Source organism: Nicotiana tabacum, chromosome 5 (genome assembly GCF_000715075.1).
Source record: "Nicotiana tabacum cultivar K326 chromosome 5, ASM71507v2, whole genome shotgun sequence".
In the NCBI taxonomy this organism is placed as follows: domain Eukaryota; kingdom Viridiplantae; phylum Streptophyta; class Magnoliopsida; order Solanales; family Solanaceae; genus Nicotiana; species Nicotiana tabacum.
In genome coordinates, this window is record NC_134084.1 from 27,992,748 (window position 1) to 28,049,719 (window position 56,972).

Sequence of the window (56,972 nt, forward strand, 5' to 3'; positions counted from 1 at the left end):
ACCTCCTCAAAATATCCCAAAACAGCAGAATCATCATGCGTCTCATCATCACACTGCTCCACCAAAGAACCAATGCAACACCTGACATACCCCAAAAAACACTCCACTACTCATCCCAGAACATCAGAACTCCACAAACGACCATTTCCACACCCATACACCAGGCCACCATAACACTCCTATCTATGTGGAGACCATGCCACACTCCACCCAACCTATATCATGCACACCTGAGTCTGATGAAAAGGATCTGCTTATTAGGAACTTAGCCGAGGAACTTAAGAAACTGACCAGCTGGATTCAGGGCATTGAGGGAAGCAAAGGAATCGAGGGGCTAAACTATGAGGACCTTTGCATAAAGCCTGATGTCGAACTACCTGAGGGATACAAACCTCCTAAGTTCGAAATGTTTCGATGGTACGGGTGATCCAAGGGTCCACCGGAGGATATATTGCGGCAAGCTGGTTAGAGTAAGGAAGGATGAAAGGATCCGCATGAAGCTGTTCATGAGGAGTTTGAAGGGAGATGCATTATCTTGGTACATCAGCCAAGATCCCAAGAAGTGGTCAAGCTGGGTCGGGCATGGCATCTGACTATATAGATAGATTCAGGTTTAATACAGAGAATGCACAAGACATGTTCTATATCCAGAATTTGAAGAAGAAGCCCATGGAGATGTTTCGCAAGTATGCTACTCGTTGGAGGTCCGAAGCTGCTAAGGTCAGACCTACCTTAGAAGAGGAGCAAATGAACAAGTTCTTTATCCGGGCTCAGGACTCGTAGTACTATGAATCGATGATGATGATTGAGAACTACAAGTTCTCCGACATTATCAAATAAGGTGATAGAATTGAAGAAGGTATTAAAATTGGTATGGTTACAAATTTCAAAGCCTTGCAAGCTACAAATAAGGCTTTACAATCTGGTGGTGTGTCTAAGAAAATGGACGTAGGGGCCGTTATGGTTGCACAAAGGACCAAGTTTCCCCTTAAATACCAAGCTTACCCAATACCTCCACTCAAATACCAGCCAACCCAATATTACCAAGCACCCTATACCAAGCTCCGCCACCAACTTATTAGTCATCTCCACCTCCTACATATCAAGCTACTCCCAACCCGCTCATGTCTACCAAACTTATAATGCTCAACCATCCCACTATCAATCACCTCCTGCACGCAAAAAATTTCCTAGACCCCCACCTAATTTTGATCGCAGACCTCCAAACAATATACAACCATCGCCGAACCCAACGACCAGCTATATAAGAGGCTCAAAGCTACTGGTTATGTCACCCCTATCCCTACTGCAACCCCTGAGAATCCTTCTCAGTGGGTTAACCCAAACAAGTCATGTGCATACCACTCCGACATGAAAGGGCACACCATCGATGAATGCCGCTCTTTGAAAGACGAGATACAGTCTTTGATTGATAACAAGATCATTGTGGTAAAGGAGCCTGCTCAAAACATCCGCAACAACCCTCTGCCAAACCATAAGGGTGGAGGTATCCACATAATTGAAGTAGAAGATGACTGGGATCCCGAGGGATCAATCAGGTTGATCGCAGAAGGTGATAACCCAAAGAAACCGACAATTACTCTCAATCTAATCATAGTTCAGATCCAATCGTCTGAGGATACTGAGGTGAATATGTCTATACCTCTTGAGTTTGAAACAGCGCCATCCGCAAAGGCACCGGTACCAATTGAGGTTGAATTCATGTCTCTGGTAAATGCACCCGTACCATTTGAGGTTACAGTCTTGCCACCCAAGGCATATGTTCCATTCGAAGTGAGGATGGTCGTGGCGATCCCTGTGGCGATGTCTACCATGCCACTATTCTATACAAATGTTGTACCCAAGGACTATATAGCCGAGGAGAGAAGGAAGGGCAAGGTCAAGATTGAAGAAACTGTCGCAGTACAGGGTATGACAAGAACTGGTAGAGTCTATACCCCTGAACATCTGGCCAAATCAAGAAAGCAGGCCTCCTATCAGCCGCCCCTTATTGAGACAGTTCTGTATGATCTTTGGAGGAAAATATAGGCCAAGGAATATTCGGTCATCGACCAGTTAAACAAGACGCCAGTGCAAATATCTATTCTCTCTTTGCTGCAAAATTCTGAGGCGCACAAGAATGTTGTTAAATGTGCTAAATGAAGCGTACGTACAAAGTAACATCACTAGCGGGGAAGTAGCTAATATGGTAGGACAAGTGCCGGAAAGCCATAAGATCACCTTTTATGAGGACGAGTTGCCACCTGAAGGGCTGGGGCACAACAAAGCACTGCACATCACTGTGCAATGCGAAGATTATTTCATCACCAGAATCCTGATCGATGGAGGTTCCAGTCTTAACATTTATCCGCTGGTAAAGCTCAAGAAGTTGGGTAAAGGGCTGCATGAGATAAAGGATGGAGCAATCAATGTAAAAGCCTTCAATGGTTCTCAGAGGTCCACCATTGCTGAGATTAGTCTATGCCTGCAGATGGGACCAACCTGGTTCGAGGTCGATTTCCAGGTAATAGATGTACCGGCATCTTACAACTTGCTGCTAGGACGGCCATGGATTCATGCTTCTAGGGTCATAGCATCAACACTGCATCAAGCAATAAAGTTCGAATGGAATCACCAAGAAGTGATCATTCACGGCGATGGTAGCAACCCTATATACAGTCACCAGACCATTCCGACAATCGAGGGAAGAAGGAAGCTGGGTGGATAAATATACCACCACATTAAGCGGGTCAATGCTATCGACAAAGACAAATGGCGGGATAGCAAAATCGAGAGTATACTAAGTTAAAGTGGGTACGAACTTGGCAAAGGGCTCGACAAGAACCTCCAAGGAATCTCTAAACCCATAAAACTCAAGAAACATGGCACTACCTTCGGTTTGGGATATGAATACACCTGGGAAGAATTCAATAGTTGGTCACCACCATGGCGCAGTCCTTACTACCCACTAGAGCAGCCAATACAGCATCTAGAGCAAACCTTCCAATAGGCCGACATTATTTATGGGTCGGATGAAGAAGAAGCACTTGCAGCAGTGAAGAACTTGTTCCTAGAGGACAGTGATATGGACTGTTGTGTTATTCTCGAGGAGGAGGGGGAGGAAGGACCATCCGTACAGGCTGTGAGCAGAGGGGCACATCTAAAGAATTTTACCATCAACACAACCAAAGCCCGACGAGCCTCGGGGTAGCAAGGCTAAAACAAGCATTATTCACTGTTTTATTTACTAAATGATTTTCTTTTCGCATTTTTCTATTCCCGCAATAAGATCTTTGATGTTCAAAATAGTTATTCAACTTATCAAAAGCATTTTTGATTTTCTTATGAATTAATATTTATTGCTATCATTTTCTCTCCTTACTTTACCAATACAGCATTACTATTACTTGTCTTGATGAACCAATGACAGTGACATGCAATGAGACAACGCAACAAACAAATATGAATTCAGAGGAAGATGACATACCTAACGAGATTGTCAGAGAAGTTGAGAACTTTGAGAACAGACCTAAGTCCAACCTGGACGAGATCGAAATTGTCAACATGGGAGATGCAGAAAACGTCAAGGAAACGCGAATCAGCATTCACCTATCGCTATCATAGAAGAAAGAATACACAAAATTTCTAAAGGAGTATGAGGACATATTCGCTTGGTCGTATGATGACATGACTGGTCTGAGTACGTCTATTGTGGCTCACAAACTTCTAATCGATCCAATATGTCCACCGGTAAAGCAAATCTCAGAAAGTTCAAGCCTGATATGAGTTTGAAAATCAAGGAAGAAGTCACCAAGCAGATCAACGCTAAGGTTCTCAAGGTAGTAGAATTCCCGACATGGTTAGCCAATATTGTGCCAGTGCCAAAGAAGGATGGGAAGGTCAAAGTCTGTGTCGACTACCGCGATCTCAACCGAGCCAGTCCGAAAGACGACTTTCCTTTGCCAAATATACACATCCTGACTGACAATTGTGCCAAGCATGAGCTACAGTGATTCATAGATTTCTTCGTTGGTTATCATCAGATCTGGATGGATGAGGAAGATGTTGAGAAAATGGCTTTCATTACGCCATGGGGAGTGTACTGTTACAAGATGATGTTATTCGGCCTAAAGAATGCAGAGGCCACCTACATGAGGGCCATGACTACCATCTTCCATGATATGATACACAAGGAGATAAAGGTATATTTGGATGATGTTATTATCAAATCCAAGAAGGCCACTAACCACATAGAAGATCTGAGGAAGTTCTTCAATAGACTGCGGAGATACAACCTGAAACTAAACCCTGCAAAGTGCGCATTTGGGGTTCCTGCTGGGAAATTTCTTGGGTTTATTGTGAGCCGTTGAGGAATAGAACTGGATCTATAGAAAGTCAAAGCCATTCAAGAACTACCACCGCCAAGCAACAACAAGGATGAGATGAGTTTCTTGGGAAGGCTTAACTACATCAGCCGATTCATAGCACAGTCTACAGTTATCTGTGAGCCAAACTTTAAGATGTTAAAGAAGGACGCCGCCACCAAATGGACCAATGACTTCCAAAAGGCCTTCAACAAAATCAAGGAGTACCTGTCAACACCTCCAGTCTTAGTCCTGCCCGAGCCAGGTAGACCCTTATTATTCTACCTTGTAGTGTTAGATGGAACTTTCGGCTGCGTTCTAGGGCAGCACGATGAAATAGGGAGGAAGGAACAAGCCATTTATTATCTCAGTAAGAAGTTCACCCCCTACAAGGCTCGGTATTCTCTATTGGAACGCACTTGTTGTGCTTTGACTTGAGTAGCTCAGAAGCTGAGACATTACTTCTGCGTCTATACTACATATCTCATATCGAGAATGGATTCATTAAAGTACATCTTTCATAAGCCCATACCCACCGGCAAGCTATCCAAGTGGAAAATCATGTTGAGTGAGTTTGACATTGTTTACGTAACTCAGAAAGCGGTCAAGGGACATGCACTGGCAGACCACCTTGCTGAAAACCCTGTGGATGGAGGATATGAACCCCTAAAAGTATTTTCCTAATGAAGAGGTATCATTCATAGAGAAGACATTGCGGAATCCTATGACGGTTGGAGAATGTTCTTCGATGGAGTAGCAAACTTTAAAGGAGTTGGCATAGGAGCAGTCCTAATATCAGAAACCGATCAACATTATCTGGTGTCTGCCAAACTCAGGATCCCCTGCACCAACAATATGGCCGAGTATGAAGCCTGCATCTTAGAACTCAAAATGGCCATTGATATAAACATTCAAGAGTTGCTAGTGATTAGAGATTCAGACTTGCTTATACATCAGGTACTAGGAGAATGGACGGCCAAGAACTCCAAGATACTCCCGTATCTGCATCAAGTACAGGAATTGAGAAAGAGATTAACAAAGACAGAATTCCAGCATGTTCCCAGAATCCAGAATGTGTTCGCCGATGCATTGGCTACCCTATCATCTATGATACAACATCCCGAAAAGAATTTCATTGATCCCATTCCGGTGAAAATCCATAATCAACCAGCTTACTGCGCCCATGTTGAAAAGGAAGCAGACGGAAAGCCTTGGTTTCATGATATCAAGGAATATTTGGCAAAAGGAGAGTACCCGGAGCTTGCGAATCCTACTCAGAAACGCACCCTTCGGAGATTTTCCAACAACTTCTTTCACTTCGGAGGAATCCTGTATAGGAGGACTCCCAATTTAGGATTATTAAGATGTGTCGACGCAAAGGAAGCATCTAGGCTACTAGAGGAAATTCATGCTGGGACCTACGGTCCACATATGAACGGTTTTGTCTTAGCAAAGAAGATACTCCGGGTGGGTAACTTTTGGATGACTATGGAAATGGACTGCATCCAGTATGTCCGGAAATGCCACCATTGTCAGATACATGCAGACATGATAAAGGTACCTCCAAGCGAGTTTAACACAACAACCTCACTGTGGTCGTTCGCCCCCTGGGGAATGGACGTTATTGGACCAATCAAGCCTACTGCTTCCAACGGACATAGGTTTATCCTGGTAGCCATCAACTATTTCACCAAATGGGTCGAAGCGGCATCTTACAAAGCAGTGACTAATAAAGTCGTGACAGACTTTGTCCGCGACCGCATTGTTTGTAGATTCAGAATTTCAGAGTCAATCATTACTAATAATGGCTCCAACCTCAACAGAGACATGATGAAAGCTATGTGCGAAACTTTCAAGATCAAACACAAGAATTCCACAGCCTACAGACCTCAGATGAATGGAGTTGTAGAAGCCGCCAACAAAAATATCAAGAAGATATTGAGGAAAATGAGAAAGAATCACAGATAGTGGCATGAGAAGTTATCATTTGCTATTCTGGGGTATCGTTATTTACGGTCCTATTTAAACCAAATTATTTCATAATTAGCCAAATTGGCACATTTTGGCTATAATTACAATAATTATGAAATTATAGCCCAATCCTATGATTTTATACTAATTTTGACCGAAAATTAATCATTTGTATTTTAAATACTAAGTAGTCATTTTTAACTATTTTCTAAGCATAAAATTCATTTTTGTATAATTATTAGCCAATTTATAAATTATTTATTCAGTTTAATTGGGTATTTAACAAATAACCCCATTTTTATTTCAATTATAACCTAAATCAAACCATCCCCAAACCCAATTAAAACAGCCCAATACCCCAGGCCCAAAACCTAAATACTACCCGACCCAATTTTGCCCAAATCCTGGCCGTTGATCATTTTTGATCAACGGTCCAGGATAATCCCTTCCTAATTTAACCTAATAGACTACCCCTCACCCCCAAAACACTTATTTCCTCTCTCCACTTCGCCGTTACACTCTGTCATTCTCTCTCAAGCTCTCTGCACAACCATGGCTCCTATTCGCCGACCGTTGGCTCGTCGATATCAATGATGGTTCCACCACCACCCCTAGCCTCCATGGACACTCACATGTCGGATCCTTGCTACCTTGAGGCCCTCAAGGAAACCAGAAGACGGTGCACTCACCTCTCATGGTTTCTATGCCATTCTCCGGTCACCTTGGCCTGTCTAAGTAAAATTTTTCTATTTTTCGGCTAGATTCATGGCTTCTAAACTGGAATCTCTCCATATCTGTGTTATCTCTCTCTGAAACCCTATTTTTAGCTCTTGACTCCTTAGATCTGTAACAGATCTAAGAGTTTTCGAAGTTCTCTTTACTGTTTTCTTAAGAATCTCTCCGACTTTTCAAAAACGTCGTTTCATCTTCAATCTAGGGTTTCTTAACCCCTTCTCAAAATGACTTTCCCTCTGACTTTTTGGTATTATTCTATGATTCTTACTATGTTTAAACGGTTATTTAAGTTTTTCTCTTTTATCTGATTTATCATGCTAATAACCCTAATTTTTTGGTTTTAATCATGGGTTCTAAGACTGTCTTTGCTTATTTGCTCGTCTGATTTGTGTGTATGTCTGTTTCTCATGCATATGTTCTGAGTTTCTATGATTTTTATCCTATTGTGCTTATTAGGGTTTCTGATTTTTCTTATCCCGCCTATATTATGTTTACTTTGTTTATTGACAGATATTTGTGGTAATTTCCACTAATCAGGACTATTTCTAGTTGAATTCCTAATTTTCTGTGATTAATACCCTTTACTGATTCCCTATGGTAAGATTCTTTACTGATTTCCGACCTTTAGTTTACTTCTTGCCTTATTACATGGCTAACTATACTGTTAATTGATTCTTATATTATTTCCTTAATTAGAGCCTTATGAACCTAGCCCTAATTGTTTACTCTGTACCTACTATGTTTGAATTATTTCCCTATCTGTTATGCTCCAGTTACATATTGAGTTCTCTCCTTATTTGCTACCTGTTCTTACTGTTTGAATTGATTCCCTTAATTAAGGTAGACTTGGTTGATTTTCGATTCTTAATTGATTCTGTAGTTCTAAAATTACTTCTTGCCTTATTGACCTGACTTTCAAACTATTATATATACCCTATTCTCTTTTCATTACAAACATGAACAAAGTAGTTCAAAAACCCTCTCGCACACAAAAAGAAAACATTCTTCTGCTCTCTTTTTTCTCTGGTTATTTACTATTGTTCTAATTCAGTCGACTGCAAGCCAAGGTTGATTACTCTACTCTATTGCCCCCTCACTTTGTGTTTACTTCTTTACTGGTATGTTCTGAATTTAATTCAAGTATCAAAACAATGTGTTTCTTTTACTGCTTCATTTCATCTTGTTTCTAGTATGTTTTCACTTATGGTTCTGTTGATTCAACTTGTAATTGATATATTTACTTCATCACTTCATCAGCATGCTTTTGAATGTCTCCCCTCCGTTATACTCATCATGTTATAAAATTGTTATTCCCCTTCCTAATATACCCCAATGTGTCCATTCTTTACTTATGTTTTCTTTGATTCTAGCATGAACCTCTCTGTGCAAAAATAGTTGGCTATCCTCAAGTTACATGATTCTGTGTTCTCTAACTCCTCAGCATATTGTTGATTCTATACTTAAGTACTCCTGCAACTATATGTTTACTTATGTGATCTATGTGTCCCCAAATACCACTACCCCTGTTGAAGACTGTTGAACCCGCCTTGGTCCTATGTTCCTTGATTATGGGTGAACCTGTTTTGGGTGCTCTATGTTCCTTGATTATGGGTGAACCTGTTTTGGGTGTTGTGTTTGGACTGTTGCTTGTTACTCTACTCTATTTCCAAAAATGTCCTATTGAACAACTCCCCCGATTGTTTTACAAAACTATTTCAAACAAGTCTTTTTTAAACTGTTTTCCTGCTTAAATCTCTTTAAAACTATGTCAAGCACTCTCACTCTACTTTTAGACCACTAAGTTCTTCCCCTTTTATGTGAGCCTTTCTTTGGGACCCTTGAGCTCCCTCTGAACTTGGACACACAAAAGATGGTCTTTCCTCACTGCACTTAGTCTATTTTGGCTATAAAATCTGGGTGTGAGCACTGCCCGGGATCCCTTGAGGTCATTAGGGAACTCTGACACACCCGGATATGAGAAAGGCTATGAAACAATCTTGGCAATTGAGGTGTTGGAGTTAGATTTATTATATAACTCAGGGAGGAAGTCCTAATCAGGTGCTGAAAATCTGGGCCTATTTTCAGGCTCTCTATAGTGTAACTTTTTATTTTTCTTTTCTACTTATGTAATTCATTTCAGTATTGGTCTGTAATAATCTGTTATAAACAAGTATTGGGGCTAGCTAGTGAAAAAGGGAGGGTAGTTATATATGTTATCAACATCAATGGGTAGAAACCATATCTTAGGTTTACATTTCCTATATGTGCATTAGAATCCATGTGTAAGATCAACCCATTCAAAGCATGTCATGCATTAGATATCATGTTCTTAGGTTTACTGTTTCAGCATCTCATTTGGCATCACTTTACCACTTAAAAATCCTGCTTTAGGCTAAATAACAGCATCAACATAAAATTGTTGCTCCTGCACTTCTTGAAGTCATGCTGTAACTCTTTAGGCATTTAGAAATCATGCTTTAGGAATTCTGCAATCATTCTGCATTTTCATAAGTGTACGTTAGACACCCTATTTTAGGATCTTGTTCACACTCACTCAGTCACACCTAGTTAAACTACTGATGCATGAAAAAGGACATAAAACGGTATCAAGTTTGATTATCCTATTTAAGTGAAACTGGTCACAATCCCGGCATGTCTTTGCAACATTTAGAACAACATACTTTAGGTAAAATAACTTCCAAACTATTTTTAATAATTTTGGTAATTGCTACAAATTATTTTACGCGTAGGCAAGTCTTAGGTAATCAACTTAAAAATAAAAACCAGAACCGTCTTTGTGATTAATGTTTAACTGTCAGCATGTTAAATTTAGTAGGCAAGCTTGATTAGGACTTCTTCTTTGAGTCATGTAATAAATCTGACTCTGTTGTTATCTCTTAGATACCATGCTTAGGATCTGATTTAGACCTTAATTATGTATGAGTCATGTTGTTTATGTGTACTGTGTGTGGAGGTATATTTGAGCCTTTCATTTGTCTTCCATACTCCCTTTAATTGAAGTCTTACTTGTTTATTATATGTCTTCTTAGTATTTTACCTTTAAACTTGAGGGTCTACCTAGAACCCCCTTTTATAGGATATGAGTCCTAAATTCCTCCGGGACTGATAGGAATGGATGGGTAACAACATGCAATAGGGGTCGAGACCAACCCTCAGGAAAGAGTAGATATGGATATGATGACCGGTGCGTTAATACAACGTGTAGCCCTTCTTTGAGGAGTGTCATACCGGGTATTGCATTGATGTGATCCATATTATAAACAAACCTAGGATACCTCTTTTACATTCCCAAATATGCTTAGATGTAATTCTTTTCAAAATCTTGCTTTTCATTAAATGTTTTCAAACATTTGTGTACTTAAACTTAAATCCCCTACTATTTGAGCCATACTTGTTTATTTGCTAATTCTACAAATTCACAAAAACTGTTTGGTCGGGAACCACACTAGTGGATCCTGAGGGGTGCCTAACACCTTCCCCTTAGGATAATTTCAAGCCCTTACCCTGTCTCTAGTTACCAAACGTAGTTATAAATGAACCCTATAGGTGCCCTAACGCACCTTAAATCGTTAAGTGGCGGCTCTTCAAAAATTCATACCCTCTTTCCAAAAGGAAAGAGTTGTCCCAACCAAAAATGTCATAAATCCGATTTCGCTAGAAAAAGGGGGCGCGACAACTACACCATTGGTTCTAGTGTTGCTTTCGGTTTAGAGTTGAATACGGTGTATTATGATGCTTCACGCATTGGCCTAGGTTGTGTATTGATGCAGGAGGGGCAAGTTATTATATATGCTTCACGTCAGCTGAAGATTCATGAGAAGAATTACCCTGTGCACGATATATAGTTAGCCGCGATTGTTCATGCTCTAAAGATCTAGAGGAATTACTTTTGTGGGATGTCATGTGAGGTTTACACTGATCATAGCAGCATACAACATTTGTTCAAGCAAAGATATCTCAATTTGAGGCAGCGTAGATGGCTTGAGTTACTGAAGGATTATGACATCACCATTCTTTATCATCCGTGCAAGGAAAATGTGGTCCGGATGCCTTAAGCAGGAAGGCAGAGAGTATGGGTAGCTTGGCATTCATTTCAGTAGAGGAGAGGCCACTAGCTTTGGACATTCAGTCCTTGGCTAACAGACTTGTGAGGTTGGACATTTTAGATCCCAGCCGAGTTCTTGCATGCGTTGTTGCCCAGTCTTCATTGTTGGGGCAGATCAAGACTTGGCAGTTTGATGATCCGCATTTGGCAGTTCTCAGAGAGACGGTATTACAGGGTGGTGCCAAGGAGGTTTCTAATGGTGAGGATGGTGTTCTGCGACTCCAGGGTCGCCTATGTGTTCCTAGTGTTGATGGCATGAGGGAGAGGATTCTAGAGGAAGCACACAGCTCTCGGTATTCTATTCATCCAAGTAGGGGTGTTCATGGTTCGGTTTGAATCAGTTTTTTAAATATTAGAACCAAACCAAACCAATTAAGTCGGCTTTTCTTGATTCGGTTTATGTTGGATTTTCGGTTATTTTTCAGTTTTTTCTTAAATATAAGACATACACTACCAAACACATATTTCAGTGACCACATTTTCAACCTAACACTATCAAATTAATTGCCCTTCGAGAAATCTATTATTTACCAAGATATATTGATGATAATTGAATCAAATAGTGATGAATAATTTAAGGACTCAATTAAAAATATATTATTTTTAACATGAAATAGATTCTTACACTTAACAAAAGAAAACTGCCAATCAAACTAGAATATAAAGGTAAAGACATGTACTAAAAGTGCAAACGATTAACATTTACTATAAAAAATTTGAAACTTTGTATAAAAGTATACATATATATAGGTGTAATAATAAATTTAAAATAGCTACTCCTATATTCGGTTTGGTTTATTTTTTTTTATTAAAATCAAAACCAAACCAAATTTGATCGGTTTTTTAATTTCAAAACCAAAACTAAACCAAACCAAAAAGTATCGATTTTTTTGGTCGGTTTGGTTCGGATTTTCGGATTTTTATGAACAACCCTACATCCAGGCTCTACGAAAATGTATCGTGACCTGAGACAGCATTACTGGTGGCGACGGATGAAGAAAGACATAGTTGAGTATGTGGCTAGGTGCTTAAATTTCCAGCAGGTTAAGTATGAGAACCAGAGGCCATTGGCCCACTTCAGCGGATGACTATACCTGAGTGGAAATGGGAGCGCATCAATATGGACTTTATAGTTGGACTGCCGCAGACTTTGTAGAAGTTTGATGCAGTTTGGGTCATTATCAACAGGTTGACCAAATCGGCATACTTCATTCCGGTTGTGACCACATATACTTTAGTGAAGTTGGCTCGGATTTATATTCGGGAGATAGTTCGGTTGCACGGTGTTCCTGTTTCCATCATATCAGATAGAGGCCATTAGAGTGAGTTGGGGATTCATGTAGAGTTCAGCACCATATTTCATCCACAGACCGACGGACAATCAGAGCGGATAGTTCAGATACTGGAAGACATGGTAAGAGCATGAGTAATTGACTTTGGAGTACAGTGGGACCAGTTCCCACCTTTGGCCAAGTTTGCTTACAACAACAGTTATTAGTTCAGCATTGAGATAGATCCATTTGAGGCTTTATATGGTCCGGGATGTCGTTCTCCCATCGGGTGGTTTGAGCCCGACGAGGCTAATTTATATGGTACAGATTTAGTGAAAGATGCCTTGGAAAAGGTAAAGTTAATCCAGGAGCGACTTCGCACAACACAGTCCAGATAGAAAAGTTATGCGGATCAGAAGGCGTGGGATGTATCATTTATGGTCGGCGAGAAGGTTCTCTTGAAAGTTTCACCGATGAAGGGAATTATGAGATTCGGGAAGAAAGGCAAGCTGAGCCCAAGGTTTATAGGCTCATTTGAGGTGTTGAAGTGAGTTGGGGAGGTTGCTTATGAGCTTGCTTTACCTCCCAGACTCTCCGGGGTTCATCCAGGTTTTTCACGTGTCTATGCTTCGGAGGTATCACGCTGACTTATCTCACGTGTTAGACTTCGGTACTATTCAGCTAGATGAGATTGTGGGTTATGAGGAGGAGCCAGTTGCTATTGTTGATAGACAAGATCACCAGTTGAGATCCAAGAGGATTTTTGCGGTAAAGGTTTAGTGGATGGGACAACTAGTCGAGGAGGCGACCTGGGAGTCCGAGGAGGACATGCGGAGTAGATATCCACACTTATTTAGCACTTCAGGTATGAAACAAAACTCGTTCGAGGACGAACGTTTGTTTAAGATGTGGAGAAAATCGTTGGGGTAGTGCACTTCATTAAATACGAAGTTAGGCATTTTTCTCCCATTCTTTACTCATTTAGGCGACTGGGGAGCTCTCAAAGAGGAGATTTCGACTTAGCATCTTGAGGTGAGTAAATTCTACACAATGTGAGTTAAATACATAGTTTATGAGTAGATTGTAACATATAAATTAGTGAAAAAATCATGAGTTTAGGTGAAAACCTAGGGTTTTGCTAAAAATGAGATTTAACCATGAAATTTGTTATGGAATTTAGTAGAAATCATATATTTATGTTTCTAAGGTTATGGGTAACAACTTCCTTTAAATATTTTCGGAATCCGAGCATGTGGGCCCGGGAGTGAATTTTAGGAATCTTGCAATTTAGGTTGGGTAAAGATTGTGAACTTTTGAGCATACATTGATTAGTTTATGTAATGTTTGACTAGTTTTGAGTCGTTCGGCGTCAAATTTGGAGATTTGGGCGCGTTCTTGAATTGGGAAGTAGGCTTGAGATGAGGTAAGTCTCTTTTCTAACCTTGTAAGAGGGAAATTTCCCCATAAGTAAATTTGATTAAAAATGTGAGTATTTGTGGGGGCTACGTACGTACGAAGTGACGAGAGTCCGTACGTAGCTACTATTCTTGTTATGTCCGGGTAGTTTAGGTTTACACCATGCTTTGTGAGTACCGTTATCTGAATATATTTGTTGATTTTCTTTGAATGGATCTAAGTTGATGATTTCAAGATTTCAAAGGTTTCAAGTAAATTATTATTTTGAAAAGAATTGAGGAAAATTATGTTATATTTTTATTTAACCGCATCGAAAGTATATTCTGCGAGCGGGATAATTATTTCCACTAATCTCATGGGAGCAGATCGTTCGCCTCGGCAGATTAATAGATGCATCTATGGTTTGCGGCATTCGATCCTTGACAGTGCACAATTTACTTTTATGTTGGATCGGGTCGTACGTCCTCGGTGAAATTTGTGTATGATAATAGAACTACAACTCTTTATAGTTCATATGATTTATTGCTTGAAAGGTCACTTGTTTTAAATGAAGAAAGTGCATTGACTTCTTAAACATGATGGAAGGATTTTCCAGTTATTATTCTTGTCTTGAGCTTGTTGTTATCTACATACATAATGATTTACAATTTGAACTTCATATTATTATATTGTTGGCCCTAGTAAGTGTCGGAGTCAACCCCTCGTGCTACTTTTTCAAGGTTAGACGAGATACTTACTGGGTACATATTTTTATGTACTCACGCTACACTTTTGTACTTGATTGTATAGGATTTGAGGCAAGTGCATCTGGCCATTAGTCTGGCGCATAGACTTGACTCCCCAGCTTGAGACTTCCCGGTGAGCTGTCCTTTTGAGCCGTTCTACAACGACTGGATTCTCTCTTATGTCTTTATTTTCCTATCTATTTCTTTTCGGACAATAGGATAGTATGATTTTGTATATTTTACTAGATTGCCTGCATATTTGTGACACCAGGTCTTGGAACACGCACTAGTAGACTTATGATTTTGGTTTACTTATATGATTACGATTCGTATTTATTGCTTCCATTTATTTATGTTTAAATTTTAAACTCCTAAATTTTATCAAATAAGGAGAAACTATCACTTACTAATTATTTAAAACGGGAATTCACTAGTTGATCAGTGTCGGCTTGCCTAATAACGATGTTGGGCACCATCACTGCTTATAATGGAATTTGGGTCGTGACAACTCCAATCCTATTTATAACTGAATGCAATGAGAATACTGTAACACTTGATGGGTGTGTTTCGTACGAAGAAAAATATTTTTTAATTTTTCCATGTTTGGTTGGCTTAAATATTTTCCTCATGAACTAATATTCCTCTAATTGGAGAAAAATGTTTTCCCTTCTCCAAAGCTCTTTTTTAACCTTCTCCATCATATTTCTCATCCCCACCAACCCACTTCTACCCCACCACCCACCAACCCTACACCACCACCCATCCACCCCAACCCCCACCCCACTCTCGCCCAAACCCCTAGCCCTACCTCCTGCCCCCAACCCTCACCCTAAATAGAAATATTATTAATGGTACTTTCTTTTAATTCTATAGATAGAGTACTTTATTTTCATTTCAACAAATGAGTATTTTTCTTTTCATTATATAAAACAAGTATTTTTCCCGTTTTAACAAAAAAAAAAGTACTTTCTTTTTATAGTGTAAAAAATATTTTCTTTCATTTCAACAAAATTAGTAAAAAGTATTTTCTTTCATTTCAACAAAAAAAGTATTTTTCTTTTCATGATTCAGAAAAAATATTTTCTTTTTTTTCAAAAAAATAAGTACTTTATTTTCATGTTGTAGAAAGATTATTTTATTTTTAGTTATGGAGCAAAAATTTCAACGTTATTTTTGCGTAAAAGAAATAATGCAGCACATTAGTTCCTTTGGGTTTGTGTAATTTTTTAGAAGAAAAAAAGTTTTGAAAATGTTGGGTATTTGGAGGTGGGGGAGGGAGGGGGGGACGGGAGAGAGTACATGAAATATGGGGACTTGGAAAAAGGGAGTGAGTGAGGAGAGTAGCATAAAAAAATATTTTCTTCTCTCAAATCAAACACTAGAAAATATTTTTCGGAAAAAATTCTACACTCACCAATCAAACAAGGAAAAATAAGTCATAAAACCACTCGTTTTCCCTAAAAATATTTTCCCACACACGATATCCATTTTTTGTGTTTTCGTTATCTAAAACCAAGACTAATTAGGGTTCACCCGAGCCGGTTAGGCCCTTCACTTCTTGAACCGAGGGTCTTTCGAAAACAACCTCTCTACTCCTCGAGGTAGAGGTAAGGTCTGCGTATACACTACCCTCCCCAGACCCCGCTAATGAGATTTTAGTGGATCATTATAGTTTTTGTTGTATTATTGAGTCGAGCTCTAGCAATAGGTGTTAATTCATCTAGTAAAATTATGGGAGAAATTCAAAAATAGTCAGATTTACAACTGGTCGTTCAAAAATAGTCTAGTTTCAAAAGTAATCGAATTTAACCACTTTTCATGTAAAGATAAATCTGAGCGAAAACAGTATTCAAAACCCGAAAAATATGCTGGAGTTCTAGCATATGTACACTAGAACTCTAGCATAATATACTGGAGTTCCAACAAGTATACCGATCCAGCATAATATACTGAAGTTTGGAGCATCGGTGCTCCAGTCTCCAGTATATTATACTGGAGCCAGCAAAGTATACCAGTCCAGCATAATATGCTGGAGTTCATATACAGGTGCACTGAACTCCAGTATATTATGCTGGACCGGTCTCTGTTGCATCAAAATAGTGGCTATTTTTCATTGACTTAGAACGCTGGCTATTTTTGAATGACCAATCCGAAAACTGGCTATACCGTGTTATTTTTACTAAAATTATTCCAGCAATTTTTTTAGAGAAATTTTCATAAAGCACTATCATTTAGTAGTAATTAGCCATCTATAAATATCATTTGCTATATTACGGATTATAGATACCTTTTATGTGGTTATAAGATGTATTTAAGCTATTGTATTCATGAATACAGTAGCAAAAATAGGCGTGAATCAGGGAAGTCCAGCTAATCAGTTGTTGTATTCGACTGTATTAATGGAGTGAAACATGAGATTACAGCTGGACAAATTATTGTATTCGACTGTATTCACGGCGTGAAATAGGGGATTACACTATTTTTAAAAAGAAAAGTGAATCAATTAACATAATAGACTCCTAATATAACTCAACATACTAAATTATAACACACAAAATTTGTATTTTCAGTTATAAAAAAGATTCTCAACCGAAAAAATACCCCAAAAACATAGCAATCTTTAGAGAAATTATATAATAGATGTGAATACATAAATTATATTAATTAAAAAACCTTATGAATACATTTATGACATATAGCGAGACAGTGAATACAATGAAATACATAGAATACAACGGGATACATTGAAATACAATGAGAAAAAAGATAGTGAATACAATGAAATACATGGAATACAATGAGATATTGAATTACAATGAAAAAAAATTTTAAAGCATGATTTTGCACAGTAGAAGAAAGAAAATGATGAATAAGAAATGAAATTTTTTAGATAACAATCTGGTGGAGGGGATGAGTCTTGCGTTTCAAATACTTCAAATTCATGATGAGCATCTGCATATCTTCTTTAGGGTTATAATCCCGCCGCCATTGTCGCATCGTGTTGCCTAAGCAGAGCAACGATCTTCCCGTACATATCACGTATGAGCTATTCTGTCTTCTTAGCAACATCATCGTCCAAATCAAAGTTGGTAGGAGGCTCAATTAAGTCATAATCATCATATAGTGATCCTTCAAAGTCAAGTCGTGGGCCCACAAACCTCACTTTCTTTCTCCAGGGGAGGTTCTTCGTGTATGGCCAAAAATTTCGTTTACTCCTCTTGGTATTCGAATATTTCGTAAGGATTTTGGAGGTAAAAAATTTATTTTTTTTATTGTTATGTTGCTCAAATGGGTGGGCCTCATATGTTGGGTTGTGCAGCTTTAAAGAAGAGACTTTCAAGGGGCATACCGTTGCATTAAACAGTTCCATCGGCGGCCTTTAGATTTTTTATTATATTTTATTCAACATTATTTTATCATATTTAAAATAGTTAATCTCAACCATATAATAGTGGGATTGCCACATGTAATTAATCTGCACTACCATTGAACAAAACTGGACAAAAAGTCACTGCACGACCTTTTCAATCTTCATCTTGTACGTAATTAGGCAGATTAGGCAGCATGTCCCTCAACTCAATATATTCCCTTTTTGGGTAATTAATAATCTATGAGTAGGGCTTACCGGCTCAGGCCTAATCCTTCGCCATACTTGTGGTCTGATATTTTTAGAAAAGTAAATAAAATAGTATAAATTGTTTAATTGGTACTCTACTCATTAAACAGTTTTTTGCCGACTTGTTCATGTAATGGAAGATATCAAGATTCAAGTGTTAGCTCTCATTAGTCACCAAAAACTAACCGTTCACGTTTATCATCATTTTAATATGAAATCGGCTAATAAATGAATTTAATTATTCCCTAACCCAGAGACGTACGTCAGGATTTTTCATAAGTGGTGTCGACATTTAAAGTAGATAAAGAAACAAATATAGTAACGATATCATATTTAAAAAATAATTACCTTACTACAATTCTCCTCGCCGAGTTTTCATATTTTGGAAGGTATTCATAATAACCGAATTAGCAATAAGACTAAATACATCCTTTTTTATATAAGGCACCAAACAAATACTCAAAAACTCATCATCCATTCGACTCCGCAAATCGGTCTTAATCAACTTCATTGTCGAAAAAGCTCTCTCAACGTAGCAGTAGCAACTGCCGAAAAAGCTCTCATTAAGTAATTGTATCCTACAATGCATCTAACTCTAATTAATATAAAAAGTACGGTGCTTCTGGAAAAAGAGAAACTTGTTGTTCAAAAATTTAAAGCAAACGTGTTGCTCAAAAATTTAAAGCAAACGTGTTGCTCAAAAATTTAAAGCAAACGTGTTGCTCAAAAATTTAAAGGAAAGGAACGAAGCTGCTGAGCTTCAAACTCCCGACCCCTGCCTCACATTTCAAGTAACTAACCAGTGAACCAATTAGCTTGCTTTGAGTAAGTGATGTCATTTTATTTTATTTGTACACGTATTTTCTTTAGCAGATTACTGCTATATATATATTTAATAAAACATTTCGACGAAATCCGCCCCTGCCCTAACCCCTTTATCGAGTTTGGCGGAATTCAGCCCATTTTGGAGTAAAGTCTTCATGTACGTGATGGTAGTGGTAGGACCCTTGACAACACATATACAGGAGACATCTCTATAACAACATTCGTGTATAATAGTAATTAACTATAAAAATCATGTTTTTCTCGAAATTGAGTTTTATGTTATGTCATAATATATGTCCTCTATAACAATACTTCACTATAACAGTCAGCGACGGTCCGACGAATTTTGTGGCTTAAAGCCAAACTTTATAAGAGGCCTTAATTTTTAATTTTTTTTTTTTTATTTATTTGAAGTCTATTTTTTTTTTTAGCTTTTCTTAGATACAAAGTTATTAATAATTTTCTTATAATCAATAACTCTTAATAAGTATTTCTCAATTGACAATATAGTTAATCCATTTAACCTTTCCTGTGACGTTATTATTCTTAAGTAAGATTTTATCAATTTTAATTTTGAAAATTTCTTTCCGTTGAAGCAACGGTAACATAAGTTATGAATATTATTCCATAAGCAATTTAGGCACTTGGAAAAGAATTAAATCTTTTTATTTGATTAAGTTTATCAATGAAACTGTCATCTTCTAATTGTACTAATTTTTCTTAATATTTTTAATTCAGAAAATAAATCTAAACTATCAATATCGAATTGATTATTACGCTTTATGGAATATTCAAGATTAAGGTAATACTTTTTAAAAAATTTAACATCTAGTGATCTTAGTTTTTACTGCCAAATAGAAAACCAAAAATATTTTCATATGCTTCGAATTTTTTAAATCTATTTTGAAGTGAAAAATAATCTTGTCTATTATGTATAAAAGTAATCAACTTTAAAGAACTTTTCGAAAGATTTTTAGATTTAATTATCAACATTCGCATTAAATTGTTATTTCTTATATATCATACGTTTCTTATGAAATTCGGGTTCGATATTCATTTCAAGTGCAATTTTCTAGGTAGAAATCATAGCAGTATATTTGTTAAAGAAAGAAATCAAACTTTTTCATTTTACATAATTCTTTTTTTAAACTTATACATAGTCTATTATGTGTAACAAAAAAATGGGGGCCCTATAAATATGGGGCCTAAAGCGGTTGTTTTACTTGCTTTATAGAAAGGTCACCCTTGATAACAGCCAAAAAATATCGGAACAAACAAGACTGTTATAGAGATGTTTGACTTTATAATTGTTCCTATTAAGAACGAAAGGAATTTTTTTAACTTCTGACACTTATGGTTTAAAGATGATATAACATTTGTTAGATTACAAAATCTTATTACTAAGAATAACATAGAAAGTTTAAATTAAACTATTTATAAATTTAAGAAGTTATTCTTTCAACGGATTAAAAAATTATTGTGATACAAAGTAGAACAAAGGGGATTAGAATTCTTTATTGTTGATCTGTCTTGATTCAATCTACAAATAGTTCAACATTTATATACTATTCTGTGCTCTCTATATCTCTACATTTTTCTCTCCCCTCCCACAAAAAAAAGAAGAAAGAAAAACCGGGTTTTCCGCTTAGAATGATACTTGGACTGAGAAGCAAAATCATACCACTTCCTGATCATAAGCTGGGAAATATCAAATTAGGTTCAGTGACTAGTAAGACACATAATTTTGATTACTATACGCTACAAGAAGATAAGTATCATTCAATTCTTTTTTTAACTAATTTCAATCTCTTTTTTTCAATGTTTCCTTGTTCGAAGAAGATGCAATTTGCCACAAACCATGTAGAGTAAGATGCAGCCACAGTACTGCTTCATCAATGGTAAGCTAAGAGGCTTTTCTGTTCCATTTTCATATTATTAAATTAAAAGGATTATTTGCACTGTATGACCCTTTCCTGTTCTATCTGCGGGCAAATTCGCCCATTGAAGTAATTGAGACAGAATGTAAATAGTGACCTTAGAAAAGGTTATTTTGTGTAAATGTCCCTTAGTAAAACAGTAGTTGTTGCAGGAAGAGGCAAAGGAGAGAATAAGGGAAACATTTGGAAAAATTGAGCTATCTCCTTCTTCCTATGATACAGCATGGGTAGCTATGGTCCCTTCAAGATATTCTATGAACCAACCATGTTTTCCTCAGTGCTTGGATTGGATTCTTGAAAATCAAAAAGAAGATGGATCTTGGGGCCTAAATCCTAGCCATCCATTGCTTGTCAAGGACTCCCTTTCTTCCACTCTAGCATGTTTGCTTGCCCTTCGCAAATGGAGAATTGGAGATAACAAAGTCCAAAGAGGTAAATGACGTAGAGTTTAAAGAAGAACCATTGTTTTTCTTTTCGTCTAATATTAAATATGTCACTACATTTATTGGGTGATAAAACAAGTAGTTTAAAACTAAACATTGTACAAACACTTATTCATTTTGAAACAGACTTAAAGAAATAATGTCATCTGCATGGGAACAAATATTTTAATTTTTTCTCCATAGTGTCACAATAACCAAGTCCAAAGAGGTAAATGACACCGAGTTTAAAGAAGAACGATTTTTATCCCCTTGAATTTGTAATTCTTAAATATGCAATGACATTTATTGGGTTACAAAACAAGAAATTCAAAGTTCAATTTCGTTCAAATATATAACGTATCACTCATTGTGGAATAGACTTAAAGAAATAACATCATTTGAATGGAGAAGAGATAGTAATATTTTCTGTATCAGAGTATTCTAATTTTAATTGTTCACACATCAGTTATCTTATTCGAAGGTTTTGGTTTTAGTCTCCTTCTATGTACTAATAAATTTTGTTTTTAATATATAAAGTAGGGGTTAATGCCAAACCCCCTATGGCTTCAATTAAAAAGATTGAATTACGGGGGAAGCAAAAACTAAACTATGAGAAGGAAAGATATATACTTCCTGCATCCAATGAGTATATCAAATCAAATGAAAGATTCAGAACTAAGGAACTTAGAAACAATATATATATATATATATATATATATATATATATATATATATATATATATATATATATATATATATAACCTAACTATGGTCAAATAATAATGTATGGATCAAAGATACATAGCTTACATTCATTAGTTTGGTGTAAACATTGTTACATGTTATTATTGTCAATTATCTAGATGATGAGCAAACTCAAGTAATGCCATTGACTTGGTTCAAGAAAGAGTGAGCAAAGGAGTTTGCCTTTTGTAGTATTATTGCTTGAATAGTTCATTCATTTTCTTTCAGGCCTTGACTTTATTCAAACGCATGGTTGGGCAGTTGATAACGAGGATCAGATTTTACTTTTAGGATTTGAAATTATATTTCCCAGCATGATCAAGTATGCAGAGAAACTGAATTTGGATCTACCTTTGGATCCTAACCTTGTAAATATGATGATCTGTGAACGCGAATTAACAATTGAAAGGTATGCTTCTTTATTAAATGGTCATTTTACAAATTATGGAATTTATTAGTTTGCAGTATTGCGCATGTCCCCTTCATGCAATGTTTCTTAATTATAAAACAATGCCAAATTTTAATAAAGGCCTAAGAGTAATCTAATAAGATGCATATATTAATAAAATAAAATAAATCAATAATCAAACATGACCAAGAGAAATATCAAAAAAACTTGGTTGAAATTGGAAAGGTAAATCGCCAGAATTAGAAAAAATGAATGGATATAGGCATGAAAGGAAATATCATAGACGGTAGGAGAGGTAAATATATTATAGTTAATAATTTTTTCAAAGAAAGAAGTTTACACAGCTACTCATCCGTCCAAACAGTACAAAGCAACATGAAATTTGAAATTACTCATAAGTAAATAATTACACCCTCTTTTTCAATTTATAGAGCAAGATTTTCTTTTTAGTCCGTTTTAAAAAGAATAGCGACTTTCTAAATTTGAAAAGATTTTAACTTAAACTTCTTGTTTTATCCTTAATAAAAAAAATTTATAGCCACACAAATATCTATAATTTTTTATAAACCAACCCATAGTCGGATTCTGAATGATAAAGCAAGAAAATAGTTTTAAATTCGTAGAGTACAAAAGTTTCACTTCTAATGATTTTTTTTTTTTTGCTAATCTAATGAAAATATGACTGCAACACGCACCCCCTCCAAATGCACGCCAACAAATTATAAATAAAAAAAAAATTAAAAAAAAAAGGAGAGAGAAAGAGAGATGATACAGCAATTTGACTTAGTATGTATTTGATTTTGATACTCTAGCTTCAACTTAATTACACCATACTAATAAATATCTTACATCACTAAACTCATCTTTGTTGGGCCATCTTTTAACCATTAGAGCCCTAAAGAAGGGATTCGAGGGGAATATGGCAAATGTTGAATATTTTGCTGAAGGGCTCGGTGAATTATGTCATTGGAAAGAGATGATAATGCTTCATCAGAGACACAACGGATCGTTATTTGATTCACCAGCCACTACTGCAGCTGCTTTGATTTTCCATCAGCACGATGAGAAATGCTTTGGGTACTTGAACTCAATCTTGAAACTGCATGAGAATTGGGGTATGCACTAATACGATCATCTTAGCACTTCAAGATTATCTGCCTAATTAGGAAATTACTTTTCATTTCTCTTCTTAGAAATCGTTGGGGTTAAGTTTTAGTTATGTTAATTATGTTAATATATGTTTACTATATGTTTCATAGGAAACTATTAGTTTTAGGATAGTAGAAAATATAAAGAACTTTTATTGATAAGAAAATTTATGTTAGTATGTTAATTTAGCGCTTGTGACATCCTTACCGCTTGTCCACACAAGTACGAATGTACATCTACGAACAAATCACATATAGAGTCAAATCATGCTTTAGAGAGAATCCCCAAAAAGAGTTAGTCTAATAAATTTACCTCTCAAGTCCAAGCTCTAACATAGTACTACGATGCTCCAATTTATTTTAAAAGCTCAAACGTCGTCAACAAGTGAATATCTACATATATGAGTTCATATGTCAATAATGCATCGCAACAATACCAATTAATTAGTACGTACTCCCTCAGTTCCAATTTATGTGAACTTATTTCCTTTTTGGTCCGTTCCAAAAAGAATGACCCCTTTCTAAATTTGGAAACAATTTAGCTTAAACTTACAATCCTACCCTTAATGAGAAACTTTTATGATCACACAAATACTCTTCGCCCCTTTTTAACTTGTTTAGAACCACAAATTCCAAAAGTCTTCATTTTTTCTTAAACTCCGTGCCCAGTCAAACAAGTTCACATAAATTGGAACGGAGGGAGTATCACTTAGGTCCAACTTCACATGACTTTCACAAAAATTCTTAGTTCACCATTGAACATCAATCCTTGAATTTTAACTCCAATTCATCTATTAAATGTGTTATGGAATCTAGTCATTTCATTAAAAGTTCAAAATGATATCGTTCAAAGAAGTCCAACACTATTCATCTTTCCTATTAATAAACTTTTCAATGTCAAAGTTAGGATAGTAGGGTTCATCTCTTTCACCCTTCTAACTACTACTTCAGCTCATAAATAACATTAAAACGCTTATTTATACTTCATAAATAAGGATCAAGAAGTAAAAATTACCTTTATAAGCAAATCCTAAAAAATCTCTCTTTTGGTATTTTTGGTTGATTTAATAAAATTTGGCAAACTAAAGGATGCTTTAATGTTAATACTAGTATTAATCAACTTTAATGAACACAAAACATCGATAAAAACTCGCCTTGTATAACCCGAATGAAGCTTTGGTCGAAATTCTCTCCAAAAGTCCTAATGAATGATCACACCCAACTATGCCTTATAAAAAGGGCTAAGCGGATGTTGCAAATGTAATCTGAGTATTTAGCCCAGAGCCGAACCTACAAGGAATTAACCTATCAATTACTCTTGTTAGACTCACTAAATTCTACGTAATCAATTTCCCAAACGTTTTGAATAACAATTGAGGATATTTTTGCTAACTATAACTAACTGCAATTAAGTAACTAAAGACTAACTATGATTAAGTTGTAAAAAACTAAGAGAAGGATCTAAGGTTATGATTTCCCCTATTGATGGAATTCCTTCCTGTTATGTTTCACATAGATTTGCCTAACCGTCTCTATCGATCATGAGCACTCTTATTACCGTAAATATCTCCCAAGTAATCACGACAATTTACTAGACGTACTCTCCCGAGTTACACTAGCTGGCTTTTAATACAGCTCACTTTAGATCGCCTCCAAGGCTTCGTTATCCCTAATCCCACCTTTAAACCCTCGGTTATTGATCCCTCATATACTTTTGGAGTGGTGTTGTTCAACAATAACCTAAATATGCACTCTCTCCCGAGTAATACATACTAAATAGGCACAGCTAATTGAGGATCCTATCAATTAACGACAACAAGAATATAGTTGAACAAATAAAGATTAAACCAGGCAAACTATATTAACATAACACGAAGTTCATCCTTCAATAGGTTCCATCAAAATTCTAGACTAAATATTTAGCTACTCATAGCAAAGCAAGATAAAACCACAAAAGTATTCATAATGTGCAAATAAATATAACAAAGAGAAGATTGAAAAACTCTAATGGTTGATTGTTCTTCTCACACTTGTTCTTGCCCCCAATTCAATCTAAAAACCTTGATAATGTTCCTTTGGGCGAGCTGGACCTTTTATAGGTTAAGTGAAATTAGCCCAGAACTTCCAAGTTTACCCCTGAATTATATTTTTCCGAATTGGACTAGCGTGGTTGCGCTAGTGGGCGCGCTACTGACCGCGCATATGGCGTAGTATTCTTCCTCGAACTCCTGGGCTAGCACGGTCGCGCTAGTGGGCGCGCTAGTCTGGGTCATCATTTCAGCCCTTCTTTCTCTCTTCTTTCAACGTACTCAGCTCTGAGGGGCTTCCCATACTTCAATTTAGCTCCAAATACAGTTCTAACCTCATACGCGCAACTCACTCCTGCAAAACATCAAATTCACAATTAGAGCCAATTTATCATCATTTAACTATCCTATAATAGTGAAACATAGTCAAGCTGGGGCATAAATAATCGCCAAATTACATGAATCTAGCATATTATCAACACCCCACACTTAAATCATTGCTAGTCCTCGATCAATCCACCACACTCTATAAAGGTTCATTCACTAAGCTTTTCCCTTCACGCACCACACCAAGAACAAATCACCAAAATTACGTCTAGTAGTGAACAATCTTTGCCTCAAAAGTTGACTCTCACGTGCCAAGCAATATTCATACTTACTCAAGTTACTCTATACAGAAGTCAGGACTTACCTTTCCTTGGTGAATCACATGCCCTCACATCATACAAGAGAGTAGTTCCACAAATAATAATATTAAGCACAATTAGGAACTTAGATAGACCAAATTCGCTCACTCTAAAAAAGAACATTCACATGCCACAAAGATGCACCATAGTCTTGCCCGTAGTGTACTACTCTACTAATCGAGCCCATTCAGTTTAAGATCAATTAGTTATTCATTTGGTTGTAATGTACGCTAAGGGACGGGTAGGATATATTTGGATATAGCGACTAACCTCCCTAAGCACTTTTAATACAATCACATTAACCTTCAAAACCATACTTATGTCAACCAGACATTCCACCGCATTTTTATTTATAACATCCCACTCCATTAGGTGAAATTGTATCAAGTCACCACTTATCAACTACTACATTTACACATTCTCTTTTTTTTAAAGTGGTGCTTATTCTTTTACTTTTCCAAAAACTACACCTTTCCTCTATTTCATCGGTTCTACTCAAAAACCAAACCACCACCACACACTTTAGCTTTTGCATATTTCAAGACCATTCAAGTGTTCATGGGAGGTAAAGGGGTTCAAACAGATGGCCATTCAAACGATTGGGTAAGGTTCGTAATGTGGTTACCAAAGAAACAGGCTTATAGGCTCAACGGGGTTGACTATGATGTATTATATTTAGGTGGGTCTACTTTATATATCTGGCTTAACAAAGAAATGTCTATATCACTTCTAAAACTGAATAAAGCTACTATTTTGCTTTGCAAACACACGAGGCAAGTTCTAGGCATCAAATGTAGAGCATAGAATACAGTACAACTCACACACACATGGCACATGACTCACTCTAGATTGGATTATCAAGATACTCTCATTTGAGTATTCAAGTTAGTTATAAACATACAATTTAAGGCACTCTAGGAAGAATCAACCACTGAGACTAAGCGTTACACTCTAGTGTTTACTGTGTTCAGGTATATCAACGCCAAGGGTTCCTTTTCCTATTTTAGCTCGTAGCCCATCAATACTAACTAAAAACTAAAAACAAAATAAACAAAAACTAACTATACTCAGTTCAAGCAAAACCCTTGGAAAAGAACCGTGGCCCAAAGAAAAACCAAGGGGGAGTTACTACACTACCTTAGACTTACTTCCCTCAAGAAAACTGTCTAAAAGATCCGTTATTAGGAAGAGTCCTTATATTCTTTTTTTTTCACGTCGGCTTAGACTCTCAAGAACCCCGTTGAAAGAGATCTGTCGTCGAGACAAGTCAACTTACCTACTTTAAACTTACCTAATTTGACAACCAAAAACAATCAAGAAAAAATAAAAAAAACATCAAACAGTCAAATTGTTACATATACATACATATATTAAAGTATCCCCACCCCACACTTAAAAAGAAGACATGTCCTCATGGCATAAAAAATAAAGAACAGTGAGGTAAAGGAACTTCCCTAAAAGATCACTCTTGATCGGAGACTGTGTCTGGGTTCAAATTGCAAGCACGACCCAGAGCTCTCAACCAGCCCAATATTTTCTTCTCCGATTTCACCTGCTGGGCAGCTACCGCGTCAACACGTTTACCCAAGTCAGCGACCGATGTATACAATCCAGCACCTCCTGCTCCAAAGTTGTGAACAGGGTAACCCGAGCAGCTCCAGATGGTGCTGCAGTCCCAGATGGCGTTGTAGCTGCTGCAATTTGCTCATGGGCTTGTGGCTCGGCCCTCACATCCTCCTGCTCAGCCTCCTCTTCCTCAGAGTTATCAGATTCACCACTATCATCACCACTTGCTGCCACTGGCTCCTTACACGTAGTGACCTTATCTGGTTGGAACTTATGGTCTTTTTGTACTCTTCCATCAACATCTAGATTTTCCGGGACCCGAGCTGCCTGGAAAAGTCGAGTAACCAAGGAAGGGAAGAAGAACCCATACCTTTTCACCAGACAACAGACCTCGTGAATCACTTTGGCCACGTCAAAGTTGTGACCATTAATAAAGCACCAGATCAGAGCCTCTCGAGGACCATTCACCTCCGTAGTGTTGGAAGACAGGATCAGGAGGTTGTTGATAACATACAACCAGCACTTCCCTTCAAAGGTTAGCGTCGAGGAGTGAAACTTCTGACGATACTTCATCCAGATAATTTCCTTGACGGGTACACAGATTGTTTCAAGGAACCTCTCCCACTGCGTGTGTGATCTTCCATACCCCTCATAATAGTCATCATATGGATCCATAGGAGGGGGCAGCTGGTACATCCTCGTATAGCCTCAACAGAGGCATCCACCGCCTTTCTGTGCATAGTCACTACGTCATTCACATGTTCTTTTACATTAGCGTAGAACTCACGGACAACCATCACATTCCCCTCTGCCAACTCGTCAATGAAGATTTGTAACCCCCGCCTTACCAGCTCAGTATACAAGTGAGGGCAACCAGCTGGACCGACCCTATATCTATGCCTCTTGCCGCTATCAGTTTCTTAGTGGCCTTATCCGCAAAGCGGTCCTGAGCCTTGGCAGAGATGGACCTGCTACTATCAAAGGGACGAGCAAGAGCTAACATGCGCGCCCTGGACGATCTATCTTGACTACTGGAAGAGGCACATGTGGTGCGACGTTTCCTAGATGGAGTCATAATATCTGGAAAAAGGAATATTAGCACAGCCCACAAAAAATTGTAACTCAATGCGGTTACTTAGACTTGACGCGCACAGTTGGTCACAATTACTCAATTCTATTCACTACGGCATTTAAACAAACACCTTGTGGGCATTATATACTCACACCCCATTCCAAACATGTTACAACCCCAATAACACCACATTTTTTTCCAAACACACCCCCTAAGTTAAGATACAACTCCAACAATATTACCATCCACAAACATTACACAAACACTACAAACTTCTACTAAGAAAAGAAAAAGAAAAAGCTACTACATAAAAAAACGAAAATCTTGAAAAATAAGAAGAGAAAAATGGCACAAAGAACTCATACTTGTAGTGAGAGAATGCGGGGAGAAGTGAAGAAGAGTAGGGGAGAGCGTGTCTTGAAACTTTGGGAAGTTGGGTTGGGAATTTGAAGAATAAGGGAGTTGAAGAAGATGGAATTTTGAAGAAGAAGGGGGTTAGGGTTGGGGGGTCTTTTGTTTTGTTTTGAGCGTGGGGGAAGTCTAGGGTTGAAGAGGGCGGAAATTAGATAGGGGGATTAGACTAAAGGAAAAATTAAAATAAAAAAACTATTATTAAGTTAAAAAAGAAAAAAATGCGTCAGATGGGCGGGACTAGCGAGTCATAGTGCGGTACGAGCGCGGTCGCGCTAGTCCAGGCAGTGTACTTGGCCAAATGTGCAGCCACTAGCGCGGTCACAAGAGCGGTCATACTGCGGTCGCGCTAGAGTTTGAGAGCTGAGGCAGAATGTTTGCCTGTGTGCACGGCGTGTAGCGCGGTGGGTAGCGCGGGCGCGCTCATGGGCACGAAGTTTTTCATTTTTTTCACATGTTCTCTCCGCGTCCGATGGACTTATCACCTGCCCAAGCTCACTTGCATTAGTTAGTACTTCCCAAACTCAAAATTAACAACTACTACTATCATTGGGTTGCCTCCCAACCAGTGCCTTAGTTAATGTCGTGGCATGATGATTACAACAAATCAATGGGTTTCCTCTCATGCAGCTCCTGATTTAACATTGCGGCACGACGTAGATAAGCGCATTTAAGGCTCACTCGACCTCTGAGGTTCAGTCAGGTGGATATCTGACACTTCCTTTGATTCATTCGTGCCCATATATAGTTTCAATCTCTGCCCATTGACTCTAAATGTATGAGAGTCTTTCTCTGAGGCAATCTCTACCACCCCTGAAGGGAATACTTCGAATACTCAAAATGGGCCAGACCATCGTGACTTGAGCTTACTCGGAAATAGCCTTAATTTGGAGTTATAGAGCAATACCATGTCTCCGGGGTTGAAAGTTCGCTCGACAATGTTCTTGTCGTGCAACCTCTTCATTTTTTCCTTATACAACCTTGTGCTCTCAAAAGCAAGATATTAGAACTCGTCGAGCTCATGCAATTCTGTGACTCTAGCTGAGCTCGCAGCCTCAATGTCTAGGTTTAGTTGTTTCATTTCCCACCAAGCTCTATGTTCTAATTCCACTGGCAAGTGGCAGGCCTTCCCGAACACCAACTTATATGGTGACATACTAATTGGTGTTTTAAAAGCAGTTCTGTAGGCCCAGAGCGCATCATCTAGCTTTTTCGCCCAATCAGTTCTTGTGGCATTCATAGTCTTTGTCAATACACTCTTTATCTCTCTATTAGACACTTCGACCTGTCCACTGGTCTGAGGATCATATAGTGTTGTCACCTTGTAGCGTACATCGTACTTTGCTTGCAACTTTTCAAAGGCTCGATTGCAGAAGTGAGTGCCTTCTTCACTGATAATTGCTTTTGGGGTCCCAAAACGGGTGAATATATTCTTCTTCAAAAACCCCACCACCACTCTGGCATCATTGGTGGGAAGTGCTACAGCTTCCAGCCATTTGGACACGTAATGTACAGCAACAAGTATGTACTTATTGCCAAAGGAGCTAAAGATGGGTCCCATGAAGTCTATCCCCTAAATATCGAACACTTCAACCTCTTGAATTGGGTTCATGGGCATCTCATGGCCACGGAAAATGTTCCCGATTCGCTGACATTCATTACAGCCCTTCACCTATTGATGTTCATCCTTAAACACTGTTGGCCAGTAGAACCCGGTTTGTAGCGAGTAGCTGCTCATCTAGAAAGGTTTCTAGAATATCGTTAACCTCAACTGAGTTTTCAGCTCCTTCAAGTCGTGATAGATGATCAGCAACTTGGTTTTCTGTGCCCTTACGGTCACGAATTTCAAGGTCGAACTCTTGTAGTAATAGCACTCAACGAATCAGGCACGGTTTGGACTCCTTATTCTCAATCAAGTACCTGAGAGCTGCATGATCAGTATATACAATTACCTTAGAGCCAATTAGGTATGATCCAAACTTAGCGAATACAAACACCACAGCCAGCATCTCCTTTTCGGTCATAGTGTAGTTCAGTTGGGCTCTACTCAGCGTTCTACATGCATAGTAGATTGGGTGCATTAGCTTGTCTTTCCGTTGTCCCAGCACTGTCCCCAATACGTAGTCACTGGCGTCACACATGAGTTCGAATGGTTGCTCCCAGTCGGGGGCGACAATGATGGGTGTTGTGACTAGCCTCTTTTTCAACTCCTCGAATGCTACCCTGCAATCATCAGAAAACAAGAAGGGGTAATCTTTTTCTAATAACTTACAGAGAGGGTTGGCGATTTTTGAGAAGTCTCTTATGAATCTCCGGTAAAAACCATCATGCCCCAGGAAGCTCCTGATTGACTTGACTGAAGTGGGAGGTGGAAACTTTGCTATTGCATCAACTTTAGCACGATCCACCTTGATCCCCTTACTTGATGCCGGGTGTCCCAAGACTATGCCCTCTTGTACCATGAAATGGCACTTCTCCCAATTAAGTACCAGGTTAGTCTCAATACATCTTTTCAGCACACGAGTCAGATTTATAAGTCACTCATCAAACGAGTTCCCCACCACTGAGAAATCATCCATGAACACCTCCATTATGTCTTCGACCATGTCAGTGAATATGGCTATCATGCACCTTTGGAATGTGGCGGGTGCATTGCATAGGCCAAAGGGCATCCTCCGAAAAGTATAAATGCCATATGGGCAAGTGAAGGAGGTTTTTTCTCTGTCCTTTGATGCAATGGAGATTTGATTGTACCCTGAGTACCCATCTAGAAAATAGAAGTGAGACCTCACTGCCAATCTGTCTAGCATCTGATCAATGAAGGGAAGTGGGAAGTGGTCTTTCCGGGTGGCCAGATTTAATTTTCTGTAGTCTATGCAAATTCTCCAGCCTGTGACGGTTCTTGTAGAAATCAGCTCATTGTTATCATTTTTGACCACCATCATGCCACCCTTCTTAGGAACACATTGCACCAGGCTGACCCAGTTGCTGTTAGAGATTGGGAAAATAATTCCCGCATCCAACCACTTAATCACTTCTTTCTTCACCACTTCCTTCATGTTGGGGTTCAACCTTCTTTGGTGCTCCCTGGAAGGTTTGTGTCCCTCTTACAACAGAATTTTATGCATACAATATGCCAGGATGATCTCCTTAATGTGTGTCATGGTCCACCCAATGACAGTCTTGTACTCCTTGAGTACCTGCAAAAGTTGTTGTGCCTGCACATCTAACAAACTAGATGAGATAATAACATGTAATGTGGAGTTAGGTCCTAGGAACTCATACCTGAGATGGGCGGGCAGTGGCTTCAATTCCAGCTTTGGTGGTTCTTCTATGGATGGCTTGGCTGGAGGAGTTTCTCTATTTTCTAAGTGCAGGGGCTCGAATTCAAGAGTTCTATCCCAAAACCCTCTGCCCTTTAAAGCCAACACACATTCTGCCAATTCTTCCCCATTCACCTCATCTAAATTTACCAGACATGCAGCAAGAGGGTCCTTAATAGTCAACGTTTCATCATCAACTTCTACGATTACATCCACAGCATCAATAAGAGAGCAATTGGCGAATTTACTCGGTCGCCTCATAGATTTTTGCACATTGAATGTTATCTCCTCATCGTTCAATCTCATCTTGAGCTCCTCAGTTTCACAATCAATGAGAGCTCTCCCCCATGGCCAAGAACGGCCTTCCCAAAATTATGAGAATTTCTTCATCCACATTGCAATGTAGAATCACAAAATCTGCAGGGAACACAAATTTTCCTACCTAAATCAGCACGTCATCCAAGATACCAGAAGGTCTTTTCATGGTCCTATCAGCTAGCTGCAACAACATAGATGTGGGTCTAGCTCTTCCAATCCCCTACCTCTTATAAATCGCCAGGGGCATAAGATTTATGCTGACCCCCAAATTACAAAGTGCCTTGGCAAAATCAAAGTTACCAATGGTGCAGGGAATTGTGAAACTCCCCGGGTTAGACAGCTTCTCAGCAACTGGTCTAGTCACCACAACACTGCAGGTCTGAGTAAGAGTCACTGTGGCTAAGTCTTGGAAATCAAATTTTTGGGACATCAAGTCCTTCATCATTTTTGCATAACCAAGCATCTCCTTCAACGCATCAACAATGGAATATTTACCTGGATTTGTTTGAGAATCTCCAAGAATTTCTTGTATTGTTCCTCTTTCTGATACTTGGCTAGCCTCCGTGGGAATAGTACTGGAGGTTTCTTCTTCCCAATGATTTGGGTATTTTCTTTGTCAGACACCACCTCAACTACCGGTTCCTGGGTTGTCTTAATTTCTTTCTCAGCCTCAATCTGTGCGTTATGTTCTTCTTGGGCAGGCTGCACTGTCACCTCTATCAGCTTCATTGTATCATCTAACTCAATGGGCACTGGTACAAGTGTCTCGGCCTGTCTTCTTTCTCGGGCCCTCTCTTGCTCCAAGTCTAAGTCTCTGCCATTACGTAGACTCACTGTCATCAGCTGCTTGGGGCCTTGATCTTTTGGATTTACCTGCGTGTCTGTAGGTAATGTCCCAAGAGGACGATTATTCAAAGACATCAAAATCTAGCCCATCTGCACTTCAATATTGTTAATAGCTGACTCATGTGCATCTACTCTTTCACTCATTTTTGCATTTGACCCAATAACCTGCTGCATCATTGCCTCGAGTCTAGCAAACCCATCTTCTTGTCTTCCACCATGCTGATGCTGAGGAGGATGATAACCCTGCTATTGATTTTGATTATTAAATCCATGTGCCCTTTGGTAAGGCACCATATTATTGTGAGGTCTCATACCTCCTATGTTTCCATTGTTGAGCTGTGGCTGGACTGGCTTGTATGGCTGATTTTGTTGGCCCCAATTTTGACCACCCTGTCTTTGGCCTCCATAATTAGACATATAATTCATGTCCTCGGGGTAGTGATGTTGATCACTTTCTGCATTCCACTGGTTACCAATTGGCTGACTAATACAAGATGTGCATAAGCCCCCATTGGTAGTATCTACAATGTGTATCTGGTGCTTCTGCCCTGACTCTTCCACCTTTTTGGTGAGTATACTCATCTGTGTCATTAATGTGGCCATATTTTCAGCAAGAGTGTTGGATAGATCTAAGGGCAATGAGTGAACTACTGGAGTGATAGGTGCATTCCTGGTTGTCCATCTTGAATTATGTGCTATCTTGTCAAGCAGACTCTGGATTTCTCTCTATGTTTTGCTCAAAAATGCTCCATCAGCTGAAGTATCAACATTACCCTTCACGCTATCTGCCAAACCCATGTAAAATTGCCGCCCTAACATCTGATCTGGAATACCGTGGTGCGGACATATAACCAACATTCATTTGAATCGTTCCCATGTTTCTTGTAGTGTCTCCATTGATTTCTGTTTGAAACTCAAAATTTCATCAATTTGTTGAGAAGTCTTGTTGAGTGGATGAAACTTGTACACAAATTGCTTGACTAACTCCTCCCAAGTCATTATGGAATTAATGGGGAGTGAGTTTATCCAAGTCTGGGAAGCTCCTGTCATTGAGAAAGGAAATAACAACAGTTTTATTGCTTCCTGAGTTACGTTGGGTTACCTTTGAGTTTTGCAAATTAACAGAAAATTCTTCAAGTGTTGTTGAGGATCTTCGATTTGTGACCCCGAAAATAATCCATTGTTTTGCAACAAGTGCAGCATGTTGTTCGTGATTTGAAATGATTCAGCCTCTATCTACGGGACTAAAATCGATGTGGCCAAATTCTCTGATGTGGGTTGTGCCCAGTCATATAGAGCAGCCTCTGGCACAAGAGGTGCCACTGGTGCTAATGGGTCTATCATGTTGTCCCCCATGTCTGGTTCGAATTGTTCAGTTGTTTGTTGTTGTTTGTTTTTCCGGTTGGCCTGATTCAAGGTCTTGAAGACTTTCTCGGGATCTGATAATACTTCAAATACTTCACCAATTCTCGATGAGTTTCTAGGCATGCACCTGTACAACCAAGTCAACAAACGTTAAAATCTCAATGTATAGATTGGAAGTAAAGAAAATTGACTACACTAAGAATTTTTGTATTTCTCTCAATTGTAATTGAAAACACCGTTAACTCCCCGGCAACGGTGCCAAAATTTGATCACGCCCAACTATGCCTTATAAAAAGGACTAAGCGGATGTTGCAAATATAATCTGAGTATTTAGCCCAGAGTCGAACCCAAAAGGAATTAACCTATCAATTACTCTTGTTAGACTCACTAAATTCTACGTAATCAACTTCCCAAACGTTTTGAATAACAATTGAGGATATTTTTACTAACTATAACAGACTGCAATTAAGTAACTAAATACTAACTATGATTAAGTTGTAAACAATTAAGAGAAGGATCTAAGGTTATGATTTCCCCTATTGATGGAATCCCTTCCTGTTATGTTTCACATAGATTTGCCTAATCGTCTCTATCGATCATCGGCATTCTTATTATCGTAAATCTCTCCCGAGTAATCACGACAATTTACTAGATGCACTCTCCCGAATTACGCTAGCTAGATTTTAATATAGCTCACTTTAGATCGCCCTCAAGGTTTTGTTATCCCTAATCCCGCCTTTAAACCCTCGGTTATTGGAGTGGTGTTGTTCAACAATTACCTAAATATGTACTCTCTCCCGAGTAATACATACTAAATAGGCACAGCTAATTGATGATCCTATCAATTAACTACAACAAGAACATAGTTGAACAAATAGAGATTAAACCGGGCAGACTATATTAATATAACACGAAGTTCATCCTTCAATAGGTTCCATCAAAATCATAGACTAAATATTTAGCTAATCATAAGCAAGATAAAACCACAAAAGTATTCATAATGTGCAAATAAAGATAACAAAGAGAAGATTGAAAAACTCTGATGGTTGATTGCTCTTCTCACATTTGTTCTTGCCTCCAATTCAATCTAAAAACCTTGATAATGTCCCTTTGGGTGAGCTGGATCTTTTATAGGTTAAGTGGAATTACCTCCAAACTTCTAAGTTTACTCCTGAATTATATTTTTCCGAACTGGAACTACTGACCGCGCATATGGCCTAGTATTCGGCCTCGAACTCCTGGGCTAGCACGGTCGCCCTAGTGGGCGCGCTAGTCCGGGTCATCATTTTAGCCCTTCTTTCTCTCTTCTTTCAATGTACTCAGCTCCGAGGGACTTTTCTTGCTTCAATTTAGCTCCAAATACAGTTCTAAGTCCTCATACGCGCAACTCGCTCCTGCAAAACATGAAATTCACAATTAGAGCCAATTTATCATCATTTAACTATCCTATAGCAGTGAAACATAGTCAAGCTGGGGCATAAACAGTCGCCAAATTACATGAATCTAGCCTATTATCAATGAACTCCCAAAATTTGACCCTAAATCATTTTTTCCCGACCTAGGGGGTATATATAATCTTTCCAGGTGGCTGCAGCACAAACTTGAACGCGCAGCTGATCTAACCAACCATGAGTTGTACAAAGAGTATTTAAAGACACTGTAAACTAACTTCTAATCTGTAACTAACTAACAACTAATTACAAAGATCAATAACTAACACTAACTAATGAACCTTCTAGAACTGTACTCCTTTAAATATTCTGCTGCACAACCTGTCTAAGCTACATATTTCAACATTACTAATATAATGTTTTCGTTGTTCTTATAGTTCCCACTATGTACCCTACAAAGATACATTCAAATATCTGCTTGGTTGATGCCCTTCAAAATCTTGGAATAGATCGGTATTTTAAAACAGAAGTCAAAAGTGTTCTAGCTGAAATATACAGGTAATTTGAAATGATCTTCATTGTTTATACAATTTATCTTTTTGAAAACCTCTATTAATATTAATGATGAATTATGAATATATATAGGCTTTGGCAAGAAAAGAACGAAGAAATATTTTCAAACGTTGCCCATTGTGCCATGGCGTTTCGACTTTTACGGATGAATAACTATGAAGTTTCCTCAGGTTTGTAACTGAAAACTAAGAAAATTAAATTTTTACTTATGCACCAATAATAGAAGGGGAGCTTTGGCGTAACTGGTAAAGCTGCTGCCATGTGACCAGGAGATTACGGGTTCAAGCCGTGGAAACAACCTCTTGCTGAAATGTAGGCTAAAACTGCTTAGAATAGACCCTTGTGATTCGGCCCTTTCCTGAACCCCGCGCATAGCGGGAGCTTAGTGCAATGAGCTGCCTTTTACTTACGCACCAATAAATTGTTACTTGTCTTTTTGTAGAAGAACTAGAAGGATTTGTCGTTCAAGAACATTGCTTTACAACATCATGTGGGAAACTAATGAGTCACGTTGCAATTCTGGAACTTCACCGAGCTTCACAGGTGGCTATTTATGAAGAGAAAGATCACATTTTAGATAAAATTAGTACTTGGACAAGGAATTTTATGGAGCAAAAACTCGTAGACAAGTACATCGTTGATAGGTCAAAGGAGGTATCACTTGTATATAATTAAACTTACGTTGTAATTTTCAATTTTATGATATTCCATTACTAGCTAGTCGATGAAATATCAGATGGAATTTGCTATGAGGAAGTTTTATGGCACATTTGATCGAGTGGAAACTAGACGATACATCGAGTCATACAAAATGGACAATTTTAAAATCTTAAAAGCAGCTTACAGGTATAATTCTGGCACTATTATTCTAAGATTTTAGATAATATGCACCTTCAGAAGGTTACGTTTGCCAATTATTGCAGGTAATCTGTATTGTTTCAAGATTATAAATCTCACATGGAGGCTTACCTGTAGATATCATTTAAATAAAATGTAGTGGTACATTTTCTATCGAAGTTGGAAGTCCTTAAAACTTGATCATACTATTATGTGCTCTCTCTCTTTCTCCTTTTTAGGTCTTCCAACATTGACTACATAGACTTGCTAAAGTTCTCATCACACGATTTTAACTTGTGCCAAGCCCAACACAAAGAAGAACTTCAACAGATGAAAGGTATTTAAACTGGTTAGCTTGATTAGAGCTTGTCATTCTTAAACACTGCTTCATTTTTGTTGATTAATATATGTATATGAATGTAGGTGGTTCAAAGATTGCAACCTGGAACAAATAGGATTTTCACAACATTACTTATACACTAGTTACTTCTTAATTGCTGCCATACTCTTCGAACCTGAATATGCTGATGCTCGTCTAGCATATGTGAAGTACATCATAATCGTAACGGTGGTGGATGATTTCTTCGATTGTTTTGTTTGCAAAGAAGAACTGCAGAACATCATCGAATTAGTAGAGAGGTATTGTTTTCTCTGTTCTTATAACATATCAACAAAATCATTCTACCTATATAGTTCAACTCCCATTTTTTTAGAGGCACTTGAGTTTATGATAGAGAATGTTACACTTGTCCCTCATCAGTTTTGTAAGGGCTTTCAAAAGGGTTCAAATAATCCTAGGCTACTCCATGCATAACTTTACGATTTTGGATTCATACTAATATTCTTTCATATGGTATCGGAGCTAAATTTTGATAAACCTGTTTGCATAATCTGTTTCATTCTTCATACTCTATCGCTCAAGGCTTAGGTCTCTCAACTCAGCCCATAGATCTGCTTAATTTGTACTTCTTTCTTTTTTAGTCCAGACCATTAAGCCACTAACATATTGCTCCAACCCAAACTTATCAATTACCATGTTGAGTTTAATCTATCTAACTATTCAAAGTCACAATTTGTTGAGACTCTTCATTTTTTACTTAAAAGTAATAACCAAAACAGAAACAAACCGTAGAACAGGTTATGTTGCAAGAGAGTGTTAGAGAATGTTACACTTGTCCCTTATCGGTTATGCAATAGTTTCCAAAAGAGTATAATTAATGGTCCTTGGCTGTGTTAGGACCGTAAAAATCAGGTGTCATGCGGAAGCTAGCAAAGCAAAACTTCAACGACGATAAATCAGACAACAAAAGAGAAATCTACCAAAAGAGACAAACATTTAACGTGGTTCGGTCAACTGACCTACGTCTACGGCGGAGATGAGCAATCCACTATATAAAATAGAGTACACCAATATCGAGAGAGCAACCTCTGACGAAGAGACAAACACAAGTGACACACTAACACTTGTTCCGTAAAGTTCTCCCCCTAAACACTACTCTCAAGCCCCTATGGCTACATTGTGGATAGTACTGAATGAGAATGACGGATCTTCAATTTATAGAACTCCAAAGTTTTTCCTACAAGAAAAAGGACTAGTCAAGTATAGGAGAATTATAATTTCCTTCTACAAAAAGGAAAACCCAATTAAGATAATTATATTGCACTTTCCTTCAACAAATAGGAAAACCAAATATGGTAAGAAAATTATGGCAAACACCTAACAATTCTCCCCCTTGGCCAGAATTTTCTGACAAAATAAACTTGATCCACCTTCTTCACATAGACTTCAACAGGTCGCATCTCCAAATTTCCACCACAAAGTTTGTCTCAACGTGCGTAGCACACCGATCAAATTTCTCAGACAAAAATCACGATTATTGTCAAATATGTTGCGGCTAGAACTGAACCCGCCAAGATGAACCTGTCTTGAACCTCGCTCTGATACCATTTGTTAGGACCGTAAAAAGCAAGTGTCATGCAGAAGCTAGCAAAACAAACCTTCAACGACGATAAATCAGACAACAAAAGAGAAATCTACCAAAAGAGACACAAATATTTAACGTGGTTCGGTCAACTGACCTACGTCCACGGCGGAGATGGGCAATCTACTATAAAAAATAGAGTACAAAATATCAAGAGAACAATCTCACGAAAAGGCAAACACAAGTGACACACTAACACTTGTCCCGTAAAGTTCTCCCCCTAAACACTACTCTCAAGCCCCTATGGCTACATTGTGGATGTTACTGAATGAGAAGGACGAATCTTCAATTTATAGAACTCCAAACTTTTTCTACAAGAAAAAGGACTAGCCAAGTATAGGAGAATTATAATTTCCTTCTACAAAAAGGAAAACTCAATTAAGGTAATTATATTGCCCTTTCCTTCAACAAATAAGAAAACCAAATATGATAAGAAAATTATGGCAAACACCTAACAGGCTGCTCCATCGATTACCTTGAAATTTTGGATTGGATTCTCAGACTCTCCTACAGATTATGTTAACTTTTTCTATTGTAGGTGGGATGACTACTCAACCATCGGATTCCGTTCAGAAAGGGTCAGAATTTTCTTTTTGGCACTTTACAAAACGGTAGAGGAAATCGCGGCAAAGGCAGAAACTAAGCAAGGTCGATGTGTCAAAGATCACCTTGTTAACTTGGTATGAAAAAAGTACATTAAATTATATATTCTCTAAATCAATTTTTTTTCATGCTTATATTTCTTTCTTTTCGGTTCACTTGAAATAAATCTTGTTATAGTGGATTGATATGTTGAAGTGTATGCTGGTGGAATTGGACCTTTGGAAAATTAAGACAACTACGCCAAGCATAGAGGAATACTTGTCTGTTGCATGTGTAACTATTGGTGTTCCTTGTTTTGTTCTCACATCACTATATCTTCTTGGACCAAAACTGTCCAAGGATGTCATAGAAAGTTCTGAGGCCAGTGCCTTATGCAATTGTACAGCTGCGGTGGGCCGATTGTGAATGACATATACAGTTACAAGGTAATATTAATTCCTTCTAAGACTAAGTTATTTTTTTTTGCTCGTTGAGAAGATTGTTGTGTGACGTTGGATAATCAGCATTCGCTTGAGAACTAAGATTTACAGCTTATTCTCCGTTTGGCGAATCTTCTTCATTTTTTTCCGGGGATTTCAACTTTTCTTTTATAGATTGGGAACATAATAAGCATCAGTAGTCTATTGAGTTTGATGAGCTAGATGACTTTCATTAGCTGACCTCTAGCGTAATATACGCTATCATCGGAAAGACTTTATCCACGTTTTAATCCGTGGTTGAAGAATGAGGCGATCAAGAAAGTCGTGGGCCTCGTAAGTAGGATCATATAAAACTCGGATAGTCGTGATGTCCCTTCATGGCCGGCCTTTTCAGTACAGAGCCGACAACGAGGTTTCGAGCAGGCCCCTTCTCTGGCTATTCGTTTAAGTGACAAGGGAGGTGACGCACTGATAAAAAAAAATCACTTGGACAAAATTAACATCAAATTCTCACTTTATCCCAAGGCAAACTTATGTTATCTTCGTAAAGATATTTTATGAAATGTTGGCTATTGATTTTGACGATCTTTTTTCAATATATTGAACTTAGATAAGATTTTACATAAAAATTCTTTTTTCGAAACACTAACTTCATATCAAATTTTATTCCAAAATTACTAAAGTTTACATGTGAAAGTGAGAAGTGACACAAAAGCAAAGCCTTGTCCGGCTAGATTGATAATTGATAAAGCAATGTGTTGGTGGTTCATTTTAAAAAATGTATTTGCCCATTAAATTTTGTAAGTTTTTGAAAATTTTTGAAAATAAGTTTTTCAAAAACCAAAAACAAAAAATATGGTTTTGGCCACTTTTTCAAAACTTTTAAAAAACTTTTTTCCCATTCACAAAACTGCAACATATTCGAGTGAAATGCATGTTCAAACATAATTCCAAATTCCAAATACTATTTTTCAACTTAACTCCAAATATTACTTTTTTTCTAAAATTATAGTAATTTTTATGTCCAAACGCTTACTAAGTTTACGGAAGGATCAGATCACATTGGGTCTATTGTATGCTTTTTTTTCTTCTATTCTGGTAGACATACAAGTATATAATTAACATTGATCCTCTTTATTTTGTGTTCTCCTGCAGAGAGAACAAGCAAAAAGTTCAGCAAATATGGTATCAATATTAATAACACAAACTCAGGGAACTATCTCTGAAGAAGAGGCTATAAGGCAGATAAAGGAAATGGTTGAAAATAAGAGAAGAGAGTTGCTAGGGATGGTTCTACAAAATAAAGAAAGCCAATTGCCACAAGTGTGCAAGGGTTTTTTTTGGAAGACAGTCAAAGCGGCTTATTCTATATATACACATGGCGATGAATATCGCTTCCCAGAGGAATTGAAGAACCATATTAACGATGTAATTTACAAATCACTCAATTAATATTCCCCATAATATGCCTTAAATATTTTACAACATTAACTCTTTGAAACTAGACTGTGAATTTATCGGATGTATGGCCAATCGTACTTTTTATAAATTGATGCACATTTACTGCTTGATGCTATTGCTTTTCTTTTCATCTTTCCTGAGCCGAGGGTCTATCGGAAATAACCTTTCTACCTTCAAGGTGGAGTAAGGTCCGCCTACATAATATTTACCCTCCCCAGACCCCATTTTCAGGGGCGGATTTACCCTGGTTAAAGCGGACACCGCTTCGTCGAATTTTTTTATTAAAGATATATATAGCAATAATCTGCTAAAGAACAAACGTGTACAAGTAAAATAAAATGACACAACTTACTCAAAGCAAGCTAATTGGTTCACTGGTTAATTACCTTAAACCTAAGGTAGGGGTCGGGAGTTCGAAGCTCAGCAGCTTCGTTCCTTTTCTTTAAATTTTAGAGCAACACGTTTGCTTTAAATTTTTGAGCAACAAGTTTCTCTTTTTCCAGAAGCACCGTACTTTTTATATTAATTAGAGTCAGATGCATTGTAGGATACAATTACTCAATGAGAGCTTTTTCGGCGGTTGCTACTGCTACAGTTGAGAGAGCTTTTTCGACAATGAAGTTGATTAATACCGATTTGCGGAGTCGAATGGATGATGAGTTTTTGAGTATTTGTTTGGTGCCTTATATAAAAAAGGATGTATTTAGTCTTATTGCTAATTCGGTTATTATGAATACCTTCCAAAATATGAAAACTCGGCGAGAAGAGTTGTAGTAAGGTAATTATTTTTTAAATATGATGTCGTTACTATATTTGTTTCTTTATCTACTTTAAATGTCGACACCACTAATGAAAAATCCTGCGTATGTCCCTGCCCATTTGTGTGATTACCCTGAGTTTGTTGTCGTTGTTATACATTGATGCACAATATGTACCATGTTACAATGACGAAAACCTACTTACCGTAGATATTTTTACTAAAGTGCATTTTTTTAATTAAAGCCAACCACCTAGGGTTTCACCTCCTTTGGTGTTTGGGGGGGGGGGCGGGGGGGGGGGGGGGTTATGGTTAAATCCCTACTTTGATTATCATATAACAATAAGGAGGGGGACATAAAACCTTACCTCTTGGATGCCTTTTCTACTGTAAAAGAGGAAGAGTCTATAGGCAAAAATACAGTTGTTAGACCTTTTTCTCTCAATATGCGCAGAGTTAACTTACCAAAAAAAATCGATTTTTCATATCTAATTCTAAATGATGGAACTTGCCACATATCCATGAAGAAAGGACCCTTGGCAGCTTGCTGGAAATTAGTGTGAATGGTGCCTTCAGTGGATGTAATAGTCATTTTGGCAAACCAATCTGCCACCTGATTTGCTTCACGAAAGCAATGGTTGACAGATGCATTAGCCTTTTCTAGCATATTAATGAGGTCTTCAATCTCCTTTCTTAGAATGTTGTTGTCCAAATTTTCCTTTCTTAGAATGTTGTTGTCCAAATTTTTGTTTCACAGCATGTCATGAATCACCATAGAGTCGATTTCGACCATGAAGTTGGTAATTCCTTTGTTTATACACCATTCACATCCAAATTTAATGGCCTTTAGTTTTGCCCTATTGCTACTACTACAGTCAATGGGTATCGAGAAGGCCATGACAAAACCTCATTCCTCAGTTCTCAGAACTCCTCCTGTTTTCCCATTCTGCCGGTTAAAGCTCCTGTCGGTGTTCAATTTTAATTTCCCTTGACGAGGCATCTCCCATAGCACACTTCTCCATATTGGTATAGGTTTCAGTCGCTCGGTCATCTCACAGTTTCTATACCAATTATTTTGAGTTGTAAGAGAGGGATATTTCCTATTAATTGCAGAGTTGGTGTTCCAGATAATCTGCGACTTCATCTTGTATTGCACAAATTTCTTTCTAGTTAAGGCCTTCTTAGACCTCACTCCCCTTATATTCCATATGATTGTACTAATCATGGAATATGTAAGGGAGTAAATCAACTTTGACTCCCTTCCCTCGAGGAAGGATGCATTTTTTCTTTGTTTTTTCCCGTTTTCATGTTTCTGCCTCTGCCTCTTTTAACCGGAGATTTTCCCTGTTTGTTGGATATCTCCTTTAAGTGAGATTCAGAAGGGTCGTCAGGTTGTTTGTTAAAAGGTTCTGCACTGTTGACTGACACTAACATTCTCGGTCCCTTCCTCGATAGTCCTGCTATTGCCTTTTATTCTCTGGTCATCAAGGTTGTAGCCGCTAAGATCCACCACTGCTTGAATTCCAAAATGATTTTAAACGACTCTGATCGGGTGTTAGAGACCTTTTGATTGATGTTCTTCTTTTGATCTCTCATGTTAACACTCACTGGGTCTTGACTAGAAACCATAGTGTTGGTTCCCACCTTTTCTTCTTCTAGGTGTTTGTCTCCCTCTCTTTTGTTGTAGTTGCTATCCCCTGCTTCTTTAGGATTGTTCTCATCGACCTTCTCAATGGTATCAGAACAAACCTTAGAAGTCGTCTTCTTATTGTTCTCAATATCCTCCTTTTTGTTGTTCCCAAAATCCCCCCTGATTCCTTAAGACTATCTTCAATTACAGTATCTAAAGCATTTGGTTTATTTCTTGTAACTGCCTTGGACATGTTCTTCTTGTTCTTTTTCAATGATGGCTTGAACACCACCGAGCTTTTCTTTTTTGGCATCGTTTTCACCTTTTTCTTTCTGACTTCTTTCTTAGCATTGTCAGGGACAAGGTTCACTTTTTCCTCCTGATCATCAATGTTGTTTGGAGCCTGTGTCTTCCTATTTTCATGTGCACCATCATTCATCACCTCATCCTTCTGTTCATTATCTTCTCTGTTCACAGTTTGCTTTCCTTCTGTACTTTTGTCCTGTTTCTTTTTCATGTTTCTTTTCGTGTTTGGGACTTGCCAATTCTCCTTTTCATTAACTTCATTTTTTTGTATCCACCTTATTGTTTATCTCCTCAGTTTGTTTCCCTTTACTTGATTCCCCTGTTTTATTCTTTTTCTCCTTGCTTTCCTCTTGCTTCATTTTTTCGACTACCCAGCAATTAATAATGGAATGTCCTAATTTTATGTAGTGCTTACATTATTTAGGGATATTTTCCCATTCAATCTCTTGAAAATATCCATTTAGTGGTATGCTCTCATCTTCAGCCCCCACATAGACGGAAGTATGTAGTGGTTTAAGTAGATCAACTTATACTCGAACATCGGCCATACTTGGTCTAGTTTTGGTTCTTGTAGCAATATCCAATTCCAAAGGTGTTCCTGCTGGTCCAAAGACTTGTTTGGCATAATGCCAAGTGTGCATGTGGAATGGAAGTTCCGGAAACAATGCCCAAACTGTAGCAATCGGCAAATCTTCATCTAGTTTAAAATCCGGAGTCCATTTATGTATCCACATTTGAGAGCCTCTGATTTCCACCACTCTCTTGAACCTTATAAAATCGAAATCTTCATCATTTGTAAAATCCAAGAATACATTGTAGTTGTCATAGACCCCTATCTTGACTGTTCCTTTAAGAGCAATTTTCTCTAAGAATTGAGCCCTAATTGTATCAATTTGGGGCCTAGTTTTCAGAAATCTTCCAACCAAAGTTCGTTTGCACGTTTCCGCCATCACACCATAGTAGTCTTTTGCTTTGAAAATTACAGCCGACATCCCATTGTGAGTGGTTCGCCTTGCAATTACGGCTTCTTGTTCTTGTCGACTTAGGGTCGGAGCTGAGTTTTGTGTTGTCGCCACAGTAGCGGCATATAGCTTTTTTGCTTGTACAGTTCCTTGGGTGTGTTTCGCTTCATTAGGAGGATCGTGTTGATGATCCAGATGCGCCGGATGGCCACGACCTGAGGGCTCCATGGGGTGGAGCGTACTGTTGAGATGTTTTGTGAGAATATATCCGTTGGGAGTGTTTAGTTTAGAGAGAGTCCCAATGCATCAGTTGAGGAGTTCAATGTTAGGTTTGCTGTTCACCCGAAACTTCGATGACTAATGTGCATTGGTTAACCATTTTAAGTGACAAAGGTGAGAATCCGAGAACGTCGCAACGGGCACCTAAAGAGCTTAACCCGTTAGTTGATCGAATCTCAACTAAGCCACTCAACTCAAGTCATTATTATGCAAAATCAAGACATACAAATCATTGTCACGCCCTTTTTTTCTACCACAATAGCCCCTTTAAAATTAATAATAAAGTGATTTAAAAGTTTAAAAGGGTTTTCAATCATGAAAATGACAAAATACTCGTTTAAAAGAGATTTTCTCAGTCGCCACTTGGCATCTAATCTCGATATGCCAAGTCACCAGTTAAAACCAATTTTCCCTTAAAAACACATTTGACTCTAAACTAACTGCACTAGAAATTTTATGTAAGGTGGTTCATTTGACTCGGGGAGAAGGTGTTAGGCACTCCCCAAGTCCCGTGAAACTCACGGTTGCATACATGATCTAATTGGATTTTAAAAACATCCAAATTGAGGTAAAAATGAAAAAGAAAAATAAACACAAAAGTGACTTGAGGTCGTCCCCGCCTAATATAAGAAAAATAAGAGAAAAGAATAGAAAGTACTAAAAGAAAATATACTAAGGGTTCTGATCTATCCTACACTATGCTTCCATTACAATGTAGCCTCGGCCTCCATTTACATTCACTTCGGGGCATACCCCGGATAAAAGAGTATAAAAATATATAAAAAATTTAAGAGGCATTCCCCGATAAATTAATTAACTAAGGGGGCGACCTCTCACATAAAAGAAAGCAAGCTTAAATGTTCTAATGTATGCCTCCCGCTCCCGAGTGAGATCCTAAAATTTGCCTATTTGTTTAATCCTTGCGGTCCTACGGTAATTGTTTAATTTGAACCAACCCCCAAAGATGTGCTTGAAACAATGAAAAGGCTCTAACGGTTCCAAGCATGGCCAAAAGCAACTTTCAATTTATTATTATTTCCATGGACTTACTGTATAACTAATTCGGAAAAAGGATCAAATATATTCCTCTACTAAAAAGGTTTAAAAATAATATTTAGTCATCTTAGCTCCTACTGTTATACTATCGTTCAAATATACCCCTCAATTGGACGAACTGCCACGTGCCCTCACATGATTAAAATGACTCATCCCTTTTTTTTACCCGCTTCGTTTAGCCTCTACCCATAATCCGACCCAAAAAAACGTAGAACGATTGACAGCCTCATTTCACCTTATATATCTTCCTTAGCAAATCCATTTTTTATGACTTGATTCCACAAGGGGATTCACGATATGAAAGAATCATGCTTTGTGCTTCTAGATAGGTGGGAGTGAATGCCTGTTTGGATCAGTAAATTAGGGATAGGGGTTACTCTGAAGCACAAGTATTGCTCTCCCACACTCACAATTAACACAAAGAAAAATCATTACAAATGCAGAACTGCAAAACATTGTACCAGCAACTAACCAATCTTTCTTCTTTACATCAGCAAATCCTAATTAAAATCATAAAGCCAGCAGGTAAAACAATTTTAAGAGCTAGTGAATTTAGCAACAGCCCCAGTACCCTCAGAAACAGTATGCTTAGTCGGTTCACCAGGAAGCACAAGTCTCCCAGCAGTCCTAATTCCCGTGAAGTAATTGTAGGCTTTTTATTGTACCTAACAAATCTAGAAGATTCCTGAGCAAGCTTCTCAAAAATATTGTTATGAAACTGTTCATGAATAGCCATGGCTTTACTTGAAATACCGATATCGAGATGAACCTGCTTCAAAACCTTGAAGATGTAGATCTTATAAGTCTCAACTGACTTTTTTGCCCTCTTCTTCTTCTTCTTGTCTCCGGTGGCGGCGACGCTGTTCTTGGGAATTTTCTTTCCGGCCTTTGATGATTTCTCGGCAGCTGGCTTTTTCAGAATTTCTCAACGAGTTTTTTCTCTGCCTTTGGTGCCATTTTTAGGGAGAGATTTAACGAATCAAAGAGGAAATTAGCAGAGTTTGTAGGAAATCAGGGATTTTGAGTTTGAATTGAAGTATTTGCGCAGATCTATCGTTTATGGGCTTTTTGTCAGAGGGAATGACTTTGGGTCGGGTTATGGGTAGAGGCTAAACCAAGCGGGTAAAAAAAGGAGTCCGGAATCAAAATGTGGTTCTTTTGGACTCAAAGTACACAAATAGGTGGTAAAAAAAAATTACATTTTTATATATAGCGCCATAATACCTGGCGCTATACAGTAACAGTAACGACACCGTTAATGTATAGCGCCAGGTATTGTGGCGCTATACTGTAAAAGCTGACACGGCACAGGTATAGCGCCACAATACCTGGCGCTATACATACGTTTTTTAAATTCCTTCCGTCTTCTTCATCGTTTCTTCCTCCATTTTTTTAACCTCTCCTCTCTTCTTGGTCTCCCACCCCATACCCGCTTCTGCCCTCCTTTTAAAAAAAAATTGGGTCCCCTCGACACATAAAACTTGAAAAACGTAGGTCCCACATTCGAGTAGAGTTTCGTGTTATTGTTGATTCATACTTCCGGAGTCAAAATTTCAATCTTTTTCCTTTCCGAAAATTCTAAATCGAGGTATTTCGATTTATTTTAAGTTGAAACATTTATAATAACGCATATTATTTGATTTGTATGTGCTCTATTTCGGTTTGTGTTTTTTTTTCGAAACTAGCATGTTAAATTTATCCGTATTTAGTATTAGTGTTTTCTAAAAAAAATATAATAAAATAAATTTGTCTGTTAATATCCTGATTTATATCTATGTGTTTTCATGCCGTTTTGTGTTTTATTTGCAATTAAATTTATTTGTTGTTTATGTTTAGTTAAGATTATTTTTTAGCCTAGTAAAATCTAGACCTTTTTAGCGTAGTAAAACGTAAACCCTTTTAGCGTAGTAAAATTTAGAGCCTTGTAGCGTAGTAATGTGTAGTATTTTAGCTTAGAATTCCTTTTGTTTCAGTATCTTATACTGGTTGTTGAAAATGCAAACTTTGTACAATTAAGTTAATAATTGTATCAACACACATAATTAGTAATTTGTACAATTAAGTTATTAAAAATATGAATTTAAACTATAAAAAGACACATAATTATTAATGATAATTTGGTGTCATTGGGCCTCAAAATATCGAGCCCGGAACTTATATATATATATATATATATATATATATATATATATATATATATATATATATATTTATAGATCCTTCCATACAGTCATTAAAACTATAATAGAATTCCCGTATATTTCGAATCATTAATGGTCGTGCGGACTACCGCCAACCTTTAAACGGGTACTAAAGCAGCTAGATCTGGACGGCCGTGCGGACTACCGCCCGCCTACCCTGATCCTGGTGTAAATCGATTTTATAATCAGAAACGGTCTCAATTTTATCAGCAATTTTTTTTGATAAATCGATAGGTCTAATATTTAAACCAGAAAGCTTTTTATCTAAAAGCTGGGCTAAGTCATCAAGAGATTTAAATTTAAAATCCTGAATCTCATGAGGTCTTTAAATATGAGTAGGAATAACTTGATCAACTGTTTTACTTCCTGAAGTGGAGGCAATGTCAGTTGGTCCTTTCTTAGTACTCATTTCTTTTATTAAAATAGTCAAATCATCAAGTTTTTTATCAAGAGAACCAATATGTTCTCCTAAAATTTTTACATACAAATTCAAATAATTGTTTTGAGGGTTGAAAGGGTTAAGATTAACCCTCATACAAATCATAGGTATCCTTACCCGGATAGCCCGTATAAGAAAAAGAGGTCTAGATATATGCTTAAGAGACTTAATATACCTTTTCAAATTCTCAATTTCTTCTTTTAAATCATTAAAAGAAGTATCTCTACTAGGCGTACTGGACTTTTGAAGTCTTCTATTTATTTCAGATAAAGAATAAGGTGCAAAATGTTCAAATTCGTTCTTGTATTTTTCAACAGATTTTGAACTACTAGAACTAGAACTTGCAGCTAAATTAATAATTTTTTCACGAAGTTTTTCATCAGTAACTTCTTTTAAAAGTTCTATTACATTATCAGATGTAATAGTTTTTATATTTAGATTATCAAATTGTGATTGCAATTTATAAAATTTGTCATTATCACAAGTACAAATATCACCTTTGCAAGCAGTGCAAGAAGTATCAATAGTTTTATTATTATCAGAAAAATCAATTAACTCAACTTCAGCTTCAGATTCAGTTTTAGTTTCTCTCCCCAACCGTGACTATGTCCGGCTAAACGGATTCATATCTATGTTGAAGAACTAATTTCTCTTGCACCTTAACCATGAACATCCCAGACTCTTTCTAAATATAAAGAAATTTTAATATAGTTTCTTGGCTTGGTTCCAAGATGGTGGTACAGTCAGTTCTGGTACTACTCTTATTGGCTTTGCCTTAGTGGCTACGTCTAGCCAGCTGTGACATTAAAGCCCGCCGAAGTTGTCAAAAGGGCTATCCTTTTCACAGTTAGAACTGCTAGACACATGGGCTCAATAAGAGTATGTATCGGACCTAGACATACCCCTTGCTTGGGTAAAAGGATATAGATCCTTCCATACAGTCATTAAAACTATAATAGAATTCCCGTATATTTCGAATCATTAATGGTCGTGCTGACTACCGCCAACCTTAGCATTAATAAAAGGGGTTCCAAGTATAATTGGAGGGTATAACTGGTTTTTTACTAAAAAGAAGAAATGAGGAATACAGACTTTATTCTGGCAAATATGAGTATTAGGCAGTTTGTACTCCATATCTAAAGCATGACCAGAAGCGGATTTCACCAAATGAGTGGTCGTGGTTGTCACACCTTCTTTTTCCGCGCCCGCGAGGGTGCAAGGGAGTTTTCTCCAATTAAAGGACAGTCGAAACGGGATTTGTTTGTTTGTTTCAGAGTCGCCACTTGGGAATTTTAAGGCATCCCAAGTCACCGGTTTTAATCCCTGAATCGAGGAGAATATGACTCTGTCTATTTAACAGTCTGCGCATCAGAAATCCGGATAAGGAATTCTGTTAACCCGGGAGAAGGTGTTAGGCATTCCCGAGTTCCGTGGTTCTAGCACGGTCGCTCAACTGTTATATTCGGCTTGATTATTTTGATTTGTAAAATACATTTTTATTGCATGATTTTATTGTTACCGCTTCTATTTATATTTAAAGACCCTTCTTTGAATCGAATCACGCGTACGTATATTCGTGTTATAAATTATTTTTTTTTTAAAAATGCGGAGTTGTGTCACGCGCACGTGTACACGATAATATAGATAATATATTTATTAAAACAATTATTTTCGAAATTGTGCTTAAATAAAATCAAAAACATTCGCCCTTTTTGTATAATTAAGTAGTGAACCTCACATCTCGGGGTTTTATGAAATTAATAATGATATTCTCCGAGAAATCCCTTTTATTAAATATTCGATCGAAGTTGCGCGAACGCATAATCGAATCACAAAAATATTCTTGATAAGGTTCTCTACAAATTGTTATTACGTGTTGACCGCGAGCCTTATTTTACACATATGAATCATATATCTCAAATTTTAAAGAATTAATGGCGTGAAGAAGAAAACAGACAATATGTATCTAAAACTAACATTTTTTGTGGATACAACATTTGGATGTCCATAAATCGAATGGTGTATAAAATTGGGAAAGAACTTAAAATGATAAACAAATTAATAGTTTCTGCAGAATCTTCATTGTTTCATTTAAGGCGAACTCTTCTTCTATATATCTTTTACATATAATGCCACGATTTGTTTATAAATCCCATGTCCTTCTCATGTATTTGTTTTAGTCCAAAGTTATAATTATTTAGTTGATTTTTGATTACGAAGATTGAGTTTGAGATAAATAAACCAATTCTTATTCTCTGCCTATGCGAATATTTGCAAACACTAACTCTATATTTTGTAAAAAAAAATCATCGACATTATTTCATACATTAAAAGAAATGAGTTGATTTAACTACGCCATTTGTTATTAATAAAGAGAATTAATCTACCAATTGATTTATTAAGACGACATCATCTAGCCTTAAACAAAATTGGATATTTGACAAAATAAGCTAGTAATGTAATTTCTGGGTATTTCCGTACTATTCTTTACTTAGCTAACAATATCACAAGATTTAATTAATGGCCAATTTTCTGCAATGTTCCCTATCAATTCAAACAGTAAATGTCATCACTAGTCCTCAAAACATATAAGATTATCGTGGAATTTACTACTCCAGAAGGTTAATTAGTTAACAGTTTATCATGTCAAGTATAATACTATACTAACCAATTAAAACAAAACTGAAACTTAAACTAATAAAATTTAAATGAGTAGAAGACATCCTTATAACCAAACTTTATTTACTTGCCATGTTGAAGCTTTTCATGACATGAATTTACAGATATGTACCTGATATTGGAAGCAAAAGAAAATGATGATGAGAATCAGCAGCAATAATAACAGTACAATAGCAACAACTGCCCAGCAACAGTAACAACCCAGTAACAGACCGGTGGAGTAGTAATCCCAAAAACAAAAGCTTTAAGCTTTAAATGAAACAACAACCATTAATACTAATTTCAAACAAAGAAAGAAAGCAGTAGATTTTTTTTAGTTTTATTTTTATTTTGAAAGCTTAAATATTTTTCGGAATTTTTCTCTCTTCTATTCTCTGTCCGTTTTTTCTCTCTATCTATGTGTGTATTTTTTTTCGTATCTCTCTCTATTTCTTCTCTCTCTGTATTGTCTTGTGTTCAAGACTTCTTCTTATAACCCATCCCATAAACCTTTCAATTAATTAAAATTCATATTTTTTCTCTACCCAACCCATTATCTTTCCACTCATCCCCATTACATTAAATAAACATATCACACCACCCCATTATATTTTGTCCCCCATGCTTCATTTAAAATAATGCAAGATTCCCCCTTTAAATTAAATCTTGTCCCCCCTTTATATTAAACAACTATATCACAACCCACCCCATTTCATTTTGTCCCCCATGCTTCAAATAAACAATTTCAAAATGTACAATTCCTAAACTACCCCTCACGACCTTACTGAAATTACCAAACTACCCCTGAACGTACTACAAATTTACCAAACTACCCATCAGCTTTAACACATCAATTAATCAAACTTAACCAAAATATAGACAATATGATCAATTTCTAACAATGTTCAAACAACAATATGAACACGGATGAACATCATAACAACAATATCACATGAACACGATTTTAACAACATTTCAACAACAAATCACATGAACACAAATTGAACAACAAAGAACAAATAAAATTTGATTGAACAATATTTTAGCAACAAACAATTCTATTTTCGGATTCAACAACTACAACAAACAAGTATATTTAGATTTCTAACTTCAATCATATTGAACTTAAAATCAATTCTAACAACATTACAACCAACAATTCCTATATTAAACTTTATGAGACAAATTCAAGAAATAATCACAAATGGTAAACAAGAAATCAAGCTATACAAATTTCGGATTCAAGAACAATCAAACAAAGTATGAACATGAATTAAATCTATTTTAAACAACAAACATGATGGATTTAAACGATTAAACCAACATATTTCTCTAACACAACTAAATTCTTTAAACAAATAACAAGATCGACGAAGAAACAATTATGAGCTTAAACTTGAACTTAACAATATTAACATTTCTAACAATACATAAACACATGAAACAAATTGAAGAAATAGTTAATTAAATTTCAATTTGAATCTAACAAACATCAAACTAACAAATACTTACTTAAACAATAATACAAATATGAAATAAACATGAAAACAACTAATTAAACTTCTATTTTGAAATCTGAAAATTAATTTAACAAACAACATGAACACACTAGAAAATTATTTCAACGACGAACAAATCAAACAAGAATTAAATTACTTCTTTATTTTGGATCCGAAAAATACCAAACAAATTATGGACAAAATTTGAAACATAAACCAACTAACCGATTCAAAAACACCGATGAAGACGAAGATGATGGAGAGGCATGAAGCAGTAGGAAGCTGTTGCGACGAGCAGCAACAACATCGCGACAGCATCTATGGCGGATGGAAGCAGCTGGTCGAGGAGATGGAAGATGCAGCAGCGGAGTAGAAGAAGAAGCCGCGACAGCAGCGGCGTGGGCAGCGATGGGGTTTGTTTGCTCGATGATGGGGTGTTTGGCGATAATAGAAGCTTGACGAAGCATCACTAGCAACGTCCATGGTGGGTTGTGAAACTTCACGAGATGGAGAGCTGTTGGACATCAAGCAGCAGCGTGAGGTGAAGGAAGAAGAAAAAAAAACAGCAACGTTTGGAGCTTTGACGAGGAAGAAGAAGGCGCAACGTTGTAACCATGGGAGCTCGACATGACCGGAGGAGCTTGGGCGTTCATGGCTTGGGTAGGCGGACTGGAGGGTGGTCGATGTTGGGGAGCCATGGTTGGAAAGTTTGGAGCTTTGGGGAAGAAGAAGATAGGGAGGGGGGGCGGATGGGTTAGTATAATTTTAGGGTTTTCTTCTTCTTCTTTTTTTGTTTTTGTTTTGTTTTTTTGTTTTGTAAAAAATGAAAGACAAAGGGGGTTTGGGTCTTTTGGGTTATGGACTGGGTCGACCCAGTTCGAAATGGACTGGGTCGTAGGGAAGATTGGGCCATTTTTTGGGCTTGTGGCTTAAATTTGAAGAAGAGGCCCAATTCCGACTTTCTTTATATTTCCGCTCTCTTTTCTTCTTTTATTTCTCTAAAACAAAATTATAAAAATACTTAAACTATTATTAAGAACTAAATTAAGTTATAAAAGCGCAAATTAACTCTCAATAACAATTAATGCACAATTAAATAATAATTAAGCATAAAATTGTATATTTGGTCATAAAATGCTAAAAATGCAAACGATGCCTATTTTTGTAATTTTTAAATTTTTGTAAAACAAATTAAATTACTAACAATTGTAGAATTAAATCCTACATGCAAAATGCGACATATTTTTGTATTTTTTATTAATTTAGCAAATAAACATGCACATACAAATACAAATAATTATTCAAAATATCACAAAATTGCACACCAAAGAAAAATCATTTTATTTTTGATTTTTTTGGGAGTAATTCTCATATAGGGCAAAACTCACGTGCTTACAGCTGCCCCTCTTTGCCCAAAGACACGAAGGGTTTTCGTGCAAAGATAAAGCGAGCGATTTTTGCCCATCCGAGTACTCCGTTGAAGCATTTTTTTTTTTGAAAAAGATTTGACCGAACCATTGCTTCAAAGGTTTCCTACATATCCTGGGCTAAACAGGAATCGGGTCAATGTAGTTCGGAAAATTTTGGTAGCTGGGACTACCGTGGGACTGCATTGTCACTGTTGTTGCATGCTATTACTACTGCTTACCGATCTCCTTGTTACACCGTGCTTAAAAAGAACAAGAAGCTAGGCTAGAGTACAATTTGTTTTTGTTGCCTTGCTTCCTTGTCTGCTTGCATTTCTTCCGGTGCTTTTCTTCTTTTGACACATGTACTTGAGTTTGTACTGTGACCTCTTGTTGCAACCTTCTGTTTCCCGGTGCTGGGGATTTTTATTGTTTCCTGCTGGGGATTCCTATTGTAACCCTCTGTTTTATTGTCCTCTGACTTGATCTTGAAATGTATGCCTCTGTTATCTGGGCGGGCTCCCAACTTCAATACTTGAAAATTAAAGACTTGAAATGTAAAGACTGCAATGTATGCCTCTGTTGTCTGGGCGGGCTCCCAACTTCGACGCTTGAAATATAAAGACTGAAATGTATGCCTCTGTTATCTGGGCGGGCTCCCAATATCAATAACAACTTTAGAAATAAACGACATTCCTCTCTTCAGGCGGGCTCCTGACTTCAACCAATACATTGCCATTCCTTTCTTTAGGTTGGCAAGATTTCAACAACTTTTAAAAATGCCTTTCCTCTCTTCAGGCGGGCTCCTGACAACAACTTTGAAAATAATCGCCATTCCTCTCTTCAGGCGGGCTCCTGACTTCAAACCATACATCGCCATTCCTTTCTTTAGGTTGGCAAGATTTCAACAACTTTTTTTTTAAAAAAACGCCTTTCCTCTCTTCAGGCGGGCTCCTGACTTCAACAACAACTTTGAAAATAATCGCCATTCCTCTCTTCAGGCGGGCTCCTGATTTCAACCAATAAATCGCCATTCCTTTCTTTAGGTTGGCAAGATTTCAACAACTTTTAAAAATGTCTTTCCTCTCTTCAGGTGGGCTCCTGACTTCCATCAATAAATCGCCATTCTATTCTTCAGGGGGCTCCTGACTTCAACCAATAAATCGCCATTCTATTCTTCAGGGGGCTCC

The 56,972-nt window shown here is 37.4% G+C and overlaps 1 non-coding gene and 2 pseudogenes across 1 annotated transcript; 2 read left to right on the top strand and 1 right to left on the bottom strand.

Moving 5' to 3' along the window:
- Positions 1-20,548: 20,548 nt before the first annotated feature.
- On the top strand, positions 20,549-42,613 carry LOC107802314 (cis-abienol synthase, chloroplastic-like; annotated as a pseudogene).
- Positions 34,788-34,894, top strand: LOC142181368 (small nucleolar RNA R71). Its single transcript, XR_012710036.1, has one exon. It is a non-coding gene; the product is annotated as a small nucleolar RNA R71 (small nucleolar RNA).
- A 5,345-nt stretch (positions 42,614-47,958) lies between the features above and the next one.
- LOC107802315 (histone H2B.11-like) lies at positions 47,959-48,664 on the bottom strand (annotated as a pseudogene).
- Positions 48,665-56,972: the final 8,308 nt, after the last annotated feature.